We start from the raw sequence: 72,089 nt of genomic DNA on the forward strand, positions 1-72,089 counted from the left end.
TATGTTTTGGTCATGGTCCGCACTTCAAAATTATTGGTCTTTGGTTTTCAACACCCTTTCAGATGTCTTAAGAGTCCCCATTGAACCACAGCCACAAATCGCCATCTTTGGAGTACCAACAAGTAATTTGTTCTTATCCTTGAACACTATACAAAGTGATATTATTGCGTTCATATCTCTTCTGGCTCGCCGAAGGATTATTTTAGCCTGGAAATCTCCCTCGTCACCATCACATTCTGGGTGGTTAAAATATTTAGTGTCATTTTTAACCTTAAGGGAAAAAAATATTTTCAACGCTTTTAATCCAAATAGCAGCCGTTTATTTCACAAGCCTGTCTGTATTACCCTCGGAGTAGAGATCAGATGGTGATGAGAGAGATGTCCTAATTCTATCAAAACTATGCTGAATTTGTCATTATTCATCTACACCCTTTGCAGCTTTGGCTGGCTTGCTTACTTTTTTACATGTATTTTACAAATGTACATTGTTTAATGCTCTTGCCTTTGAGACAATCAATGTAAACCCATGAACCTATTATGAACAGATGAGACTGTTCTTCTAAAAATATAAATAGGCGCCAGCTCTGTGGGTGCTTTGGAGCTTAAGCACCCCCAATATTACAGAGTTCAACATATAAAAAACGAGCTAAGATTAAAATATATATACTGTATACTGTATGCATTGTTGCTAAAATACGTGCTTCCTGGAATGCCCACGCGAGTGGGTGCTCTTGGTCTGGTATCTTATTGTCCTAGCTCTCGATTGGTTAGCTGTCACATGACTGTAAATTACGTGACACCTGACGTAGGTTAGACTAAACAGAAATGACTTGGCGGCTAAATTATGTTAGCTAATGTTAATAACATCAGGTAACTTAGCTTTGTGCTGCGCCGGCAATGAAATCATATGAAATTTTAGAAAGGAACAACGAAAATGGATAAATCTGTCATCAGAAGACCAAAATCAACATCTGCTGACCTAAGTACCGACGATAATGAACGCCACAAGGAGGATCGAAATGCTAATCAGCCGCACCTGGTGTCCACAGAAGCCAGAGCAGAAGCTAATGTACATTACGGACCTCCACCACGCAAAAAAGGGAGAACATTCCAGCAGACATGGGTGAATACATATCCTTGGCTTGAGTAAAACAAAGAAAGTGGAAAGGCTTTTTGCCAAATTTGCAAACAAGCAAACCAGTAGGGACTTATTATTTTTTCAACAAAACTCGAAATGGCATAGTATATTGATAGTGGGTTTGACGCATGGCAACATGCACTGGAAAGGTTAAAAAAGCACCAACAATCAGACTGTCACCGTGAGTCGTCAAGAAAAAATTCTAGCACTCAAAACGTCCTTGCAATGATGAGTTCAGGCAAACAGAGCGACATGCAAGTTGCACGTGTCATCTTGACAAAAGCATTTACCTCACTTCAACTACCTTGTTCGACAGCAGGGACTAGCTATTCGCGGACACACTGAAGAACGGTCAAACTTTCTAAATTTGCTCAGATTAAGAGGTGAAGATGTGTCTGAAATATTTGCATGGCTAGAGCGAAATAACTTCAAATGGTTGTCACATGATTCCACAAAAGAAATTGTTAATATTATTTATCAAGATGCAATGAGGAAGCTGATCAAAAACATATAGGACTGTGATTGTTTTTCTATTGTGATGGACGAAACCACAGATTTAAGCAGCACCCATGAACAGGTCTCTATTTGCATCCGCTGGGTCAGCAAGGATTTACAAATTCACGAAGACTTTCTCGGATTTTACGAAACACACGAAACGACAGCTGAGGGGCTTTTTAAAATAGTCACAGATGTGCTAACAAGATGCGGCTTGGACATAACAACATGTAGAGGGAAATGCTTTGATGGAGCTAGCAATGTAGCAGGCAAACGGAATGGAGTTCAAGCTGAAGTGTGAGAGGTAGAACCACGAGCAATATTAGTCCCTTGTGTGGCACATTCCCTAAATTTGGTCGTGCAGGACTCTGTGTCCGATGTTCCCAGTTGCAGAGATGTTCTGAATGAAATTCGGGAATTAATCACTTTCGTCAGTGCATCACCAAAACGTCTGGGAAAGTTTCAACATTTGAAGCAGACAAACAGCCCAAACCTTTGCCCATTTGCGCCCACTAGGTGGACCCTTCGCGCCGCTTGAAATCTGTAACAGAAAATCACAGCGAACTGATGGATTGTTTTGAAAATATGGCAAATGAAGAAACCACTGAAATTGGGGCCAAAGCAAGCGGATTCTGGTCAAGATTGGGGACATTTCCTGTGTTTTTATGCTGCACTTGCTTTTGAAATTATTGTAGCGAATTCGGGGGACAACGCAACCACGGGAACTGCCGCGGCCGGGAAGCGAACTTGTATCGCCCGCACCGCAGGAAACATCGCTAACCGCTCGACTAAAGGGTCAGACCCGCCAGCTAGCAGCCAGCATGTCTTCTTATCCATGCACGTTACACTACCCCCATCTTTCGAGAAGCGCGTCCCCGCGCTTAAGCATATCAGCTCCTTCACGCCTCAGGGCGCCTAGGCTTCCGATGTCCTTACGGTCGCTCCATCCCACTTCTGACACCAAATGTAGCGAATTCGGGGGACAACGCAACCACAGGAACTGTCGCGGCCGGGAAGCGAACCCGTATCGCCCGCACAGCAGGAGACATCGGTAACTGCTCGACTAACCTAGCGCAGAATACATCGCTAGGTTAGTCGAGCGGTTAGCGATGTCTCCTGCTGTGCGGGCGATACGGGTTCGCTTCCCGGCCGCGACAGTTCCTGTGGTTGCGTTGTCCCCCGAATTCGCTACATTAATTTTGCACGTTGATGCAGCAAACACAGCACTACAGTCCAGTGCCCTCAGCTTCAGACAAGGGTCTATGATCATTACGAATCTGAAAACCACTCTTCAGCATTTGAGGGGCAACTTTGACAGGTTTTGGACAGACATCACAGGCAAGGCAGGCAACGGAGGTGTCTCCGAACCAGAACTGCCACGAAGGCGACGAGCACCAAAGCGAACTGAAATTGGCAGTGGTCCCATCACACATACTCTACACCTGAGGACTTTTACAGGCTGCGTCAATATGCTGAGGTGTCTAATAATGCACTAGTGGCTCTACATGACAGGTTTTCTACTGAAAGCATGGAACTTTTGGAGCAAGTGGAGAAACTTGTTGTTGGTCAGCAAATGGGAGAAGCTGTTTTTGATTTTTACGGAGATGATTTTGATCGTGAAACGTTGAAAACGCAGCGTGATCTTATGCTGGAGAGTTCACAGGCCCGTCAGATCAAAGTGAACAGCGTGCAGGACGTTGTATCAACTTTTGAAAAGGATCCAGCCTCCTCCGCACTTCTGTACCCAGACCTTTTAACTTTCATTAGACTTGGTCTAACTATACCAGTTACGACATGTACAAGCGAGAGGTCTTTTTCTGGACTCCGACGTCTGAAAACATTCCCGAGGTCAACGATGACTCAGACCAGGCTGAACAGCATCGCTATCACCCATATTCACGGCGGGGCCGTACAGGTGGACATTGAAGGATCTGTAAATGAATTCATTTCACGGAGTACTGTGCGGAGAAACACGTTTGCGATGTGAAAGTAACTTGGTAAGCAATCTCCTTTTATTGTGCCTATGCTAAGGTTGTATTTTGTGTCTGATTATAAGGACAATGTGCAGGGTCAATTATGTGTGTGTTTTTTATTATTTATTTTTTAGCTGCAGCTAGTAGGCCTATAAGCCACTCTGTCGGTCGATCTGTCGGTCCAAAATAGCTGGTCGCAGCTTATCACGAATTACGTGCTTGTTAAGAAGACATCAGAATTCTTAATATTATTTTTCTTTGTAAATATGGATATTTTGTGCAAGAACTGAAATGCAACCTTGTCACAGTGATTTGTTATGATTAAGATAAAAAGGCAGGACATTTTCTTCAAAACGAGGACCCCCAGTCATTTTGAAAAGTTGGCGCCTATATAAATTTGTTACTATTGGATACTGTATTTGTACCTGCATGAGGCGGGGAGAATTATGTCAGTCTTCCATTGTTGTAAGAGGACCAGCTTGAACATCTTAATTTACCCATTACTATTGAGGAGATAACCGACGTTATCAAGCACCTACCCTCAAGTAAAGCGCCAGGTTTAAATGGCTACACGGCTGAGTTCTACAAGGCTTACGCCGAGGAACTAGCACCATTACTCCTAGACCCCTACAACGAAGCTCTAGAGAAGGGAAAACTTCCTCCCTCTCTATCAGAGGCCATTATTACCCTTATTCTGAAAAAAGGGAAGGACCCTTTAGAGCAGGGGTGGCCAACCATATGCCATGGAGAGCTATGTGTATGCAGGTTTTCTTTCCAGCCGGACTCCACACCAGTCGATTTCCCTGATTAGTAACCCTTCAACCAGAGAGGAAGAATGTATCAGTGAAATCACTTGGTGTGGAGTAGGGTTGGAATGAAAATCGGCATACACATGGCTCTCAATGGCACATGGTTAGCCAACGCTGCTTTAGAGTATAAAAATGTCAGACCCATTAGTTTGACCTCTTGTGACAGTAAGATACTATCCAAATTTTTAGCTAATCGGCTGGAAATGGTTATAACCTCTTTGATCCATCCTGACCAGGTCGGTTTCATACGCTCAGCAGACAACATTAGGATATTTGTAGATATTATGTGGGCTACTCAGGCTAACACCTCTCCTATGGCTGCCATCTCGCTGGATGCCGAAAAGGCATTTGACAGGGCGGAGTGGCAATAGGGTTGCCACTATAAATTATATACTATATATGTGTGTGTGTGTGTGTGTGTGTGTGTGTGTGTGTGTGTGTGTGTGTGTGTGTGTGTGTGTGTGTGTGTGTGTGTGTGTGTGTGTGTGTGTGTGTGTATAGTCTAAGGCACATTATATTTGTTATGCCCGCCCCACCCCGTCCATCCAACCTGTCCCTGTCCCCTGTTCTTTATTTCCATTTCAAGGAGCTGGCAGCCCTAAGTGGCAATATCTGCTCTCCGCCCTGGAATGTTTTGGTTTCAGCAAGAAGTTAATAGATTGGATTAGTCTCACATACACCCATCGCAAGGCATCTGTGCTCACCAACGGCATAACCTCTCTCATTTGAACATGGAAGAGGCACCAGGCAGGGGGACCCTCTCTCCCCTCTGCTCTTCGCCATTGCACTAGAACTGTTAGCAGCGGCTATCCGTAAAGAACCTACATTTCCAGGCATTCAAATTGGTGACAAATGTCCTAAACTGATGTTGTACGGAGATGACATTATTTTGTTTATGTCTGATCCTGAACACTCTATTCCATCTCTATTTAAAATTACTGACATGTTCTCTTCCATTTCAAGTTATAACCTGAACTGGACAAAGTCTCTGAGGCTCTCCCTCTTATGCCATATTGCCCCCAAAACCTCTTCCAATCAGGCACTTTTGCTTACCCTAAGAAAGGTCTCAATTACCTTGGAATAAACCCCCCCACACACACTGTCTGACTTGATTAAAATAAACTTTGATCCCCTATTGGACAAACTGCGGGCTGATATAGAGTGTTGGTCTCCATTGTATCTCTATATGCCGGGCAAGGCAAACATCCTTAAAATGAATTGTGCTCCGAAATTCAACTACCTACTGCAGGCTCTCCCTATCCGAATCCTACTACACTACTTTAAAAAAATTCATCAACTTTGTAATACATTCTCATGGAACAATAAACGCCCAAGAATGAGCCTGCGAAAACTGCAGAGGCCAGTGGACAGAGGAGGCCTTGGGGTGCCTAGCCTGTTATTTTACCATTACGCTTTCACTCTCAGGCATATGTCAGGCAGAGGTCCTTGCCCCCGGAAAGTGCTCCCCCATGGCTCCATCTTGGGAGCACCATTTGCACTCCTCTAACACCCATGAACTATATCACAGCCAAACTAGCCCCACAGTATTGGTCACATCCTATTGTGTCCCATATTCAGTGGGTTTGGAAGAGAATGGCTTGGATCCTTAAATTTGCCCCCTTTCTTCATCGGTCCGCTGGGATCTGGCTAAATCCCAAGCTCTTTTTTGATAAATCATCCTTCCTCTGGAGGTCCTGGTTTCAGAAAGGTATTACAGTCCCAGGGGACCTGTATCAGGAAGAAACATTAAAATCCTGTGTGGCACTTAGGCAGGAATTTGACTTACCACACACTCAAATTTGGAAGTATTTGCAGTTAAAACACCTGCTGGTACAAATTTTCGGCTCACCCTCAAGCGCCCCATCTAGTGGTGACACGCTAGAGAGGGTCCTTAAGATCGTTAGATGTGGTCATGAGGCTTCTGTCTACTATTCTATGATCTTACAGCCTCAGATTCCAATATACTGACCCTAAAATTGACATGGGAAACTGATTTAAAGGTTTAATTTTCAGAGGCAAATAGGGGAAGAATACTTAGGAATGGGAAAAAAAATGTCAAGGGAACTGTGAACAAGGCTGATCCAATTCAGAATTATAAACGGAGTCTACTGGATGCCATCTAGACTGCATAGAGTGGGTTTGGTGGACAGCTCAGAGTGCTGGAGGTGTCTTGACAAAGATGGTACTTTAGTACACATGTTTTGGAGTTGCCCAAAAATACAGGAGTTCTGGTCTGCTATACATATCGAATTAAAAAAAAAGACCGGCCTAGACATCCTTCTCTCTTCCAGTCTGTTTATTTTGGATGACCCCTCTGCATTAAGTGATTTGACTCCACCACTTGCTGACTGGATCCAGACTGCCCTTATGTTAGGATGGAAACTCGTGGTCAAAGAATGGAACGCCTCCTCTGCACCAGCGCCATCTTTGTGGAATACTTCTCTTAGTCAGCTGGCTGCCCTAGAACTGTTCTCATATAGGTGCTTGATAAGGTGGAGGAATATCACTTGAAATGGGGCCAGTATTATTCTTATATATTCAGCATTTAATGGCGTTTCCAGCTCATAAAAATAACAGTGCCATATCAAATAACTGAGAGATACATTTGGTTAGAATACCTGTTGCCAAGTGATGCTGTAAACTTTTAAGCACTCCATACATCGCAGTCATGTTTTTTTTCTTTTCTTTTTTCTCATTTTTTCTTTCCTTATCACAGTATATCACTCCTATCTTATTCATGTTTGGTATGGTTGTGTTTGTTTCGTTTCCATCGCATTCTGGTTTAATATCCATGGCATTTGTAATTGAAGTACTTGTGTGTGTGTGTGTGTGTGTGTGTGTGTGTGTGTGTGTGTGTGTGTGTGTGTGTGTGTGTGTGTGTGTGTGTGTGTGTGTGTGTGTGTGTATACAGTGCATCTGGAAAGTATTCACACCCCTTCACTTTCCCCACATTTTGTTATGTTACAGCCTTATTCCAAATGGATTAAATTCCTTTTTTCTCATCAATCTACACACAATACCCCATAATGACAAAGCGAAAAAGGTTTTTCAGAAATTTTTGCGAATGTATTCAAAAATAAAAAAAACTGAATATTGCATGTACATAAGTATTCACACCCTTTACTCAGTACTTGGTTGAGGCACCCTTGGCAGCGATTACAGCCTCAAGTCCTCTTGGGTATGAAGCTACAAGCTTGGCACACCTATATTTGGGGTATTTCTCCCATTCTTCTCTGCAGATCCTCTCGAGCTCTGTAAGGTTAGATGGGGAGAGTGGCTGCACAGCTATTTTCAGGTCTTTCCAGAGATGTTCAATGGGGTTCAAGTCTGGGCTCTGGCTGGGCCACTCAAGGACATTCACAGACTTGTCCCGAAGCCACTCCTTCCTTGTCTTGGCTGTGTGCTTAGGGTCGTTGCTGTGTTGAAAGGTAAACCTTCACCCCAGTTTGAGGTCCTGAGCACTCTGGAGCAGGTTTTCATCAAGGATCTCTCTGTACTTTGCTCCATTCATCTTTCCCTCGGTCCTGACTAGTCTCCCAGTTCCTGCCGCTGAAAAACACCCCCACAGCATGATGCTGCCACCACCATGCTTAACTGTAGGGATGGTATTAGCAAGGTGATGAGAGGTGCCTGGTTTCCTCCAGACGTGACTTTTTGCATTCAGGCCAAAGAGTTCAATCTTGGTTTCATCAGACCAGAGAATCTTTCTGGCAAACTCCAAGCAGGCTGTCATGTGCCTTTTACTGAGCAGAGGTTTCCGTCTGGCCACTTTACCATAAAGGCCTGATTGGTGGAGTGCTGCAGAGATGGTTGTCCTTCTGGAAGGTTCTCCCATCTCCACAGAGGAACGCTGGAGCTCTGTCAGAGTGACCATCGGGTTCTTGGTCACCTCCCTGAACAAGGCCCTTCTCCCCCGATTGCTCAGTTTGGCTGGGCGGCCAGCTCTAGGAAGAGTCCTGGTGGATCCAAACTTCTTCCATTTACAAATGATGGAGACCACTGTGCTCTTCGGGACCTTCAAAAATGCAGAAATATTTTTGTACCCTTCCCCAGATCTGTGCCTCGATACAATCCTGTCTCGGAGGTCCACAGACAATTTCTTTGACTTCATGGCTTGGTTGCTGCTCTGACATGCACTGTCAACAGTGGGACCTTATATAGACAGGTGTGTGCCTTTCCAAATCATGTCCAATCCATTGAATTTACTACAGGTGGACTCCAATCAAGATGTAGAAACATCTCAAGGATGATCAGTGGAAACAGGATGAACCTGAGCTCAATTTTGAGTGTCATAGCAAAGGGTGTGAATACTTATGTACATGCAATATTTCAGTTTTTTATTTTCAATACATTTGCAAAAATTTCTACAAAACCTTTTTCACTTTGTCATTATGGGGTATTGTGTGTAGACTGATGAGGAAAAAAAGGAATTTAATCCATTTTGGAATAAGGCTGTAACGTAACAACATGTGGGGAAAGTGAAGGGGTGTGAATATCCGGATGCACTGTACGTATATATATGTTTTGTTTCTCGTGAAAAAAATAAACTATTAATCATAAAAAAACAATTCATGAGGATGTACGCCGAAATGATGTTTGAGATGTAGAGGGATGAGGAAGGGGCCTTGTTGGTTCCAATAAGGCGATGCTCGCTGATGAGGAGGAGGAGGTTGCTGTTGTTTCTGTGAGTGATGGACATGCCTGATGAGCACCTTCATGTTGATTATGCATGTATAATGAGGAGGAACACTGAGGTAATCATTTAAGCTGTGTATGATGGACACCGGGATGGCTAGCTGGACTAGTTATGATAAACATCATGTAAAGTGATTAAGTAGAGAACAGGGCAGGACCGGATAAGTGATTTTCTTCATCCTGCTCCTTTTCGGAAATGTAATGTTTACTTGTTATTGCATTTTAAGTTCATGTCTGGTCCAACCATCCATTACCTGAAGCGCTTATCCTGCTCTCACGATCGCGGGGATGCTGGAGCCTACCCCAGCAGTCATTGGGCGGCAGGCGGGGAGACACCCTGGACAGGCCGCCAGACCACCACAGGGCCGACATACACACACACACACACACATACATACACAGTAGTGGCACCTGGTGCTAAAAAATTTCGGGGGGGGGGCACAATTTAGCTTGGCGCAGCAAACCTGACAGCTGCTTTAATGTCCACACAGTCACAGAGTTATTAAGAAGGAAAATGTGGCCTATAGATTTTATCAGGGTTGGTAGACGGTGGATGATTGACAGTCGAGACGAGGCGTGGTGGTGGGTGTGAACATGGTTGACGGCCAGAGAATTGTCCAATCACATTAGATCAAAAAACATTAAAATAATACCAATTTGCTGCCGATAAAAGTGGGCGTGTCTGGGGCGCACAGAACTGCGCCCCCTGAGAAATCTGAGGAAACCAATCAGACAGCAGACTCAGGTCACCTGCTCGCCATAAGTTTGAGGGCTTACATAAGGTATGGTTTGGCCGGCGCCCCTCACCCAGGAAGTATATGTATTCAGACAGGAAGTATATTTTTTCAGACAGCAATCAACCAAATACCATTTGAACCAATAGTTAATGCTGCTGACAGGCGCTCACAGACTGACAACACTTTATTTCAGTGTCATTTGCATTATACACCTAAATTAGGGTGTCTCCCCGCCTGCCGACCAATGGCTGCTGGGATAGGCTCCAGCATCCCCGCGAACCCGAGTAAGGATACGCGGTTTCGATAATGATGTTTACATAGATTTTTATCTCTTGATATTTGAAGGGGGCGGCGCCCCAGCGCCCTGTAGCCACCACTGACACACACACACACGCACACACGCATACACGCACACATTCATACCTAGGGACAATGTAGTACAGCTGACTCACCTGACCTACATGTCTTTGGACTGTGGGAGGAAACCCACGCAGACATGGGGAGAAGATGCAAACTCTACACAGGACGACCCACAAGGTTGGACCACCCCGGGACTCGAACCAAGGACCTTCTTGCTGTGAGGCGCCCCCCCCCCAATAAACTAAAGGAAAGTAAACATGTTCCTGAGCAGCCAAGCCGTATGAACAACTGGCGTTTTATCCAGAATGGGTTCAGCAGAATGATGCTCAGAATGAAAATCAGCTGATGATAGTGATGGTAAGAATAATGATTTCTTTGATAGTCGTGATGAGCTTTGCCAAAATTGTAATATTAGAGATACTCTGAATATTCATCATATCTAACTTAAGAAAAACAAAATGTAAAAAAAGTCAGCAAACCCTTTGTAACTCAGCCATATGCATGCACAGCAATGCACCTCCATGTGTTTTATCAAAAGCTCGGGTTGCTGGCCGTTTCTGTTGTACTCGTGTAACTATGTCGTGTCCTACAATGACCCTCTTAGTCAGACAACATGTGCTTGGTTCCATCCCTCCCTATTGATCCCGGGCAGGCCCTGCCTCAGCAACTAGAGCTTTTGAAACTCCACACATGCTCTGCTGCTTAACTTCCTCATCATAATCAGGATTATTGGGGTATATGCAGTGTCTGTATTGATTATCTACCACTGCTTCATATACTAGTCTAGGACAGGGCAGGATTTTGACAAGGGCATTTGCTGTCAGCGAAAAATGTGGTGCATGATATTCAATTGATTTCATGTTTCCCCAAACTTATGCAAATCTTATTCAGTTACAAAATGACACAATTAATTGGCTGTTGATAAGAAGATGGTGAACACACTTCATTCTGGAATATGGATTGTAAGGTTTGTTGGTGTATTGGATTTAGCTTGTAGCATATTATAGTTACAAAACTGTAGCAGACAACAGTGACACCCCTCCCCAGTCTGTCGGACAGTCACGGTTAACTAGTATCACCGACTTGCTCTGCTGACCCAGGTTTCGATACACAGACCCGGACAGCGTGTTACACCTCCCGAGTTTGGGACTGGAGTAGCAGATACAAATTCTGTAAAATGCAGTTAGAGTTCAGCAGCAATGGGTCAGCAACCAGGAACAATTTATTGTTATTTATTTTCATGTACTTGCATACACAAAAGAAACGAAATTCCGTCTCCCCCAGCCCACAGCAGTGCGACACAAAGGACAAAAACACACCCAAAATTCCCCAAAACAACACCACCTAAAACACATAAAAACAGAGAGAACAAAGCAAAACACACACACACACACACACACACACACACACACACACACACACACACACACACACACACACACACACACACACACACACACACACACACACACACACACACACACACACACACACAAACACACACAAACTGTTAACAACACAATCCACTCAGTGCAACACAACCCAAAAATGCCACTGTCCAGAGAACGAACGCCAGACAGGATGACTGTGGGAACTGCAGGTCTGCATAGCTGGCAGTTAGCTTAGCCTGCCGCGCTTCCGCATCCTGTCAAACCGCCCTTGGCATTTCCTCCTCGGGTGCAGCTCCGGCAGGATCGTGGTCTCTGGGCTCATCGGACACAGCAGACCAGGCTCCCTCAGCCGATCCAACGCCAGCACTCCCAGCCAGACACCTTCGACACACTGCCCCACACTCCACACGACGACACCAAAAACACAGTCAAGGCTAGGCGAGGCCGCTGCCGAGCTATAACAGGCCATACAACACGGCCTATGTTATCGGTTTAGAACCCCCTTGAAAGATGTCTATGATTGGTTGAGCGTGAATGCTGTCGTCACACAGAAGAGACCCTCCGTCTCTTGTGTGTGTGTGTGTGTGTGTGTGTGTGTGTGTGTGTGTGTGTGTGTGTGTGTGTGTGTGTGTGTGTGTGTGTGTGTGTGAGAGAGAGAGAGAGACCCTAACCCTAACCCTAACCCTAACCCATGCTGCCTTCCCTTCTGACGCTGACGGCTAACGTTAGCTATCTCCTCCATCGCTTCTGTAGGACGACAGTATTCGCACTCAAGTAATCATAGCACAAACAGACGAATGCTAGTTAGATTTTTCAAGGAAATTATCAACCTACAACACAGCCTATGTTAGACCTGCCGCTGCCAGACTGCCCTCGGTGTTATCGGAACTGCCAGTTTGCATTGGCTAGCAGTAAGCTTAACCTGCCCCGCTTCCGCGTCCCATCAGAACGCTCCTGGTGTTACCTCCTCGGGTGCAGCTCCGGCCAGGGCCGCGGTCCCTGGGCCCACAGGATGCAACAGACCAAGCTCTCCCAGCGATCCAGCGTCAGCCATCCTAGCCATCAAACGAATACAAAACAAACCCAGACGCAGACGTGCACATGGATGGCACGGGGCGAGGCCGCCGCAAACGCAAGTTAGCGCTGCCATCTTCCCACACCGTTATGGGCTGAGGCTGTTCACACCGCCATCTTCCCACACCGTTACGAGCTGAGGCTGTTCACACCGCCATCTTTCCACACCGTTATGGGCTGAGACTGTTAGCACTGCCATCTTCCCACACTGTTACGGGCTGAGGCTGTTCGCACCGCCATCTTCCCACACCGTTCAACCCGGTATCACGCCAAAGCGTGTAATACACCCGCTGGTCCAGCGTGTCAGTGTCACGGTTTGCCTCACTCAGGCGTGAAAAGTACAGGCGTGTATGAAGGTGCAGTGCCAGCAGGGGACGATGATTAAGAGGTGAAGGCAGGTTAGGGTTAGGGTTAGGGTTAGGGTTAAGGTTAAGGTTAGGGTTGGGTTAGGGTTCTTGTTAGGGTTGGGTTAGGGTTATGGTTACGGTTAGGGTTAGATTAGGGTAAGGGTTAGGCGAGGGATTTTGGAAAATGCTGTATGCTTCTTTTCCTCCGTGGGGGGTTGCTGGCATTGAGTTAATCATCGCCCCCTGCTGGCACTGCACCTTCATACACGCATGTACTTTTCACGCCTGAGCGAGGCAAATCGTGATACTGACACGCTGGGCCAGCGTGTATATTGCACACTTTGGCGTGATACCGGGCTGCACCGTTACGGGCTGAGGCTGTTCGCACCGCCATCTTCCCACACCAGAAGCAGAATCATCCGCGGACATGGAATGAATAAAGGTATGGGGTGTTCAGGTCATCATCCACATTGCACCCATTTTCAAATTCACAAAACAATACTCAATACAAAACATTTCCCTGATTGTCAGTCCATGTTTCAGTCCATAACTGTGGTTTGACTGCATAAACATCCGTGAATCTCACAGAATGTATTCATAGCTGTAGCTATACCATGTTTCTCGTGTACTTCAAACAACATTGTAGCATATATTAACACCTGTATATCAGTGAATCAGAGCTATTATCATGATATAGTGCAAGGTACAGCAATACTCAACGGTACTTAATGCAACCAATGTGTAGTCTGCAATGATTCTGGACTTACACTTAAAAAGTTATTTGAGTGGCCGGTAGCCTAGAAAAGCGCTATATAAACGCAGCCCATTCATTCATTACACACTCAATTTGAACACAACTATCACTCATAAATACAAAACATGTTCAATGTAAAACCGTTATAACTAAATATCACAGTAATATTCTATCTTTAAACTGCATACAGTACACTATTAACGTTCTCCATAAAAAGTGCAACTCTGTAACATTTACCTGTATTGTTATATAAAGTACTTAACAGTATATCAATTTCCCTTAAGCTAGTATATGTGTAGGAGCCCAAACAAAACACTGTTCAAAACTAAAACCTAGCGATCAGCTGCAAGACTATACGCAGGTAAAAGAAACCCAAATACCCGCGGTGCAGCAACCGCCCACTCAGCGGTGCAGCGATTGCTGCACAGTGGCGGAAATTCAAAGTTTTTCAAGTTTAACAGAAATGCTCAAAATGAAATAAAAATATCTTTATAACTCTCGCCCAAATAAGGCTAGGCTTTAAGAAGCTGACATTGGTCATTTTCACCAACTACTAACCTGTAAACGTCAGTTTGAGGTCAGCAGAAACGAAGACATGGAGTCTTCAGTTAATCATTCAGACTGCGTCTGAGGTGCGGGCGGAAGTTCCCCCTGAGACAACCCGGGGCACAACTGCTCCAAAGTCAAAAGTTCCACCTGGGTACTGCTTATCTTTACTATTTCTCTTCACAATACGAAAAATAAAATATTGTGATACTGTCACCTACATCAGTAGTTTGCTTTGCAGCTCTTTATTTATTTATTTTTCTTCCGCCCATTTTTGACACTTTGTAGCTCCTTCATACTTTTAGTTACTGAAACCATTCAACTGTCAAAATGTTCGACTCATTAAGGACATTAGTGCTCCCCTTTCAGATTTTTCATACCTTTTGAACTTTTTGAAATATGCAACTTTCTTCAGCCATTTTTTGAATGGGAGTCAATGGGGGACTTTTGCAACTTTTCCACCTCTTTTACTCCTTCATACTTTTAGCCACTGAAACCATTCATGTATCAAAATGTTCACCTCTTGAAGCCCATTAAAGCCCAAATTTCGGTTTTTTTAAATCTTTTATACTTTTACATATGTAGCCGGGTGGTAAATCTGTTATATATGTTAAATGATTTTCCACTTAAATTTAGTATAGTTTAACTGTTAATATATGTAATTGTTACACTGTCAAGCCATGTAAAATGTCATTTGATGTATTTAAATTGTGAAGCAGATTGTGAGTGCATTTTTATAGTTTTGGTTGTCATTGCATGTTTTGACCAGTAAGTGGCAATGTTGCGGACTTTTATTGTAACTCCGTGCAAGTCATCCAAGTGCATCTTGGGTACTCTTTCTGCAAGTTATCCAAGTGCATCTTGGGTATTCTTTCTTTCTCTCTTGTGTGAAGCACCTGAAGATTGCGGTGTGACGGTGCTCTGACTCCGCAGTAAGTAGGGACGCTACTGGAGTTGATGTTCGGTGATTTTGGGCGCGAGCCGTCGACCACTGTTCGCCATTGCAGGCATGACAAGGTAATGTTGGCGTGCATAAAGCCACACCACGCCATTGTATTTGGGCAGTAAGGGAAATGTAAAGGTTTTATATGCATTTTAATTCTGTTTAAAGGTAACTGACAGAGTGAGAAGTTGCGCGATCTTCAGGAAGTTCCACATGTCTTTGTTAAACCCTGTTTAACATACATAGTCCACTGCTGTATTTTGCACCGTATGTTGTATGTTGTATTTATTTTCCTTTTAAAATCTTTTCTGTTAAACTTGCCACATCTGTGAACATTTATGAGCTGTTTGCTCGAAAGACACAGGAATTTATGCACTCAGTAAAACGATCTGCATTCGAAGGTTCAAACAATAAAATTAAAGCTACAAGAACCCCGGAAGTAATTGTGTCCTGTGTGGTATCTAATTCCACGGGCTACACACATATTAAGCTTTTTCTACTTTTTCAAAACAATGGAAGTCTATGGGGAAAGGTTGAAACCCTCATCACCTTAGAACTGTATCTCCTCCTTCATTTTTTGAGCTAGAAACCCCGTTTAAAGCTTACGCAGTTCAGGACATTCGGCTCTTTCAGAATCCTATTCAGATTTTAAAAATATTTTATAGTTTTTGAACAATTCAGCTCTAAATTTTAGCAATTCCGCCACACACTTTGCCTGTTAGGATGTTCAGTCCTATTGTGACATCACATATCAATTTGAAACTCAACTGCCAGGCTAATTAGTGCTTTGCAGTTCTTTATTAGTGGCACCACTTCCACTTTTTCATACTTTAAACTACAGAAACCATTCAACAATCAAGCTATTTATGTATTTAGCACATTATGGCAAATTTTTCAGTTTTTTTCTACCTTTAAAACTTTTAAAATATTCAGCCATTTCACATGTCAGTTTCCAGGTATTTCAGGTAGCCTAGTGACTTTCTGACTTTTCCTATTCATCCATTTTCAGCAATGCTTTCGCGATTTCTTTCAGCAACATTTACCTGTATTGTTATATAAAGTACTTAACAGTATATCAATTTCCCTTAAGCTAGTATATGTGTAGGAGCCCAAACAAAACACTGTTCAAAACTAAAACCTAGCGATCAGCTGCAAGACTATACGCAGGTAAAAGAAACCCAAATACCCGCGGTGCAGCAACCGCCCACTCAGCGGTGCAGCGATTGCAGTGGCGGAAATTCAAAGTTTTTCAAGTTTAACAGAAATGCTCAAAATGAAATAAAAATATCTTTATAACTCTCGCCCAAATAAGGCTAGGCTTTAAGAAGCTGACATTGGTCATTTTCACCAACTACTAACCTGTAAACGTCAGTTTGAGGTCAGCAGAAACGAAGACATGGAGTCTTCAGTTAATCATTCAGACTGCGTCTGAGGTGCGGGCGGAAGTTCCCCCTGAGACAACCCGGGGCACAACTGCTCCAAAGTCAAAAGTTCCACCTGGGTACTGCTTATCTTTACTATTTCTCTTCACAATACGAAAAATAAAATATTGTGATACTGTCACCTACATCAGTAGTTTGCTTTGCAGTTCTTTATTTATTTATTTTTCTTCCGCCCATTTTTGACACTTTGTAGCTCCTTCATACTTTTAGTTACTGAAACCATTCAACTGTCAAAATGTTCGACTCATTAAGGACATTAGTGCTCCCCTTTCAGATTTTTCATACCTTTTGAACTTTTTGAAATATGCAACTTTCTTCAGCCATTTTTTGAATGGGAGTCAATGGGGGACTTTTGCAACTTTTCCACCTCTTTTACTCCTTCATACTTTTAGCCACTGAAACCATTCATGTATCAAAATGTTCACCTCTTGAAGCCCATTAAAGCCCAAATTTCGGTTTTTTTAAATCTTTTATACTTTTACATATGTAGCCGGGTGGTAAATCTGTTATATATGTTAAATGATTTTCCACTTAAATTTAGTATAGTTTAACTGTTAATATATGTAATTGTTACACTGTCAAGCCATGTAAAATGTCATTTGATGTATTTAAATTGTGAAGCAGATTGTGAGTGCATTTTTATAGTTTTGGTTGTCATTGCATGTTTTGACCAGTAAGTGGCAATGTTGCGGACTTTTATTGTAACTCCGTGCAAGTCATCCAAGTGCATCTTGGGTACTCTTTCTGCAAGTTATCCAAGTGCATCTTGGGTATTCTTTCTTTCTCTCTTGTGTGAAGCACCTGAAGATTGCGGTGTGACGGTGCTCTGACTCCGCAGTAAGTAGGGACGCTACTGGAGTTGATGTTCGGTGATTTTGGGCGCGAGCCGTCGACCACTGTTCGCCATTGCAGGCATGACAAGGTAATGTTGGCGTGCATAAAGCCACACCACGCCATTGTATTTGGGCAGTAAGGGAAATGTAAAGGTTTTATATGCATTTTAATTCTGTTTAAAGGTAACTGACAGAGTGAGAAGTTGCGCGATCTTCAGGAAGTTCCACATGTCTTTGTTAAACCCTGTTTAACATACATAGTCCACTGCTGTATTTTGCACCGTATGTTGTATGTTGTATTTATTTTCCTTTTAAAATCTTTTCTGTTAAACTTGCCACATCTGTGAACATTTATGAGCTGTTTGCTCGAAAGACACAGGAATTTATGCACTCAGTAAAACGATCTGCATTCGAAGGTTCAAACAATAAAATTAAAGCTACAAGAACCCCGGAAGTAATTGTGTCCTGTGTGGTATCTAATTCCACGGGCTACACACATATTAAGCTTTTTCTACTTTTTCAAAACAATGGAAGTCTATGGGGAAAGGTTGAAACCCTCATCACCTTAGAACTGTATCTCCTCCTTCATTTTTTGAGCTAGAAACCCCGTTTAAAGCTTACGCAGTTCAGGACATTCGGCTCTTTCAGAATCCTATTCAGATTTTAAAAATATTTTATAGTTTTTGAACAATTCAGCTCTAAATTTTAGCAATTCTGCCATACACTTTGCTTGTTAGGATGTTCAGTCCTATTGTGACATCACATATCAATTTGAAACTCAACTGCCAGGCTAATTAGTGCTTTGCAGTTCTTTATTAGTGGCACCACTTCCACTTTTTCATACTTTAAACTACAGAAACCATTCAACAATCAAGCTATTTATGTATTTAGCACATTATGGCAAATTTTTCAGTTTTTTTCTACCTTTAAAACTTTTAAAATATTCAGCCATTTCACATGTCAGTTTCCAGGTATTTCAGGTAGCCTAGTGACTTTCTGACTTTTCCTATTCATCCATTTTCAGCAATGCTTTCGCGATTTATTTCAGCAGCTCAGCATTCACACGCTTTTTCTGTGGAAAAGCATTTTTCTAGTTAGAGTTAATATTAGGCGGGCGTCCGGGTAGCGTAGCGGTCTATTCTCCAAAGGCGTTGAATCAAGTGCAACTGGACTTGGCACTTGGCACTTGATTCAACTCCTTTGGATAACCATGACCTGGATGAATGAGAACATTCACAGATATGTAGCGGTCTATTCCGTTGCCTACCAACACGGGTATCGTCGGTTCGAATCCCCATGTCACCTCCGGCTTGGTCGGGCGTCCCTACAGACACAATTGGCCATGGCTGCGGGTGGGAAGCCGGATGTGGGTATGTGTCCTGGCCACTGCACTAGCGCCTCCTCTGGTCGGTCGGTCGGGCGCCTGTTCAGCGGGGAGGGGGAACTGGGGGGAATAGCGTGATCCTCCCACGTGCTACACCCCCCTGGGGCAACTCCTCACTGTCAGGCGAAAAGAAGCAGCTGGCGACTGCACATATATCGAAGGAGGGATGTGGTAATCTGCAGCCCTCCCCGGATCGGCAGAGGGGGTGGAGCAGAGACCAGGATGACGTGGAAGAGTGGGGTAATTGGCCGGATATAATTGAGGAGAAAAAGCGGGGTGGGGGGGGCGCGGGAATCACAGAAAATGACTGTTCGGCAAATTAAATACACACAAAAGTGGTCACACAATTTTGGGGTGTATCACATATGCCCATAAAATCATGATGTTTGTGACAAACTGCCAGTTTTGTAAAACATGGAGAGGTCTTAGCTGACTTGTTTTGCAGCAGAGGGGCAAGAAAGAAGAAAGCCACTTTATTTTGTCATTGTATTCTCGCAATGAATTTGTTCTCTGCATTTAACCAATCCTGTTGTATTGGAGCAGTGGGCAGCTGCAGAACCCAGGGACCAACTCTAGTTCTTCTTTTAACAGCTTTTTTTAACAGCAAAAAGTATTAACAATTGCGAATGAAACTAAAGATGAAGTCACGAAAAACACCCTGTGAAGCACCGAAGAAACTGGATACCAACAAGCTAGTGAGCACAGAACATCAACTAAGACTAGCTGCAGCAATCACATCTGCTCTTCAAGATGAAGAAAGGGTTGCAACAGGCACAAGTAACGGTGAAGAATGCTGGACACGAATGAAGGAGACCATCTACAATTCAGCAAACGAGGTGCTTGGTCATCCAAAAAGAAAATCCACTGACTGGTTCCAAGATCAAGATGAAGCAATCCAAGAACTGCTACAGGAAAAGCAAATGCTTCACAATGCCTACCTGAAAGAGAACTCTGAGAGGAGTCAATCGGCCTTCAAGGCATTAAAAGCCAAAGTTCAGAAGGAGATTAGGGTGATGAAGGACAACTGGTGGAGCAAGAAAGCAAAAGAGCTGCAGGCCTTAGCAGATCGAGATGATATGCATGGACTCTTCTCTGCACTGAGAGCCATCTATGGCCCAAGAAGCAATACGATAGCGTCAGTAAAAACGGCAGATGCAAGTAAGCTATGTACTGACCTGAAAGAGATCACAGAAAGATGGAAGAGCACTTCTGCACCCTCTTGAATGAAGAAGGATCAGCAGATCCAAAAGAAAATGTGGCTTACAAGAAGGCCGATAAGAGAAAACCTCTGTGAGCCGATCACAATGGTTGCGTAGAGAAAGCACTTAAAGACAGCAGAAGTGGGAAGGCACTGGGACAAGATGGTGTCCCATCAGACACATGAAACATGGCGGCTCAGTACTTAATTCAGAACTACTAAAGCTCTGTAATGCCTGCTGGCAGAACTGATGCCTTCCTCAAGACTAAAATTAAGGAAGAGTGATCATACGTAATTCCTAAATATATGCTCTCTACTTGCAATGCCTTATATAATGCACTGATTCTGACAAATGAGTTTTAGACGAAAAGGAAAGTTTTTTCATCATTTTCTTACAGTAGCTGTAAAGTGTTTGTGAGTTTGTGTTTGACAACTATGATGCAAATACATATAGCTTTGATTGTGACCATCTACAAGAAGAAGGGTGAACGAAGCGATTATGGAAACCACCGTGGGATCTCACTCCTGTTGAGTGCTGGTTGGCAGAAATGGTGCAGGATATGTATGAGGGTAGTGTCGAAGTGGTGAGGTGTGCAGTTGGAATGACAGATGGGTTCAAGGTGGAGGTGGGATTACATTAGCCAACGACATGATTCATTGCATGATTCAGATTCAATAATGGGTTGACATTGAGATAATGCAAGTCATTAGGTTTGGTGTAAAAGGCTTCCACATGGGTTAGCTCCATGTTGGCAAACATGAGGTAGTAACAATGTAGAATATCTGACAGCTGAAATACTCAGTAAACAAAGTTGAGGTAACCCTTTCTGCAATATGTTCATAGATGTCTACACATGTAGCCATCTCTGGAGTGACCCTGAGCCCACAGAGAGCGTGGAATGAGCCTTAAGGACGCTGATAGGCCTCTCCACCCTCACTTTTATCCTGAAGTGGGCCAGGTTGTTCTGTGACTGTGGTCCAGAAAAAGGGTAAGGCGTCATCAAAGAGGGCAAGCAGGAGTGGCCTCTGTCCCCTACAGATAGCTATCTAAGTATTACATGGCAAAATACTGCTGTTTATGAAAACTATATATATATATATATATATATATATATATATATAAATCATTAGGCTAAATGAGGCTTAACGTTTGTATTGAAGTACGTATGATCCACAGTGAGTAACATTGTGGATTACACTCACGCAACCTCCACTCATGCATTACTAATTTTGACCTCACTTCAATATTGCATCAGAAAATATATGCAGAATTTAGCACGTGCCAATCATATGGATACATCAGGCCTTAAGCTTTCAGAATTTATACCTTGTCTAATTATCTGTCCACAAGCTGTAAAATGAACATTTGGGGCATTAGCTAAGGCCTAGTGCAATAAGCCTTTTTTTATTTTTAATGGCATATGTGTGGGCTAATGAGTGTGAGGTCAGCAGGCCAAAAAGAGAAGCATGATTTGCACCCAAACCCAAACAGGTGGGCTGAGACTAGAGCCCCTTGTCAGTCTGATGTCCATCTCCTCATTCACCTGCTAATAGGATCAAAACCAGGAAGGTTGTGGCTGGGGGAACCAGCGGGGCATAGACTAATGCGGACCGCGCGCCACACGTCCATCTGCCTCATATGGACTGTCAAACCCCTGGGGATTAGCAATATGACTCAATCATATAAGTTTGTGCATACATTTGTGTGTGTGTGTGTGTGTGTGTGTGTGTGTGTGTGTGTGTGTGTGTGTGTGTGTCACGGGGTGAGTTAGTGGGGGTATGGGTAGGATGGGCTTAGATTGCATGTAATTACCCAGTGGATCATCCTGAATAAGGTTTCCATTGTTTGCTCTCGACTTTCAAGGTGACAAATCCACATAGATTATCTCTCCTCATACCCCTAATCTGGTGGCCTAGGGAGATTGGGTGAGCCTGTGGGACAGGAGGCCTTGGCGGAAGGCGTGTGTTCTACAGGGATGGGTTTGGGATATGACTTTGGCACTGGGACTAAAGCTAGGAAACGGCAATGATGTTTGGGTTGAAGACTGTGTTATGGACACTTGTTGCTTTGCTTCCTTCAGGCAGATCATTATGTACCAGAGCTCTGCAATGTATGATAACGCTAAGTCCATAGACATAGCCAATGTCAAGGGAAATTGTTAAATTTTTGCTAAGGAACCTTTACAATAGATTCATGTATTCCTGTACAATTAATTACCTATTGTAATGTTCAGCAGTGAGTACTAGTGGAGTTCATCTTGAAAGTTTGTATAAGCATAAGCAAAGGAAGCCATGACGAAGTTTTGCAAACAGACTTTCACACATGCACATTTATGTGTACATATATGTGCACATATATGAGCAGTTGTGCATATCACATCTGAGGATGGCAAATCTGAGCATGGCATATCTGAGCAGGGCACATCGGAGCATCACACATCTGAGCATCACACATCTGAGCATGACACATCTGAGCATGGCACATCTGAGCATGGCACATCTGACCATCACACATCTGAGCATGGCACATCTGACCATCACACATCTGAGCATTGCACATCTGAGCATGGCACATCTGAGCATGACCAATGTGCCAGTACATTTTCCTCAGGTCTATTCAACAGTACTCAGGAAATGCACAAAACAATTAAACCACGAAACCAAATTGAAAATGTAAAAAGTACTAGGCAGTAGGGAGGGAGGACAGACAGGGGTATGAGGAAAGGGGAAGAAAATGTTGAAAAACAGATTATATTTACTTGGCACACCAACATAAAAAACAATGGTACTGCTCAAAATCTATGCTTTGATGCAACTCACTTTATGAAATGTTAATATACCCACGTGGTTATATTGTCAGCCACCAATTAATCAAATAAAGTGTGTCTGACATTCTTGTGTAAGAAGTGGGGTGTTGTGAAGTGTCTAATGTGTTGGTGTAGTGTTCTGTGCGTTCACCACTGGCTAGCAGAAATGCGAACAGGAGAGCCAAGCACGTAAGTCTCTCCCTGCCAGTACATAGCCTCTCCAACAGCAAGCCCTAATGTAGTGCCTCCTCGTGGCGACACACGGTAACTGGGTACACCTTGAACCCTGGCTGAATTACAAGGGACTCAGAGGAGGTCTGGCCCCTAGACATGTGGCACGCAGGCCCACCACCAGTGTGTGGATATTCGCTGATGCCCACGAAAGTCAGGTCAACCTTTGCTGCTACCATTATGACAGTAGATGGTACTAGTATCTGCATCTGTTCCTACTGCCTTGTAGATTTGCCTCTTTAGGCAAAGGCTAGGGGAAGGTAACTCCGAATTCAAATCCAAGAAGTCGCTGGCAGCAGGGCACTCAATGGTGTTTGCTGCAGAAGAGCCCAATAGGTACATGAGCCCTATTGGACCAATGGCACAAACATCAGACAGCATGCAGAGGAACCACCCTGTGAGTCAATGCATCACTTGACAAGTAAGCTGTCACTGCGGGATAACCTCTTTATCTACTGAGCCCGTTGCACTACGGTGTACCACTTAGGAATGGGTTCTGAGGTCCAGAGAGACTGCTGGGCGGGGACACAACACCGACTGTCTTAACTACTGTGCAAGGCGTGATGTGAGGACAGCTCGATTTGAAAAGCACTTGCGAGGAGAGCTTGTAACAGACCAACCCAAACAACATTTGTCTGTGACAAATGTGGACCATATTGTCGCTCTAATGCAGCCTGATGGCCCATGGGCGTGCTCGCCCAGCTTTAACCGCATCACACTCATCATCGTTTCCATGGACCGCCGAAGTGAAGTGAATCAAATATAGAAGAAAATCGTGTTTTTTTCCAAAGTGGTGGATCCCCAACATGTTTGCAGATGTCTGACATTTTTAATGCCCTCAGTAGATTTTTTTTTTTTTTTTGCTGTGAGCACTATAAAGTTGACTGGGGACTGAGAATGCTTTGGGCTAGAGCCGAAATCCTTTGTCAAGTTTGGGTCTGTTTTTAAAATGGATTGAAGCAATGTGAGCAAAATAATGATTTTGTGCCTTGTAAACCCAGATGACTGTTACTGGATAAAAACGTGTTCCTATTCCTGTGTTCCATCCCCTGCTGGAGGTACTGTTATGTTTCATCCTGCGAGGTATGACCGCTCTTCAGAGAACCTCTGTTGTGTTACTTGGGAAGAGTGACAACTGAGCATAAAGACAGAGAGACTGTAAAAAACGAACTTTTGAATCAAGTTTTATCTGTAATACCCCGTTACCAATTGTTGCCTTCATCATGTTATGTTTAACTGTATTGCTGCAGTTCAGTTTTTCATGTCACTGTGCCCAAGTCACATCATCATCAAAGAGTCAGTGGCTGGAGGAAACAGTCTTTGTTCTTTTCTTTTTTTCTTTTGGAACGATAATTAATCTTTTCTAATTCTATATACACCATAGAATATGTTAAACAAAAAAGCACTTATTTTCCTTTAAAACACACATTGCTTTGCTACTGTGTGTGTGGCTTCCTCATTCATTTTATAACAGTGGGACTTGATTAAAATTTAAATACTTAACACGACATTTTCATTTATTTTGTTAAGATATTCCCACCTTTTTGAAAATCACAAATTAAAAATGTACCAACATTACAGAGAACGTCAGGATGAGAGTCACTCCTCACCATCTGGGGCTGAGGAAGACGTTGAGCATGAGGCACATCTAACCATGCTAACCTGCTACTAACCAGGTGCTCCTGCAGGACCATAACCATAACCATATGTGCCCTGCTGTTAGCAGGAGAGCTGCACTCACATATACTTCTATACTCAGTATACATCCTTTAATCACTAGTACAGCTGGGAATGTATCAGACTGCATTAATACCTTGCCCTGCTGGCAGATTAAAGATAGTCATCCCTGCAGGCTATGTGATTTGAAGGCTGACTCAAAAGAAACTGGGCCAATTTTTTTTTAATTAGCAGTATTAGCACAGAAATTGAAATTGTGATACATTCTGGAAAGGCAATTGTCAATTATTGTCAATTCTTGATGTAATTAGCAAGGCAAACATCCTATTGTTAAGTCACAACCACAGATGCTGAATATATTGATCATCACACATCTATCAATTGAACAGTATCTGCAGACACACAAACACAGGCATGCAAACTACACATACATGCATTTGCATACCTTTTCAAAAAGACACTATGCTTTAATGTCTGCTCACATGCACAGTCACACTCAACTCCACAGGTCACCAAACATACTGACTAGATTAACCACCAAACATAGACTAGATAAACCAGTACTGACTAGATTAACCATCAAACATACTGACTAGATTAACCACCAAACATAGACTAGATAAACCAGTAATGACTAGATTAACCACCAAACATACTGAATGCCTTACCGAATTCATATCTACACATTAAGTCACTGATGGTCCCTATTATCACAGCTTTTGAGACTATCTCTATTGATACTTTGACTAAGTTCGTGTCACCTTCTAAACCAACTGCTTACCTACTTGACCCCTTACCAGCAACACTTTTTTTTATAAATGTATTTCTGATTTTTCCCTTTTTCTCCCAATTTAGTGGCCAGTCGATCCCTATTTTGGTTCAAACACCCACCCTCGTACTGCATGCGTTCGCTAACTGCATCTCTCCGGCCGGCAGTCTCGTAGGAGACGCCTTGCCACTTTCGTGCCAAGGCGAATCCAGGCTGAACCACTGCTTTTTCCCACACACACAGAGAAGCATTCATGTGACAAACACAAGCCAACTCTGCCCCCCTCCCGAAGACAGCATTGCCAAATATTGCTGCTTCGTCGAGTCCGGCCATAGTCGGATCTGACGAGACCGGGGCGCGAACCCCAATCCCCAGTGGGCAATTGCATCGACACAAAGCCGATACTTAAGACTGCTACACCACCGTGGACCCCCAGTAAAACTTTTTAAAGACCTCTGGCCTTTTCTGGGACCTACAATGCTAGACATTGTTAATTTATCTCTTACTACTGGCATTGTTCTCAGCAGTTTTAAGACAGCTGTGGTTAAACCTCTACTTAAAAAGCCACACCTCGATCCAGGGTCTTTTAATAACTATCGACCAGTCTCTAAGCTTCCATTCTTTTCTAAAGTACTATAGAGAGTTGTGTATCAACAACTTTCGACCCATATAAAAGAAAACCATCTATATGAACCTTTTCAATCGGCTTTCAGGCCTGTCACTCCACTGAAACTGCTCTGACCAGAGTGGTGAACGATCTTTTACTGGCTATTGACTCTGATTCCACTTCTGTGCTTCTACTACTGGACCTCAGTACAGCCTTTGACACCATTGATGACTGTATACTATTAGATAGATTAAATTGTATTTTTGGTGTCTCTGGCTTTGCTCTCTCTTGGCTTAAGTCCTACCTATCTGGAATAACACATTGTGTCTGCTATACTAATATTATAACAAAATTTTCTGATGGTAAATATGGTGTGCCTCAGGGCTCAGTTCTTGACCCTCTACTATTCTCTCTTTACATTACACCTCTTGGCCAAATTATATGCAGTTAATGAATAAATTTCCATTGCTATGCTGATGATACTCAGCTGTATGTGCCTATAAGGGCTGATGATCAAACTCAAATGACTAACTTAGAGGCCTGCTTGGCTACTGTGGAAAACTGGATGTCACTTAACTTTCTGCTTTTAAATTCAGATAAAACTTAGATGCTGGTCATTGGCCCTGCAAGACACAGGCACCAATTTGATCAAGTAACGATAACAATCGACAACTCTGTGGTTTCACAAAGTGTGGCAGCCAAAAATCTTGGTGTTACGTTTGATCCCAGCCTTTCCTTTGATGAGCGCATTAAATAATCACCAAGACTGCCTTTTTTTACTTATGTAACATGGCTAAAATTTGGTCTTTTCTCTCCATGGCTGACGTAGAGACTAATACATACAGTGCATCCAGAAAGTATTCACACCCCTTCACTTTCCCCACATTTTGTTATGTTACAGCCTTATTCCAAAATGGATTAAATCCCTTTTTTCTCATCAGTCTACACACAATACCCCATAATGACAAAGTTAAAAAGGTTTTGTAGAAATGTTTGCAAATTTATTAAAAATAAAAAACTGAAATATTGCATGTACATAAGTATTCACACCCTTTGCTATGACACTCAACATTGAGCTCAGGTTCATCCTGTTTCCACTGATCATCCATGAGATGTTTCTACATCTTGATTGGAGTCCACCTGTTGTAAATTCAATTGATTGGACATGATTTGGAAAGGCGCACACCTGTCTATATAAGGTCCCACTGTTGACAGTGCATGTCAGAGCAGCAACCAAGCCATGAAGTCAAAGGAATTGTCTGGCACAGATCTGGGGAAGGGTACACAAATATTTCTACACCTTTGAAGGTCCCGAAGAGCACAGTGGTCTCCATCATTCGTAAATGGAAGAAGTTTGGATCCACCAGAACTCTTCCTAGAGCTGGCCGCCCAGCCAAACTGAGCAATCGGGGGAGAAGGGCCTTGGTCAGGGAGGTGACCAAGAACCCAATGGTCACTCTGACAGAGCTCCAACGTTCCTCTGTAGAGATGGGAGAACCTTCCAGAAGGAAAACCATCTCTGCAGCACTCCACCAATCAGGCCTTTATGGTAGAGTGGCCAGACAGAAGCCTCTGCTCAGTAAAAGGCACATGACAGCCCGCTTGGAGTTTGCCAGAAAGCACCTAAAGGACTCTCAGACCATGAGAAACAAGATTCTCTGGTCTGGTGAAACCAAGATTGAACTCTTTGGCCTGAATGCCAAATGTGATGTCTGGAGGAAACCAGGCACCTCTCGTCACCTTGCTAATACCATCCCTACAGTTAAGCATGGTGGTGGCAGCATCATGCTGTGGGGATGTTTTCAGCGGCAGGAACTGGAAGACTAGTCAGGATCGAGGGTAAGATGAATGGAGCAAAGTACAGAGAGATCCTTGATGAAAACCTGCTCCAGAGCACTCAGGACCTCAGACTGGGGCGAAGGTTACCTTTCAACATGACAATGGCCCTAAGCACACAGCCAAGACAACGAAGGAGTGGCTTCGGGACAAGTCTGTGGATGTCCTTGAGTGGCCCAGCCAGAGCCCAGACTTGAACCCCATTGAACATCTCTGGAAAGACCTGAAAATAGCTGTGCAGCGACGCTCCCCATCTAACCTTACAGAGCTCGAGAGGATCTGCAGAGAAGAATGGGAGAAATACCCCAAATATAGGTGTGCCAAGCTTGTAGCTTTATACCTGAGAAGACTTGAGGCTGTAATCACTGCCAAGGCTGCCTCAACCAAGTACTGAGTCAAGGGTGTGAATACTTATGTACACGCAATATTTCAGTGTTTTATTTTTAATAAATTTGCAAAAATTTCTACAAAACCTTTTTTGTTTTGTCATTATGGAGTATTGTATGTAGATTGATGAGAAAAAAAGGAATTTAATCCATTTTGGAATAAGGCTGTAACGTAACAAAATGTGGGAAAAGTGAAGGGGTGTGAATACTTTCCGGATGCACTGTACATTTGTTTCATCCAGACTTGATTACTGTAATGTTCTGTTTTCAAGTCTCCCACATTCTAGTACTAAAATTCATCAGATGGTTCAGAATGCTGCTGTTAGAATCCTAACTAAAACTAGGAAATTTGACCATGTTACACCAATTCTTGTCTCTCTTCATTGGCTTCCTATCCATGTTAGATCAGAATACAAGGTGCTTCTGCTGACTTATAAAATCCTAAATGGGCTTGCCCCATCTTACCTGTCTGATCTCCTTAAACCTTACATGCCATCTCGAGTTCTTCGTTCTCAAAATAATGGGCTCCTGAGTGTACCCAATTTAAGAAGTAGTCAGCTGGTGGCAGGGCCTTTTCCTATCAGGCTCCATTGTTGTGGAATAACCTGCCTGCTGCCATCCGACAATCAGAGTCTGTTGAGTCCTTTAAATCCAAATGTAAAACTCATCTTTTTGTCTTAGCTTACAATTAGTTGCCTTTAGGTTGAGTGCTTCACAACCTGTACTGCATGGCGGGTCAATTTTCTGTCTCAATGAATTTACCAACCACTGTTCTGCCGACGACATTATAGAGTATAGATTACAGAGTAAAGATTATGACTAGTTGATTACTTAATTGATTATGACTAATTACTATTGGAAACTTCTCTTCTCTAACATGTCTTTTCTCTCTCTCTGAATGACGTCTTCTCCTTTCTCTTTTTCCGTGTGAACGGTGTCATGTGAGTCTCCCTTGTGTGCATGTGCAGTCAGTTCTCCTCCAAGGTCTCCATGGTGATGGTGGTCGCCACTTGGACGCTGCCTGCCATTCCCTTCATCACATTTTCTTTTTATAAATCTATAAAAACATTTTTTTAACATGATGATGCTGGTCATATGGCTTGGATCCTGGACTGTTCCATTGGCGTCTGAACACTGCTTGACATCCTGCGCATCATATTCTTCATAAATTTTATAAGTCCATTATAACTGTGTTATACTCTTTCAATGTTGTATTGTGTAAATTGTGTAATCACAGCCTCCATTGCACGTTGTCCATCTTGGGAGAGAGATCCTCCTCTGTTACTCTCCCTGAGTTTTCTTCCTATTTTTTCTCCGTGTGGTATCTTGAATTAGATATACATGTTATACACCCAGGCCGCTAGAGGGCGCTCCTACCTTACCATTAGTTAGATGATCCAGTATAACTGCAGAGTGGCAGACCAGTTCAGACTAGCCAGACAGTGATGCACGTGTAATAATGTTCCATGCTGCAAGACGTTCATTAAAAGAAAGTAAACATTGATAAATGCGTGCTCGGTTCATCAACCAAGATATAACATTTATTGGCGACGATGTCAATTTGGGAACATATGAGGACGTTTGCAGATGGTTTTGTGGCCAGAGGTGAAACGAGGGAGAAGACGGCTAGCAGCTAACGTGAACGGAGGTTTGTCGGCTAGAAGAGGGGGAAAGTAGCTAGCTAAAGAGAAAGCATGGCTACCGCGACGATTGGCACGCTGGCGGCGTTTGATGCGCAAAATCAGACGTGGGAAGAATATTGTGAAATACTAGATCCGTTTTTTTGCGGCCAATGTGATTGACGATGGAGATAGACAGAGAACTATACTCATAAGTGTCGTCGGGGCATCGAGCCTGATGAGTAGCCTCCTGAGCCCAGGGAAGCCGAAAGACAAGACCTACCAGCAACTTGTAATGCTGATGAAGAATCACGTTGATCCGAAGCCAAGCGAAATAGTGCAGAGGTACACGTTTGACTCGCTAAACCGCAAGTCTGATGAAGCAGTGATGGACTATGTAGCAGAGCTGCGCCGGCTTGCACACGATTGCAACTACGGTGACACCTTACAGCAACGGCTGAGAGATCGGATCGTCTGCGGAATCAACGATGACCAGATCCAGAGACGTCTCCTGTCAGAAGCGGATCTAACCTTTGAAAAAGCGCTGTCCATTGCTGTGGCAGCGGAGGCAGCAAACAAGAATGCTCAAGATTTGCAACACCCAAAGGGGACGGAGAAGTGCATGTATGTACAGAAAGGCACACAGGAGGCTCAGACTTCCAAAGAGACTAATAATAAAGAGTGTTATAGATGTAAGGGAACCAGACATACAGCAGCTGAATGTAAGTTTAAGCAGGAGAAATGTCATGCTTGTGGTAAAGTAGGGCATATTGCCAAAGCCTGTCGTAATAAGCATAGACATAATCAGAGTAGCAAAGGGCCTATTGATAAGAAAGAGAAGAAGCAGAGCTCACACCACCGTTCTCATAAACTACAGGAGAACCAGAGTCAGTGTAGTGATAGCTCAGAAGAAGACATATACACAGAGACCTAATACAGTATGACTTTCAGGTTAGGAAAGATGAGTGAGTTGCACTTGAGAAAAGTAGACCCTTACTTGGTGAATATGAAAGTGAATGGTAGAGAGGTTAGCTTTGAGATAGATACAGGCTGCAGTCTCACGGTAGTAAATGAACACACCTTCCAGATGATATGTAAAGAGAATCTCTTGAGCCAGTCAAAATCAAGTTAGAGACTTATACAGGCGACCCAGTCAAGGTGATAGGGGCAGCACAGGTGAAGGTAGTGTACCAGCATCAAAGACAGAAGCTACCGCTCATAGTAGTGAAAGGAAAGGGTAGGTAGAGGCTGATTGGAGGAGATACAGCTCAAGTGGAAAGAAATAAAGAGCAGCCACAAAGCAAGTGAACTAAAGCACATGAAAGTGACAGAGAACGCCCCACAGACAGAAAAGAAGACAACACTGCAGCGAGTGTTAGGTAATCACGAAGAGGTTTTCAAAGACGAACTTGGTACTTTGAAAGGTGCTAAAGCCACTATCCATGTGAAAGCTGACGCTGTCCCACGATTCTTCCGCCCGCGGTCTGTCCCCTATGCTATGCGAGCAAAGGTGGATGAAGAAATAGACAGACTGATAAAAGAAGGCATAATCATTCCAGTAAAATACTTATATTGGGCAGCGCCAGTGGTCCCTATTCTCAAACCAGGGGGAACCGTCAGACTGTGTGGAGACTACAAGCTTACCGTAAACACTGTCTCCTCACTAGAACAGTATCCAATTCCTAGAGTGGAAGATCTCTTCACAGCACTATCCGGGGGTAAACAGTTCTCTAAATTAGATATGAGTCATGCATATCAACAAATACTCATGGACGAGGAATCCAAGAAATACTTGACAGTGAATACTCACCGAGGGTTGTTCACGTACAATAGACTTCCTTTTGGAGTGGCGTCCGCACCAGCCATTTTCCAAAGGAAAATTGAGAGTTTGTTACGAGGGATCCCTCTCGTAGCAGTATATCTAGATGACATCTTAGTCAGTGGCGTCGACGAAGCTGATCGCCTGAGAAATCTGGACGCTGTGCTGACTAGGTTGAGAGAGGCTGGGTTGCATTTGAGGAGAAGCAAATGCACCTTCATGCAAGAGGAGGTTGAGTATCTGGGGCACAGAGAGGACGTGCAGGGGCTCCACCCGGTCAAGAAAAAAGTAAAAGCCACCATGGAAGATCCGACCCCCACAAACGTCACAGAACTCAAGTCTTATTTAGGTTTACTAAATTACTACAACAAATTCCTTCCAAACCTGGCAACCCTGCTCGCCCCTCTCCACGAACTTTTGAGACAAGATGTGCGCTGGATGTGGAAAAAGCAGCAAGAGGAAGCTTTTCAAAAATCAAAGGACTTGCTCAACTCAGCAGCAGTGCTGGTGCATTACAGTGCAGACCGAGACGTGATCCTGTCCCGTGATGCCCCACCTTACGCCGTGGGCGCTGTGCTATCCCAGCGGATGGAGGATGGAAGTGAGCGACCCGTGGGGTTCATGTCTCGCACACTTTCCCCAGCGGAAAAAGGATACTCGCATCTCGACAAAGAAGGCTTAGCTGTCATCTTTGGCATCCAGAAATTCCGTAAGTACTTGTATGGAAGAGCTTTCACCATCTATACAGATCACAAACCGCTAATCTACCTGTTCAACGAGAAGAAAGCTATTCCACAAATGGGTTCACCGAGAGTACAAAGATGGGCTGTGTATTGTATTTAGAAATCACGTCAGGACACAGCGCTGTCGCTCGACACAACCTCTACGTTGCATTCTTTATTTAGACTGACACGGCATCACAGGCAGACCCGATCAAACAACCCAGAGCCCGCAGGCATCACCAATCGATCCCAGCACAATAGAACAGCACCAAATCAAATGCAGCACTGTCGATGTGTGCTGACATAACACTGTGTACCTGAGTGCGTATGAATACAACATGCTCTACAAGCCAGGATAACAACATGTCAGTGCGGACGCGTTCAGCAGACTGCCAGTGCCGGAGACAGGACAGGAGGGGGACACCACGGAACAAGTCTTGATGATGGATCTACTGGATGACACACTCCTGGACACTAACCAGATCAAGCGCTTGACAGCTAAGGATGTCACACTATCCCGAGTTCACGAGTACGTCCTGAAAGGATGGCCTGCCCAGACAGAGACTCATCTCAAGTCGTATCATCAGAGGAGAAGGGAGTTGAGTGTGAGGGATGGTTGTGTGCTCTGGGGAGCTAGAGTAATCCTACCAACCAAAGGCAGAGACACCGTACTGAAGATACTACACCAGACACACGCAGGGATGACGAGAATGAAGGGGCTCGCCAGATCGTATGTGTGGTGGCCTGGTATGGATCAGGATGTGGAGAAGGAGGTTAAGTCATGTGAGGAGTGTCAAACACACCAGAAGGCACCACCCGTCGCACCGTTACACCCCTGGGAGTGGCCGGAGGAGCCTTGGTCCAGGATTCATGTGGACTACGCAGGACCTTTCATGGGAGAAATGTTCCTACTGATCGTGGATGCACATTCAAAGTGGATGGACATCTACCCCGTGAAATCAGCCACATCACAAGCGACAATCAACAAACTACGTCAGAGCTTCAGTGTCTTTGGACTACCAAAAATGCTAGTTTCAGATAATGGAACCTGTTTCACGAGCGCAGAGTTTGAGTCTTTCATGAAACTGAATGGAATACATCATGTGAAGTCAGCACCGTTCAACCCTCCCTCGAACGGGCTAGCAGAGAGGGCAGTGCAAACTTTCAAGGGGGGGGGTGAAGAAGATGAAAGGAGATACTATTGTATTTAGAAATCACGTCAGGACACAGCGCTGTCACTCGACACAACCGCTACGTTGCATTCTTTATTTAGACTGACTTGCTTGCTTGCTGGTTGTCCATCGTGCCCGATGATGACCATCTTCTTCTATTTGTGGGTCCTTTGAGGACTCAGATAGCAGAAGATACCTGCGCAGAGATGGTTTTTAAAGTGGCATGGGGGGCGCGCTTCTCCCAACGCCACATGACTTGATTGTAGAGGAGATGGTTCCGATGGCAAGGGGGATCCCTAGACGACCGGCACCTCTACACAACTGCAGGCCGAACCAGTTTTTCGGAAACCGCCTCGAAGCATGCCGCCACAGCTTGCTTTTCTGTTGGGGTAAGCTCCCTTAGCCTTATGTCTTCCAGACTCACCCACAAGGCAGCGGGGCAGTGGTTGATAGGTGCCAGGGCGTGTCCACCAGGGTAGGCCTGCACACCATATCTCTAGGGCCCACTGCTGCTCCGAGATCCCCTGCCAAGTTAGCCTGGGGCCGCAAGACCCCAGTTACCATGTGTGGCCACGGGGAGGCCTGGCAGGAGTCTTGGTGAAGGAGAGGCTATGTACTGGCAAGGGAAGGCTTACACGCTAGGATGCTTCCCTATTCGCCACAAAGGCTAGCCAGCAGCAGCAAGCTAAGGGCAGGAAGGACACAAGCGTGTTGGAAGAACACATGCACCTTCCCTCCAACTACACACTGCTGCACTAGATGCATCACAACACCCTGTGTGTATGTACACACCCACACCCTTAGACTGACACAGCACCACAGGCAGACCCGATCAAACAACCCAGAGCCCGCAGGCATTACCAATCGATCCCAGCACAATAGAACAGCACCAAATCAAATGCAGCACTGTCGATGTGTGCAGACATAACATTTCCCGCCCCCCCGGCAGGATTTCAAACATGAAAGGTTGACACAAAGTCCTCTAGGTGGCCAGGGCATAAACGTGTGCGAACAGGTCGCGGGGCGGCCTGAGGCTGGGCAGGCCAAGGTGGGGAGGGAGAAGGCAGGGGAAGCTGAGGCCCAGGAATGTCTGGGGCCCGTGTAGGAACTGCATGAAGCCCCGGGGCGTCTCGCCATGCTGAGGGAATGGCTAAGGTTGTGTCACCAGCTGTGTGTGGCGGAGCTGACACCTTCCGTAGACGACTGGAATGCCACCGAGTGCCATCACTGAGGAGGTAAGTGGCTGGGCCCAGCTGACGGGTGACTTGGAGAGGAGAGGACCAGTATGAAGCCATTTCATTGTCCCTGTGGGGCCTGCGGACCCTGACCCAGTCTGACACATTGATGTCTGGCACCCTGGTTCGTTTTGACTGGTCAAACCGTTGCTTCATCCGCGTCTGCTGACGAGTGACTGAGGCTCTGACCCCAGAGGGAGGTGCCTGGGGTGTGGAGGGGCGGAGCCTGTCAAGGGGCATGCACAGTTCCCGGCCTAGCATGAGAGAGGCTGGGGAGACGGCTGTGGTCGAGTGCTGTGTGGCCCGATAGTGCAGCAGAGTGTGACAGATGGCCAGCGTGAAAGAGCACCCTTGGGCCTTGTGTGCTCTGAGGCCGTTCTTCAGTGACTGGTGAAAATGTTCAACGCCGCCATTGGCCTGGGGGTGGTAGTACGCAGTGCGTATATGACGGATGCCCTTGCTTTCGAGATAAGCAGTGAACTCAGCAGAGACCAGCTGAGGGCCGTTGTAAGTGGTGATGGTCTTTGGGAGGCCCCAGCGAGAGAAAAGAGAGTCCAGGAAGTCGATGATGATCTGTGAGGTCACAGTGCCGGAAGTGGTGAGTTCAGGCCATTTTGAGTGTAGATCGTAGGTGACCACCATGAAGCGTTGGTGGTGGGGAACTCCATGGATCTCACCACAAATGTCCAACTGCAGGTGGTCCCAGGGCTGAGAGGGCCAGGCGAGAGGTTGCAGGGGTGGGGGAGCCTGGTGGCCAGTCTTGCCACTCACAAGGCAGGCAGAACAGTCCTTCACCAGAGCCTCAATATCTCTGTCTATCCCCGGCCACCACACCAGGTCTCGGCAGCGCTGTTTCAGTTTCACAATGCCCAGGTGGCCTTCATGCACCATATTCAAAACACGTGCACGGAGAGCAGCTGGGACCACTGTGCAAAACCCACGTGCCACGCAGGTGTCGTTCCAGCAGGAGAGCTCCTGTCTGACTCGGGCGAACGCAGCCAGCTCCTCTGGGACCTTGTGAGGCCAGCGGAGCTGGGAGAGGACAGGGTCCTGTTCGGAGGCTGCCCTCAGCTCCTGCAGAGAGACAGTGGCCTGAAGGGGTGTGTGTAGCATTTGGACAATGTCCTTTTCCACACAGTCAGTGTCCATCTGTGGAGCTGGGGTGGAGACAGAGCGACAGAGCAGCTCGGCGACAACATTGTCTCTGCCTGGGGTGAACTGCAGGCTGAAGTTGTACTGGCGGAGACGGTCAGACCAGCGGTGCAGCCTCAGGGGTTTGTGGACTGTCCCAGACGTGGAAAGCAGCGTTGTCAGGGCCTGGTGATCTGTCCTGAGGGTGAATGAGCGGCCATAGAGGTAGAGGTGACACCTTTCACAAGCCCAGATACAGGCTAATGCCTCACGCTCACCCACAGAGTACCGCTGCTTGGTCAGGTTGAGGGCACGGGAGGCGAAGGCGATGGGCTTCTCCACACCATTCTGGGTTTGAGACAGCACAGCCCCTATCGCTGTGGCTGATGCGTCACAGATCACAAAGGTGGAGCTGGAGATGTCGAAGTGAGCCAACACTGGTGGTGAAGTCAGTTGAGTCTTGAGATCACGCACAGCATCACTGCATGCCTTTGACCACACCCATGGCTCGTCCTTACGCAGCAGCTGGCGCAGGGGGGCTGTGGTCGCAGAGTACTGGGGAAGAAACCTCAGGTAGTAACTTGTCATACCCAGGAAGGAGGCGACCTGGGCGGCCGAGCTGGGCTCAGGGATGGCCTGAATGGCGTCCACGTTGGATTGTAGTGGAGTTACACCGCTCGCTGACAGCCGGAACCCCACGAACTCAATGGCTGGCACAGAGAGGACACATTTCTCAGCATTTAGAGTTAGCTTGTGCTTGGACAGGGCTGCGAAGACCATGTTGAGGCGCTTGTCGTGGATTTCACTGGTGGGCCCGTGTACCACTATATCGTCCAGATAAATGGCCACGCCCAGTATGCCAGCCAGCATGGAGACCATGATTTTCTGGAAGCAGCTAGGGGCGGAGCTGAGACCGAAAGGCATCCTGGTGTAGCAAAACACTCCTGCATGTGTCACAAAGGCTGTGAGGTTTCGGCTGCTGGGTTGGAGGGGCACCTGTAAGTACCCCTGTCTGAGGTCGAGCTTGGAGAACACCTCAGAGCCATAGAACTGAGCAGTGAGTTCTTCTGAGGTGGGCAGTGGATACTTACTGCACGGAGATCGACGCAGACACGCAGGCCCCCCGACTTCTTCTTAGCCACCACGAGGTTTGAGACCCAAGGTGACGCGTCCACCGGTTCAATGATGCCAGCTTCCAGCAGTTGTTGCAGCTCGGCGGAGACCCCATCACGGAGAGCCAACGGGACGCCGCGCAGTGGTTGGATGACAGATTTCACAGCAGGGTTGAGGAGAGATTGATGGGCGAAGGCGGAGAGGCAGCCCAGCCCCATAAACAGCGATGGCCACTTCTTCTGCCAAGGTGTGGCAACAGTCAGGATTGCTGCCCCCCTTGTGTCTAAGAGGGAGAACCCCAGAGCGGAGAACAGGTCCAGGCCCATCAGGTTGGCCCCACGGCGTGCCACATGAAAAACTGCATTGGGCACCAGCTTGGTTCCATAGCGCACAGTCACTTGGAGAGAGCCAACCAGATCGATTTTGGAGTCACCATACCCACAGAGGACAGCTGAGGGTGCGGACAGTGGCAGTGAACCGAAAAATTGACTGTAGGTATCAACATTCAGGAGAGACACACCTGCACCGGTGTCCAACAGCAAGGGGATGCACACATCATTAATGTTGACTGTGCGTGATTTGAATGACACTAGCCCAGAGCTCACCTTGTGAATGACGGTGGTTGAAGACTGGGGGGTGTGGCCCTCTGACCCAGCCGGGGAAGACCGACAGACGTTGGCAAAGTGATGCTTACCGCAGCTACGGCATGTCTGGCCACGGGCAGGGCAGTTCTGAGCCCTTGAAACATGAGACCGAGATCCACAGTTACCACAGGACTGTTGAGGGCGGGGCCGAGAACGCCGTCGTTGCAGTTGCAAGACGTCCCCAGTGGAGTCGGCGCCCGCCTCGCTCTGGCTGGGTTGCGTCCCGAGGGGCAGCCGTGAGTAGAGGGAGGAGTCGTTGGCAGCTTGACTGGAGGTGGCCACTTGCTGTGTATTTAGCATAGCAGCACACTCAGCCGCTCCCTCAACCTGTAGTGCGATGGTAATTGCTCTGGACAGCAGCAGATCGTCTTTTTCCAGCAGGAGTCTCACGCGTTGTTGGTGTGTTCGATTAGCTGGTCGCGAGCCATCTCGTCCTGAAGCGCGCCAAACTTGCATGAGCTAGCTAGCCCTCGCAAATTAGCTACATACTGCTGCACAGACTCACCAGGCAGTTGGTGTCGCTGACGGAATATAAATCGCCGAAGGAGGGCACTCTGTGAAGCAGCGAAATGGGCGCTCATAAGTCCCACAGCTTCGTCAAAGTTTGTGACGTTCCCCAGAGTCCCGAGCACACGATGACCTCTGCTCCCAAGCAGTGTAGCAACAGAGCCGTCTTCCTAGCCTGGCTCACGTCGTCGAGCCCTGAGGCGATGATGTAATTTTCAAAACTATGCAGCCAGCGAGTCCATGGTACCGGAGGCTCGCCAGGTAATGCCAGGAAGGGGGCAGGTGGTGGGAGAGAGATATCAGCCATCCTCGTCGCCAATATTGTATTTAGAAATCACGTCAGGACACAGCGCTGTCACTCGACACAACCTCTACGTTGCATTCTTTATTTAGACTGACACAGCATCACAGGCAGACCCGATCAAACAACCCAGAGCCCGCAGGCATCACCAATCGATCCCAGCACAATAGAACAGCACCAAATCAAATGCAGCACTGTCGATGTGTGCAGACATAACAGATACACTGCAGACCCGACTGTCAAGATTCCTGTTCAGTTATCGCATCACACCTCATGGGACTACAGGCTTGTCACCTGCAGAGCTGATGATGTCACACCGACTCAGATCCACTCTCGACCTGCTCACACCAGACGTGAAAACAAAAGTGCAGCAAAAGCAAATGAAACAGAAACAAGCCCACGGTGGAGATCCAAAGTGAGGAGTTTTGCACCTGGAGATGAAGTATTCATTCGGAACTACTCCTACAGTCCCAAATGGATCCCCGCCGTCGTCGAGAGCTCATCAGGTCCAGTGTCCTATAGTGTCACTGTTAGAAGTGGTCAAACCACGAAGAGGCATGTGGATCAAGTTCGAACCAGACTGACACACACCGCGCCTAGTGAGGTGACTGGACGAGACCCGGTGCCAGTGGTGAGCACTGAGGGAGGTTCTACGGGCCTTCTACCTACAGCATCGGAGGTGAGTGAAGAACCACCTACAAGTGAGTTACCGGAGCCGCCGCCTGCCTCTGAAGTGCAGAAGAGACCGGATTTACCTGTGGTGGCTGAGGTGATGCGTTCAGGAAGAGAGAGACATTCACCCTCACAGCTCAAAGACTTTGTGAGAAAGTAGTGAGATCTTTTCCAGGAATAGAGCAACAATGCGCTCTGATCTCACTGGAAGGACGCACCTTCCTAGTTAGAAGAAAAAAAGAGTTCCAGTTTATTCTGATATTGCAATGTGATGTTGAAACAACTGTGTTAGAGAGAACAGTATGTTTAGTTAGCTGAATAGAATTGCATTACTAGTTTCATCTTAAAAGGGGGCGGATGTGGTATCTTGAACTAGATATACATGTTATACCCCTGGCCGCTAGAGGGCGCTCCTACCTTACCATTAGTTAGATGATACAGTATAACTGCAGAGTGCTAAACCAGTTCAGACTAGCCAGACAGTGATGCACATGTAATAATGTTCCATGCTGCAAGACGTTCATTAAAAGAAAGTAAACATTGATAAATGCGTGCTCGGTTCATCAACCAAGATATAACACCCTGTTAAAGGGGTATTTTTAGGGAGTTGTTCCTTATCCGATGAGAGGGTCTAAGGACAGGATGTTGTGTTGCTGTAAAGCCAACTGAGTTACATTTGTGATATTGGGATATACAAATAAAATTGATGTTATTTTGTATTGATTTAGATTAACCACCAAACATACTGACTAGAATAACCACCAAACATACTGATTAGATAAACCACCAAATATACTGACTACATTAACCACCAAATATACTGACTAGATAATCCACCAAATATACTGACTCGATAATCCACCAAATATACTGACTAGATTAACCACCAAATATACTGACTAGATTAACCATCAAATGTACTGACTAGATAATCGACCAAGTATACTGACTAGATTAACCACCAAATATACTGACTAGATTAACCACCAAATATACTGACTAGATTAACCATCAAATATACTGACTAGATAATCGACCAAATATACTGACTAGATTAACCATCAAATGTACTGACTAGATAATCGACCAAATATACTGACTACATTAACCACCAAACATACTGACTAGATTAACCATCAAATATACTGACTAGATTAACCACCAAACATACTGACTAGATAATCCACCAAATATACGGACTACATAATCCACCAAATATACTGACTAGATTAACCACCAAATATACTGACTAGATTAACCATCAAATATACTGACTAGATTAACCACCAAATATACTGACTAGATTAACCATCAAATCTACTGGCTAGATTAACCACCAAATATTCTGGCTAGATGAACCTCTGTATGCTTGCTAACAGACTGGGTAACACGGTCACATGATAGACACCCATGCCCATCATGAAATGAAAGTCACTTTATTTTGTCATTGTACTCTACAATAAATTTGTGTTCTGCATGTAACCATCATATTGTATAGGAGCAGTGTGCAGCTGTAGTGCCCGGGAACCAACTCCAGTTCTTCTTTCCATTGCCTTGCTCAGGGGCACAGGCAGGAGTATCAACCCTAACATGCATGTCTTTTGATTGCATTTAATGCATTACAAACATACTTATAATACATTATAATCTGCTGTACTGTACAATTATAGCCATAAGCACTCATAAATACTCATAATACTTTATAACAAGTTGATTAAGTATTTAGTTTGTTTTTCTTGCCCTTTTGCATGTGTGGAAGTGGGAGAGTACTGCAGGTGTCGTGCGGCTGCCGCTTCTCCCTCTCATAGCCCCCCTTCCCATCCACCCCTGTATGTCTGTGTTATGTCTATCTGTTGTCTTGTTTCACCCCGTTTATTGTAAAGCGACTCTGAGTGTTAGAAAAGTGCTATATAAGATGTATGTATTATTAATATTATTATTATTATTATTATTATTACTACATAGTTTTCTTTGGGGGGGGGGCATTACATTAGAGAAATGTAATTGTCCATCATTCAGTTGTGTCAAATTGGAGTACCTTACTCGGTTTATTGTCTCTTATGACCCATTATATACAAAGATGGGCAGTATTTCAATTAAATGTATTTAAAATACTTATTTAATTACTGTTGAGTAATTTGTAAGTTGTATTTTGCTGGACAGAAAAAAATTAAGATGCAATTTGAAACAAAATACTATAAGAGCTTGTATTTGTGTATAGATAGTCTCCGGGTTACGAACGCCCGATTTACGAACTACCATACTTACGAACCGACCTCCGTAAAGCCTACTATTAAAAAAAAAAAAAAATCAAGTTACACACAATAGTTTGTACTAACGAATGGACCGACTACGTGCGATGCTCAAAACACTGTGCGTTTTAAGTCAGGTCAATTTTATTTATATAGCCCAACTTTACGAATTACGATTACAAATTTGCCTTAAGGAGCTTTACAGCAGCACAACATCCTGTCCTTACACCCGCGCATCGGATAAGGAACAATTCCCTAAAAAAAAAAAAAACCTTCAACAGGGAGAAAAAAACAGGAAGAAACCTCAAGGAGAGCAACAGAGGAGGCTCTCTCTCCCAAGACGGACAACGTGCAATGGCTGTTGTGTGTCGGTGATGGGGGACATTTCATTGTTGATGTTTACAGTAAACCAACACATACTGATCAGTACTTAAAACTAGGAGTCATCAGGACGCTGGGCCACCAAGCTGACAACGTCCCCACCGACACAGCAACCGGGAAGGGGAGAAATCCCACATTAAACAGGCCCTGCTTAAGTGTGGTCATCCTAACTGGGCGTTTGTCAAAGCCAGGAAGACCCCAACAGTGCACCAGCCGATCGAAGAGAGAAAGACAACAGCTGTCTAAGTGTAAACCAGTGGTGATTCCGTATGTGGTGGGAGCTGAGACGCTTATTTTCAAAACACCGCATTTCAGTTGCTTTCAAACCCCAAAACACGCTGCACCAGAAGTTGGTCCACCCCAAGGATCAGGTCCCCCTGCAGAAACAGACCAATAAAGTGTAGTTAAGTGCCAGGATGATTGCTGTGACTTGTATATTGGGGAAACTAAACAGACACTGGCCAAGAGGATGGCACAACAGGAGAGCTAACACATCAGGCCAGGACTCCACAGTCTACACACCATCTACAGGCCAGGACTCCACAGACTACAACATCTACAGACCAGGACTCCACAGTCTACAACATCCACAGACCAGGACTCCACAGTCTATAACATCTATGGGCCAGTGGCCACTCTTTCGAGGATGAGGATGTGCACATCCTTGATAGCGAGGAACACTGGTTTGAACGGGGAGTCAAAGAGGCCATCTGTGTGAAGGGGGAACGACCATCCCTGAACCAAGGGGGCTAAGAGTACATCTGTCACCATCTTACAATGCTGTGATTGTAACTATTCCCCAACTCTCTGTGAATAGTACACATGGCCATCGAAACTCTAGTTAATGGGCACACCTATAATTGCATATGAAACTGGTCGTTGGTTTGGGTCGTTATGCCACTGTATTTGTTATGCTTGCGCACCAGAACCTGACCCGTGTGGCGAAACCCAAGACAGACAGACACACACTAGATGACTTCAAAAGCTACAAAAAAAAAAGGTTTTATTGTGGGAGGGAAATGTATGGTGAAAAAAAGGCGTTCTGTTTGTGGGATGTGTGAATAAACTATGTGTGGTGTCCCGTGGTTTGCGTGTATAACTATGTGTGAGTGTTCTTAGCTCATGTGTGGTGCGGTATGTAAATGACCAGGAGGTGTTGAAAAAATGTGCGTGCACCTGGCGAGAAAGTCCAGTCCGTGATCCATGAGGGGTTGTCCGAGAAAGTCCAGGTCCGAGATCCGGGAAGTCGAGTCCGAAAGGAGGGGTCCAGATAGAGGGACAAGGGGGGAGATCGCAGGAGAGGTCCGGGGAGAAACATGAAGGTCGCTGGGGACGAGGGAGACGCGGGGAGCAGTGGAAATCGCGGAGGGAGAGTCTTGGGAGGAAACAGAGACACGAAGACAAGACACTGGGGAATAAACAGAATGCAAGGACCGCTGGAGGGCTTGTCAGAACTTTACCGCAGGGTTCAGTACGTCGAAGCACTGAGAGACGTTCTGGGAGGCTTCTTGCAGAAGGCTGCCTGATTGCCACAGGTGTGCCTGATGGATGATGGCAAACACCTGGTGCAGTGCAGCGCTCGTCTCAGAGCGCGAGCCGAGCGCTCGGATGTTTCCGGCTCGTCCGAGCTGGGGGAGTGGCTTGAATGTGCCGGGGAGGCAGCTCGGGGCGGTGTAACCACAACAGTATTGTTTATAAGGGTGGGACACCTGTAGTCAGTTGAGACTGAAAAGGTCACTTAGACGATGATCAAATGTTTCTGTCAATAAACGTTGTGTCCAGATGAACTGATTCAACCTTCTTTGATGTTTATTTAATGTTTTATACCTATACACATGTTCTCTCTCTCAATTATAAATACTGTACTGTCGTTACATTTATCATTATTACTGGATTATTATGTTTATGATGTTTTATGTAAAACATATACTATATACTAAGACAAACATTTTACTAACTGACGCGAGATGTGGACGATACGTAACTATTCCGACTTACATACAAATTAGACGTAAGAACAGACTCAAAAACGGAAGTCGGTCATAACCCGGGGACTACCTGTACGAGATGCTCACAAGTAATTTTTTGCTAGTCCAAGTCAAGTCTCAAGTCTTTGGTCACAAGTCCAAGTCAACTCTCAAGTCTCTCATGGCTGTAATGAGCATTCTGTCAACTGCTGCATGCCATCCGGTCTGCTTAGAACACAGCATTGCTATGCTATGTAAAGAATTCAAAGCATGTACTGCATTATCATCACTCATTTATCTATTAGCATACAGTATCAGCATTGATTAGGTATTTGGTATATGATCAGTTTAAACAGGCTATTGCAATGCAATATGAAAAAAAAACACACACACACAATGAAAGCTTTCCTTTAAAGTTAATAACTTTATTTTGCAACATTTTTGTTATTTTTTATTCTGCTCACACAGGATACATGGTGTTGTTCGTCTGTGTTGAGCATCAATTAACAAAGAGCATCAATTATCAGTAATTTACTTATTGACTGGATAGCACAACCTTCTCATACTTAAAATTTTTCGGTGTTTAAATTTTGAAGAAAAAATTCTGAATTGAAAGTGAACTGACCCCAGCCATGGTGCAACAAAAACTGATGACAGATAATTTTCCAGGAACAAAATATTCAACAATAATAAATAAAGATAAAATAAAACCATTACAACGATAAAGCCTGCAATAAGATCAGACTGGCTGACCTTCTTCTCTAATACGCTGGGTATGGGCCACACAATATGGTTACAATTCAGAATGGTTACATTTCAGAATAGTTACATTTCATTACATTTCAGAATAGTTACATTTCAGCATGGTTACATTTCAAATGGTTACATTTCAAACAGCTCAAGCTTGATAGCGTCGTTGCAGTAAGCCTGGCTCAGGGGAGGAGGGGCACTATAAGGCCTCTGTCACTAAATACTCTCTCCACTGGTCCACTGGTGGCAAGAATAACAAGCACTCTCCTAGCCACATGATAGAGCCTTGGGAAATCCAGGCAGTCCACTTCTTCTTCATCAAAGGACAGCTGGATGTAGCGAATGAGCTGAGCCTTGATAGCTGAGCCATTCTACACCCCCCCCTTTTTTTTCTCCCCAATTGTGCACATCTTCCGAGCCATCCCGGTCGCTGTTCCACCCCTTCTGCTGATCCGGGGAGGGCTGCAGACTACCACGTCTCCTCCGATACATGTGGAGTCGCCAGCCATCTCTTTTCACCTGACAGGGAGGAGTTTCACCAGGGGGCTGTAGCGCGTGGGAGGATCATGCTATCCCCCCCAGTTCCCCCTCCCCCCTGAACAGGCGCCCCGACGCACCAGAGTAGTGCAGCCACCAGGACACATACCCACATTCGGCTTCCCACCTGCAGACACAGCCAATTGTATCTGTAGGGACGTCCAATCAGGCCGTAAGTAACACGAGGATTCGAACCGGCAGCCCCCATGTTGGTAGGCTATGGAATAGACTGCTACGCTACCCGGATGCCCCTAGTCTACATTATTCTTGTTGCTTTCTTTCTGCGATTGCGATATAACAAACAATTATACATATACACTACCGTTCAAAAGTTTGGGGTCACCCAAACAATTTTGTGTTTTCCATGAAAAGTCACACTTATTCACCACCATATGTTGTGAAATGAATAGAAAATAGAGTCAAGACATTGACAAGGTTAGAAATAATGATTTGTATCTGAAATAAGATTTTTTTTACATCAAACTTTGCTTTCGTCAAAGAATCCTCCATTTGCAGCAATTACAGCATGGCAGACCTTTGGCATTCTAGCTGTTAATTTGTTGAGGTAATCTGGAGAAATTGCACCCCACGCTTCCAGAAGCAGCTCCCACAAGTTGGATTGGTTGGATGGGCACTTCTTGCGTACCATACGGTCAAGCTGCTCCCACAACAGCTCAATGGGGTTCAGATCTGGTGACTGCGCTGGCCACTCCATTACCGATAGAATACCAGCTGCCTGCTTCTGCTCTAAATAGTTCTTGCACAATTTGGAGGTGTGTTTAGGGTCATTGTCCTGTTGTAGGATGAAATTGGCTCCAATCAAGCGCTGTCCACTGGGTATGGCATGGCGTTGCAAAATGGAGTGATAGCCTTCCTTATTCAGAATCCCTTTTACCCTGTACAAATCTCCCACCTTACCAGCACCAAAGCAACCCCAGACCATCACATTACCTCCACCATGCTTAACAGATGGCGTCAGGCATTCTTCCAGCATCTTTTCATTTGTTCTGCGTCTCACAAACATTCTTCTTTGTGATCCAAACACCTCAAACTTGGATTCATCCGTCCACAACACTTTTTTCCAGTATTCCTCTGTCCAATGTCTGTGTTCTTTTGCCCATCTTAATCTTTTTCTTTTATTGGTCAGTCTCAGATATGGCTTTTTCTTTGCCACTCTGCCCTGAAGCCCAGAATCCCGCAGCCGCCTCTTCACTGTAGATGTTGACACTGGTGTTTTGCGGGTACTATTTAATGAAGATGCCAGTTGGGGACATGTGAGGTCTGTTTCTCAAACTAGAGACTCTAATGTACTTATCTTCTTGCTCAGTTGTGCAACGCGGCCTCCCACTTCTTTTTCTACTCTGGTTAGAGCCTGTTTGTGCTGTCCTCTGAAGGGAGTAGTACACACCGGTGTAGGAAATCTTCAATTTCTTAGCAATTTCTCGCATGGAATAGCCTTCATTTCTAAGAACAAGAATAGACTGTCGAGTTTCAGATGAAAGTTCTCTTTTTCTGGCCATTTTGAGCGTTTAATTGACCCCACAAATGTGATGCTCCAGAAACTCAATCTGCTCAAAGGAAGGTCAGTTTTGTAGCTTCTGTAACGAGCTAAACTGTTTTCAGATGTGTGAACATGATTGCACAAGGGTTTTCTAATCATCAATTAGCCTTCTGAGCCAATGAGCAAACACATTGTACCATTAGAACACTGGAGTGACAGTTGCTTGAAATGGGCCTCTATACACCTATGTAGATATTGCACCAAAAACCAGACATTTGCAGCTAGAATAGTCATTTACCACATTAGCAATGTATAGAGTGTATTTCTTTAAAGTTAAGACTAGTTTAAAGTTATCTTCATTGAAAAGTACAGTGCTTTTCCTTCAAAAATATGGACATTTCAATGTGACCCCAAACTTTTGAGCGGTAGTGTATATATATTGTGAAATTTCAGGAACGTATAGACCGACAATTTCTCTCACTGACTACACGAACGCGTGTCTTTTATTTCCTCACAAACTAACAGCCTGAGCAACATGGCGCTGCTCCAACCAATCATCGCTGTAGTTCACCCTGTCAACCCGGAAACACATTCTTAACGCGACCAGAACCTATTATGGTGAATTATGTCAACAGAGTCCGCTACGTACGTCCCCCCAGAATTCACCATAATAGGAAAAAGTCAACGTTGAAGGGGGCAGATGGCCCGGCCACAACGGCTTCGGACTATGAGGAATCTGGGTGTGATCCTGAATGACCATCTGTCGTTTGCTGAAAACATTGCATCGGTTGCTCGCTCCTGCAGATTTTCTCCTCTATAACATCAGGAGGATTCGCCCATTCCTCACCGACGAGATGGCACAGGGGCTCATCCAGGCTCTGGTCATCTCCTGACTGGACTACGGCAACTCCCTCCTTGCTGGCGCCTGTGTTGGCCATCAGACCTCTGGAGCTTGTTCAGAAAGCTGCAGCTCGTCTGGTGTTCAACTGCCCTAAGTTCTCCCACACAACTCCCCTTCTCATGTCTCCACACTGGCTCCCAGTAGCTGCTCACATCCAGTTTAAGACTCTGGTGCTAGCCTACAGGGCAGTGAAAGGAACAGCTCCTTCCTATCTCCAGGCCATGTTCAAGCCCTACACCCCCGCCCGACCACTTCACTCTGCTGCCTCGGGACGCCTGGTTGCCCCGTCGCTCAGAGGCCCCTTGCTGCCGATCGACCCGAAAAGGGGGAATGATTCAGTCTTCCAATCTGTGCAAGATGCAATGTCCAGATCCTACCACAATCACAGGGGCAAGTTAATGTAGAGGGCGATGATGATGAATCCAAATCCAGGGCGATGATGGGGGCAATCCAAAGGGGGTATCCAAGGGTTCCAAAAGGTGTAGCAAGGGGTTTTTTTCGGGGTACTAAAAAAACCAGTCTGCACAAAATTGTACAGATTCCTTATTAATTGAAATCTCTATCAAACAATTACAAACAAAATAAAAATACCCAAATCTACAGTCAATTCTCAGAATCAAATCATTTCCTACATATAACTAATATGCGGTTGAATGACAACAGCCTACTGCTGTCAGAACAGTTAAAAACAATGTCATCGCAGCCAGGCTGCATGACTGTCAGACGGCACTATCAACGTGAATTCACGTCTAGCTGGTTGCTATGGTTTCCATGGATGCCATATAGCCCGAGTTGGCTCGGTGGCTAGTGGCAACCGGAGCGCACAGTTTTTTTTTTAACAACAAGCATATTATTATATTAAAATGTCTAACATTCCTACATCAAATAAACCCTATGGATCGGGTGTCCTGACTTGTTTTAAAGCTCTGAATCATATGGGAAACTGCTAAGGATCATAGATATACGTTTTAGCTGGGTTAGCTTAGCTTAGCAACCAATCGAAAATTGTCAATCTTTAGATTTCAAGATTTTAAACTCTTAGCTCACTAGGATTCCAGCAGCATACAACACCCAAGAGACAAGAGTATTCCTTCTTCCTTCAACAGCACCGGCGCTGGTTATGAAACCGCTTATCCTGGAAGCTATAGCGCCCCCCAGCGCTGCCACTACGTAGTAGTACCTGGTCTCGTCTGCTGTTATGTCTCTGAGCGGCGCGAACTGTGCCTCAGCCTGCGCGAACCATGTAGCCGCGGAAGACTCCCAAAATTCCGGCAGTTAATTGCAACGGCGTTCGTACCCATAACGTGTGTGGTTTCAGAAAACTTATCCGAAAACCGACGTCGGGATCACCAGTGTAGAGCCGAAGGAACGGAGAAGACCGTAGGTTCACACTTTAGCCGTGTAGGCAACTTTCTTTAATCCACGGTAAATCAGAGAGACAACAAAACCACAGCTCGACTGAGCGGAGGCGGCAAGAATAACCAGAAAACTGGCTGGATAACCATAACTTAACCAAGCGTTAACCTGCCAGGGCAACCCTGACTTAACCCTTAGTTCCTGGGGTGAATTCTATCCCCAATACGTGTCCACCACATTCTCAGCATTTAACCCATCCTATTGTATAAGAGCAGTGGGTAGCTGCAGCGCCCGGGACCCAACTCCAGTTCTCCTTTCCATTACCTTGCTCAGGGGCACAGGCAGCAGTATTAACCCTAACACGCATGTCTTTTTTTCAGGGCTTTTCCCCCCTTTTTTCTCCCCGATTGTATCTGGCCAATACCCCACTCTTCCGAGCTGTCCCGGTCGCTGCTCCACCCCCTCTGGCGATCCGGGGAGGGCTGCAGACTACCACGTCTTCTCCGATACGTGTGGAGTCACCAGCCGCTTCTTTTCACCTGACAGTGAGGAGTTTCACCAGGGTGAAGTAATACTTGAGGTAGTATTGGTCGAGGATCAATGACCACACCGGGTTATAGAACTCAGGTTTAATCGTGGCTCAGTAGGCAGACGTAATAACCATACATGGTAGTGGTGTAACCATAATAACAGTCCGGGTAGTTCATAACACCTAGTGTAGTTCCAGTGGATATACATGGCATTATATCACTACATCCCCCCTGTTTAGTTTTCAAGTTTTACACTATCAAAATACTCTAGAACATTCGGTTATATAAACCAACATATCACACAATTTCAATGTGGTACAATCATTGGTCAACATTGTACAGTCATTACAGAGGTTGCCTTCTGTTTTGTTTTTTGTTTTTAGACAACACACTCAGAATTGTCCATCTCAAAAAACAATAAACATATTCAGAGCCCTCGTTTTGTGTGTGATTGACTCTACTCATAGTCCTTGTAGTGAGCTGGTTTGGAAACAGCTCTTCCATATCTTGTGCGTACTGTCTTGTGTGTTTCACAGGTTTGGCTGGAAGAAGTTCCAGCTGCATTAGTGTCCCGTTGAGGTTCTGTGAAGCGGGTTCTTGCGCTCCTCAGTGCATGGGGGTGGTGAATTTCCCGCAGGTGGCTCCTGCCACGTCTGAGTTTGTTCCCATTTGATGTTTGCACAATGTAGCTCCTTGGCTCATCGCACTTTTATACGACGGTGGCTGGATACCAAGTCCCTTTTTCCTTGTTTAGGACCGAGTGGAGGTAGATCTCTGCCGCTGCTGCGGTCATGATGTTCCTTCATGTTTGCTGTTCTCTGCTCCAGGTGGAGTCGGTTTTACTCCTTGACTGGGTCCCCTCGACTCGGCAGCAGGGTGGTGACTGGCCTTCCGAAGATCAGTTCTGCTGGTGATGGTAGTTTACTGTCGATGGGTGTTGCTCTGACCTGTAGTAAGGCCACTTGTATGTTACCTCCTTGTCTCATGGTTTTCTTCACAATGGATTTGATGTGTCGCACATGCCTCTCAATGAATCCATTGCTTTTTGGATAGTGGGGTGAGCTTGTCACGTGCCTGATTCCCCAGTCAGCCGTGAATTTCTGGAACGCGTGCCCTGTGTACTGGGGTCCATTATCTGTAAGTATCTCGTCAGGCCTTCCAAAAAGAGACATGTACATTTCCATTTTTTGTGCAACTGCCCGGCTGGACACAGGCATGGGCATTTCATCCACTAGAAGGAACTTAGAATATCTGTCCACAATCAGTAAATACTGATGTCCATCGATCTCGAATAGATCAGAAGCTAGGGATTGCCATGGTTTTGATGGTGTGTTGTGAGGGTTGAGAGGCTGCTTTGGATTTGCATCCTGATGTTCCACGCATACGCTACATGACCTGCAGACTCTTTCGATGTCTTCGTTCATTCTGATCCAGTAGACACTTTCTCTCTCCAGTCGCCGTGTCTTTTCGATGCCCTGGTGTCACATGCAGCTGTTCGAGTATAGAATCAGTCATGGAGTCTGGGATGAGCACCTGTCTGCCATTGAATATGACTCCTGCTTCAACTGCGAGCTCATCTCTGAATGACCAGTACTAACGTAGTTGTCTTGGTAGAGCTTTGATGTTGTCTGGCCATCCCTGGTGGATCAGCTCTTTCAGTGCATTGAGTCTCGGGTCACTGGTGGTTTCCGTGTGGAGTGCGTCCTGTTTCTCGGGAGAGAAGTTTATCATTGCAACAGTGAGCATCTCTGGATCCTCGACTTCTGCCTCTATTCCGTCAATGCGCTCGGCCAGCTCGATGTTGCTGTTGTTCTCAGGGTTGGGTAGTCGGCTGAGTGTGTCTGCCAGGATCATCTGGTTTCCTGGTCGATACGTGACCTCGTAGTTGTATCCTTGTGTTTTTATCAGCATTCGCTGAAGCCGTGGCGGGGCGGCATATGGTAACGAGGGGTTTGTGGTCTGTAACTACAATGAATGACTTCCCATACAGGTAGGTATGGTATCGCTGCATTCCATAGACTATGGCCAGCATTTCTCGCTCTATGTTGCTGTACCTGGATTGGCAGTCGTCCAGTGTCTTTGAGCCAAAAGCTATGGGTATTTTGTTCTGCACTAATGCCACGCCAAGTCCTTTCTGTGATGCATCGACCTCAAGTGTCAGAGGTGTGCTTGGATCATAGTACTTCAGGCAGTCATGTTCGTTGATAACTGATTTCAGGTCCTCGAAGCTCTTTTGGTGGTCAGTGTCCCATGTCCAAGGCACGTCACTTTTCAGCAGCACCCTCAGTGTGTGTGCTTTGTCTGCGAACTTTGGGATGTGGGGTGACAGGTAGGTCAGCATCCCCAAGAATCTGCTCAGTTCATCTTTGTTCTGGGGTGTCGGCATTTTCTGGATGTCCCTGATTTTGGCAGGGTCAGGTTTGATACCTTTGTCTGTGTACAGGTTGCCAAAGAATGAGATGCTTGTCTGTTTGATTGTGCGCTTGTCACTGTTGAACACAATACCTGTCTTGGCTGCTCTCTCCATCAGGTTGGTCAGGTTCCTGTCATGCTCCTCTTCGCTTGCTCTGTAGACTGCGATATCATCGGCTATGCTGACGACACCGTCGAGCCCCTCCAGGATTTGGTCCATCTTTGCCTGGAAGAGATCTTGAGAGACACTGAGACCAAATGGCAAACGTTTCCAGCAGTATCTACCAAATGGAGTTCGGAATGTGGTTAGCAGTTGTGACTCTTCCTCTAGGTGTATTGACCAATATCCAGCTTTTGCGTCAAGTTTGCTGAATATTTTTGCATTTGCAAGCTTCGGGTTCAGTTCCTCCACAGTAGGAATCTTGTGTGGGCATCTCCTAAGGCTGGCATTAAGCTTTTGGGGGTCTAAGCATATGCGAAGGGAACCGTCTTTCTTTGTGCTGTATGCCAGACTCGAGCACCAGTCTGTGTGCTGTTCTACTTTTCTTAACACATCTTGTTCGACTAGGTTATTCAGTTCATCTTTCAGTTTGTCTTTAATGTGAATGCTGCACTTACGTGGTGGGTCTATGAATGGTTCAGCTTCCTTTTTCAGGAAGAGCTTGGCCTTTCCACTGAAGTTGCCAATTTTGTCAAACTGGTCTGGGTATGCTCTCTTTAGGTCTGCACTGTTAGATATGGTCATTTTGGGTTTTGTCTGTCTTGTGTTGACTTTTTTCTCGTTTGCATTTCCTTTCTCGGTCACTGCATCTACATTGACAGTCACTAGGTTTAACAGTTCACATGTTGGCAGCCCAACTATGGCTGGCCCTGGTACGTCTACAACATAGAACTTTGCATTGATCCATTTGGATTCTTTGTACTGGCATGGAATGTCAATGGTGCCTAGGCAGGGGATGGCGTGACCACTGTATGCAGATAGCCTCCTGTTGGTTTTTTTCAGTCGTTTCTGGGTGCATGCATTTTCACCGTACATCTGCTTGAAGGTACGCAATGGGAGTGTGTTGCCTCACACACCTGTGTCTATCTTCAGACGTAGTGTGTATCCACGATCAGGTAGGTCAGGTGGTGTCACCTTCAGGACTGTGTACGCCTCCTCTCTGGCCGGCTTGCTGTCTATGCTATGCATGCACTTTTCACTGATAGTTATGGAGTGGAACTGTTTCTGGTAAGTACTTTCGTTCTCACTGTCTGTTTCACTGCTACTCTCTACAGCATGTATGCGAGTCCTGTTCTGTTGCTTTTTGTCTATATAGGTTTTGCGCTTGTGCTGTTTGTCTTGTGGTGTGTGGGACTTACTTCCCCCGCTCCTGCTCTGGCTGGAGTGTTCCTGGCGCTCTCGTTTGGCCTTCCTGCAGCACCGCTCCCAGTGACATTTTGCACCACACGCATTGCATTCATCATCATATGCAGGACATCGACGTGGTTTGTGGCTTCTCCCACAGTTACGACATATGCGGTCCCTGTCCACAGCGTGGATTCTCTCATTGTGTGACAGGCTAAGTTTGTCTAACTGTTCATTGCCTGCTGTCAGGGCTTCATATTTTCGTCCCTCGGCCAGAACCTCTGCTAAGGAATATCCTTTTGGTTTGCTGTATAGATCATTCCTCAGGGCATCATGGGGAGTGCTCGCAATAATAAGCTCAGTCATACGGTCGTTAAGCTCTTCGTCTGAAAACTGACATTTCTGTGCTAGTGTTCTGGCTCTGGTCACAAAATCATCAGTAGTCTCATCTGGTTTCTGTCTGTGTTGCATCAGTTGCAGTCTATGGATTTTGAAATTTACGTTCAACTTTAGCTGTTTTTCAAAGAAGTCCCATAGTTTGGCAGGCTTTTTCTTTTCATCATCGGTGAGACCACTGGCATTCAGTCTTTTTAATCCTTCATCTCCGATTCCACGACATATTTTCCTAGCTTGTTTAACTGCGCCATTTATTTCTTCATCTTCTAAATACAGAGTCATTTTCTGTTTATACAGTGAAATTGCCTCACCCAGGTCCGGGTCTGACCAATTCATCGTCTGTAGATGCGATGCCATGACGTATCCTGTTGCTAGCTAGCTAGTTAGCTTTGCGGCTAGCTCAGCTCCTGCGCACTCTTGCTTGAATGATAACAGAAATTATCCACGGACAATTTTATCAGTCTGTCTTCATTCTTCATAGAGAGTACTTTACCGCTGCCACCATGAAGTAATACTTGAGGTAGTATTGGTCGATAATCAATGACGACACCGGGTTATAGAACTCAGGTTTAATCGTGGCTCTGTAGGCAGACGTAATAACCATACATGGTAGTGGTGTAACCATAATAACAGTCCGGATAGTACATAACACCTAGTGTAGTTCCAGTGGATATACATGGCATTATATCACTACACAGGGGACCGTAGCGCGTGGGAGGATCACACTATTCCCCCCTGTTCCCCCTTCCCCCCCCCAAACATGCGCCCCGACCGACCAGAGGAGGCGCTAGTGCAACGACCAGGACATATACCTACATCCGGCTTCCCACCCACAGACACGGCCAATTGCGTCAGTAGGGATGCCCGATCAAGCCGGAGGCAACACGGGGATTCGAACCGCCGATCCCCGTGTTGGTAGGCAACGGAATAGACCGCCACGCCACCCGGATGCCCAACATATATGTATTTTTGATGGTGGGAGGAAACCGGAGCACCCGGAAGAAACCCATGCGGACACGGGGGGAACATGCAAACTCCACACTGAACGGACCTGGGAAAGCGTGGGGTTCGAACCCAGGACCTTCTTGCTATGAGGCACTAGTCAACAGTCATAAGCAGATTATAACTCATTATAAGCATGTTTATAATGCATCACAGACATGACCATCATAGAAAGTATTACAACTGATTGCAAATATAACACCATAATTAACATAAAATATTAAATTATAAAACATGAGTGCGTGGAAGAATTTTCCTACAGCAAAATCAATTCTCAAAGTTGCACTTGTCGACTCAAAAGTTCAGTTCGCTTTAATCTTGCAATTGCGGGCAAGGGAGACCAGCGGTGTAGAGTAGCTCTGATGGACTAACTACCCGGATGTAAAAGAGCAATTCTTTTATACAGTGAATAGCAATATACATGGGATGTGGTTTAAATTCACAGGGTTGTGTAAAGTTCATTAACAATAGCATGATAGACTTACTGACTCCAACAGCAAGGTGACAACAATGTAAATGAATTACCAGTGGGTGTGACCTGGGACATACACTGGTGTTCTTTGCATAAACAAGAGTAGGTAACATGCAGAATAGGCAATAGTAAAATAATTGGAGTTGGTCCCTGTGCGGTGTACCACAGCTGCCCACTGCTCCTATACAAGAAGATGGGTTACATGCAGAGAAAAAATTCGTTGTAACAATACAATTTATTGTAAGAATAGAATGACAAAATTAAGTGGCTTTCGAAAGGCTGATCATCTCAGGGTGGAGAGGAAGAATCCTCTAGGGAGTAATTATCAAGTGACTAAGGCTCAAATTAAGTAAGCACCTTTGTGGAAAGGTACTCAGAACCTGGTGCCTTCCTGTCTGAAGGCAAGCCCTTGATTATGACAAAGGTGAAAAAATATACTTCCACAACTGTCAGTCATTTGTACATTCTGATTCTGATATCAGTCAGCACCATATGGTGCACAGAACAAGGAAACAGGTACATAGAATTAGCCCATTCTTTTGAATAATATGTAGCTAATGAACCCATTAGTCTATGATTATAGTTTTAGCTCACTAAGAGACAAAGGCGAAAGTGCTAGATCAAGTTGGACAGGTTGAACCACAGCTAGGTGACACAGCAGCTCCCAACATATAGAATTCTCCAAGATCATAACCCAAAGGATAATAGGAGATCTAGTTAGACCCTCTGCCCCTGCAGTAAATACCATACATGTAGGGACGCACGATATTGGACATTTGTCGATATTTACTATGCTGATATTTTCAAACTCATTTCGGCTGGTCGCTGATGCCGATACTGATATAAACACATCTTCTTTTTTTTATTTCATTGAAGAGAACACCAAGTTTCTCCTGTACTAGGAAAAATAATAATACTATAATTTCACAGTATTTGATTTAATTCACACCAGGGTTGTGAAACATATGGCCCAAAATGGTAAAACATTAATTTCTTCATTTCATCCACACACCAACTAAATACATCTGGTGTAGTTGCTGGTCATGTCCGCTAGAGGCGCTCCTTCCACAGGTCTCTTGATGGACTGTCTGCGCGCGAGATTGTGCACTCCTCAACGTCCATCCATCCATTATCCAAACAGCTTATCCTGCTCTCGGGGTCGCGGGGAAGCCGGAGCCCACCCCAGCAGTCATTGGGCGGCAGGCAGGTAGACACCCTGGACAGGCCGCTGTACTTTCTCAAGTCCCCGAGGAAGGAATAAAGGCTCGCCCCGTCGCTTTCACGAGTAATGCCTTGAATCGTGCACAGGCCAAGTACCCTGCCCATCGTCTGGAGTTCCTCGTTCTCAAGTGGTCTGTATGTGAGAAATTCAATCACTGGCTGAAGGGACATTCCTTTACTGTCTGGATAAATAATAACCCACTAACATACATCTTAACAAAGACAAACCTGGATGCTGTAGAACAGCGGTGGGTGTCAAAGTTGGCACCATACAACTTTAGCATCCAGTATATCCCAGGCAGCAAGAATGTTGTCGCAGATGCCCTTAGCAGACAACCATTCGTGAAGACATGAGTCAGCGAGAGACTATTGGCAGAGCCATACGGAGCCTTGCTCGAGGAAGCGCAGCGGATCTGAGTTGACTCTATACAGAACGTCTTACGGTTAAGCACAAACTGTCACGAGGTGAATGTGAGTCTGAAGTGGGATATCACTCCATGAGCAATGATGAGGTAACAGCAGTCCTGGGTGGCCAAATCGAGTGGGAGAAGGGATGGAAAGGTAGAGCGATTTCCTGGTTGACTCATGATGTACAAAAACTCATCCCACCAGGCCAAAGTGTGTTACCTGTGTTCTCCTTCAAAGAGCTCCAGGACGAACAACAGGGAGATTATGTACTGGCAAGAGTCATCCACTACGCGACACGCGGCAAGAAGCCATCCAGGAGAGAACGAGTCAAAGAGCCTCTCAAAGCCCAGAAAACACTAAAGCAGTGGGACAAGCTGAAGATGTTGGATGGCGTCCTGTACCGAGTGCTCAAAGACTCACTGACTGGGAAGAAGCTAGTACATCATTGCTGCAGCACTGGTCAAGCAAGCTCTGCAAGGCGTCCATGACGAGGCCGGGCAGCAAGGACAGTCCAGAACTCTATATCCGGCGAAACAGAGTTTGTTCTGGACTGACATGGAACGGGATTTTCAGGAGTATGCTTGGTCTTGCAAGCGCTGTGTGGTGAGCAAGACACCAGAAGCCGAAGGTATAGCCCCTCTCGAATGTATAAGACAGCAAGACGTCTTGAGATGGTTTGTATTGACTTCTGGTAAGCTGAAGTCCCAAATGGAAAGAATGTGGATGTCCTGGTCATTGCTGTCCATTTCACAAAGATGGCTCACGCCTTCTCTTGTCATGATCAAACAGCAAAGGAAGTTGCTCGTCAACTCTGGGACCGATACTTTTGTGTCTATGGCTTCCCAGAGAGAACTCACTCCGCTCAAGGAGCTAACTTCGAGAGCCACCTGATCCAAGAGTTGTTGCTGATTGCTGGAGTGAAGAAATCGAGGACAACGGTGTATCACCCCATAGGCAATGGCGCTGTTGAACGCTTCAACCGGACACTGGGAAATGTCATCAGAGCACTACATCCGAGATCAAAGCAGAAATGGCCCCAGATGTTGCAGACATTGACTTTCATCTACAACTGCACTGCCCATGAGTCAACAGGATATGCTCCGTTCCACTTAATGTAGGGAAGAACCCCTAGACCAGCGTTTCTCAAACCTCTCCTGGAGGACCACTTGTCCTGCATGTTTTAGATCTCTCCCTGCTCCAAACACAGCTGATTTAAATGATCAGTTTTGTTATTAGGCAGCTTCGGGAGCTCATAACGAGTTGATAATTTGAATCAGCTGTGTTGGAGCAGGGAGAGATCTAAAACGTGCAGGACAAGTGGTCCTCCAGGAGAGGTTTGAGAAACGCTGCCCTAGACCCCCTGTCGACGTGATGTTCCACAACGCGGAATAAGACTGCGACATCGTCGAAAATGACAAATATGTCCTTAAGTTGAGGGAGCATCTAAGTGAAGTGCTATCATCTGCCCAGGTCAATGTGGCCACCAGCCAGCAGCGCCAGGCCGAGGTGTATAACAGGAGGACCAAAGGTCACGACATGTGGAGGGAGATCAAGTTCTGCTGCCCAACAAGGGTGAAAGGGGATGCAGGAAGTTTGCGGACAAATGGAAATCTACCCCATATGTGGTGGTAGCAAGAGACCAAGATATCATACCTACCCTACCAAGAACACCAGCAATGGGCATGAAAAGTTAGTGCATCGCAACCTCGTTTTGGGTGCAAACTTCCTGCCACTCGAGTTGGGCTACGAGAACATTGAATCGTCGTTCACTGAGTCAAGCTGTGATTGAACGCGAAGCGAAATGTCGGAAGTTCTGACAGGGGATGTTACAGAAGACCGAACAACCGATTTGGTCTTTGATAGTCCTGATCCCAGTTCACCCTCATTACATTACATTACATTACATTACATTACATTACATTACATTACATTACATTACAGTCATTTAGCCAACGCTTTTATCCAAAGCATCTTACAATAAGTGCATTTAACATAGGAAATCTGGAGAACTACTAGTCACCAGAGGTCATAAGTGCATCTTCTCTCTAAACAAGAACCTAAGAGCAAAATCAGTCCTAAAGTAAAAGCGCAAGAAAGAGATTTTTTTTTTGTAAACGAGTGAATACAATAAGTGCTAAGAACAAGTAACAGGGTAGTAGTTCTTGAAGAGGGGAGTTTTCAACCTGTGCTGAAAGATGAGCAGCGACTCCGCTGTCCTGAAATCAGTGGGGAGTTCATTCCACCACTGTGGAGCCAGGACAGAACAGAGCCGTGACCGGGTCGATCGGCAGCAGGGGCCACTGAGTGACGGGGCAACCAGGTGTCTCGAAGCAGTAGAGTTAAGTGGTTGGGCGGGGGTGTGGGGCTTGACTATGGCCTGGAGATAGGAAGGAGCTGTTCATTTCACTGCCCTATAGGCTAGCACCAGAGTCTTAAACTGGATGCGAGCAGCTACTGGGAGCCAGTGTAGGGACATGAGAATGGGAGTTGTGTCGGAGAACTTAGGGCGGTTGAACACCAGACGAGATGCAGCTTTCTGAACAAGCTCCAGAGGTCTGATGGCTGACACCGGGGCGCCAGCAAGGACGGAGTTGCCGTAGTCCAGGTGGGAGATGACCAGAGCCTGGATGAGCACCTGTGCGGTCTCGTTGGTGAGGAATGGGCGAATCCTCCTGATGTTATAGAGGAGAAAATCTGCAGGAGCGAGCAACCGATGCAATGTTTGCAGCAAATGACAGTTGGTCGACAAGGATCACACCCAGATTCCTCACGGTCCAAGTTGGCGTCACCATGGTGTTGTCAATGGTGATGGCCAGGTCTCGGTGTGGGCAACCTTCTCCCGGAAGGAACATCAGCTCTGTCTTGTCCAGATTGAGCTTCAGGTGGTGTGTCGCCATCCACTCCGAGATGTCAGTCAAGCACGCAGCAATGCGTGTCTCTACTTGTGTGTCAGAGGGAGGAAAGGACAAGATCAACTGGGTGTCATCGGCATAACAATGGTAAGAGAAGTCACGCGAGAGAATAACAGAACCCAGGGATGTCGTCTACAGGGAGAAGAGGAGAGGAGCCAGAACCAAACCCTGTGGAAAACCTGTAGTCAGTCTGCGAGGCTCCGACACAGATCCCCTCCATGTCACCTGGTAGGAGCGACCCGTCAGGTAGGATGCAAACATTGAGAGTACAGAGCATGTGACACCCAGCCCCTCGAGGGTAGAGAGGGGGATCTGGTGGATCGCTGTGTCGAATGCAGCTGACAGGTCGAGGAGTATCAGGACAGAGGAGAGAGAGAGTTTGCTCTCGCAAAGTGCAGCGATTCTGTCACTGCAAGGAGGGCCGTCTCTGTTGAGTGACCCACCTTGAACCCAAACTGGTTGGGGTCCAGGAGGTTGTTCTGGTGGAGGTACAAAGAAAGTTGATTAAAGACAGCACGTTCAAGAGTTTTGGATAGAAAAGGTAGAAGGGAAACCGGTCTGTAGTTTTTGACGTCAGAGGGGTTAAGTGATGGTTTCTTGAGAAGGGAGGGGACTCTAGCAGTCTTGAAGGCAGATGGAAAGCATCCTGCCTGGAGGGAGGTGTTGATGAGGTGGGTTAGAAAGGGAAGGAGTTCAGGTGCTATAGACTGAAGAAGAGGGGAGGGGGCCGAGTCAAGCGAGCATGTGGTGGGGCAACTGGATGTGATGAGGTTGAGGACCTCGTCGGGTGAGAGGGGAGAGAGGTAGGATAGGGTGGAACGTGGAGAGGTGAGGGAGGGTGCAGAGGGTGGGCTAGTGCAAGGAACGCTAACTGGGTGGTGAGAAAAGTAGGATCTGATGTCGTTTACCTTCTTGTCAAAGAAGTTAGTGAAGTCATCAGGGAGAAGGGAGGAAATAGGAGGAGGTGGTGGGGGATCAAAAAGTGTAGAAAATGTTTCTTAGGATTAGAGGCTGAGGATAGAATTTTAGAGCGATAGAAGGGTCCATCATCAGCATCGGGGCACCGTCAGAGTACCCCGATGCTGATGAAGGACTCGAAGACGTCAAGCTGGATGATAGTGTGAGCCATAGGTAAATGAGTGCGGCAAGTGTGGCTGGTGGGATATTCAACGGAAATGGTACCCTTAGTACAGTGTCAAGTACAGTCTCAATAAGTACAAGGGTAGGCAGGCTAGTGAAACCTGTTGATAGGCTGATTCAGAACATGACACAAAAGAGAAGGATTTCAGTCCCTGGTCTTGCTTGTGAACAAAATACCCCTATAAATTAGTAAGTGCCTTCGGATGGTTAGTGAACATAATGCTTGGGCTAAGCAACATTACAATAGCAGTGATAGTTACTACACTATCCCTGTTTGGAAAAGGTATACGTGGTGTTACCTTGTTGCAATAGTGTATGAGGTGGTGTATAAGGCACCACTTTTTGCAAGTGTATCCTCGTGGGTCACTCTCTTTGTAAAGTGAATAACTCATTAGTTACAAAAGGTGCATGTATGGGAGTACTCTGCGTAGTCTTGAGGCATTTTGGTGAAGTTCAGGGGGGAGTATGCAGCCAAGCCAAACGTTTTATTGTTGTGAACTTCACCAAAATTAGTTCCTACCCGTAAATAGGTTCCACCATTGCAGTTTTAAATTCATACATTTTGTTCCCCAAGGGCGCTGTTCTGGTGTGACACCTCTGAGCCTATAACTTCAGTATGCTCGGAGCTGTATGGAGAGATGCCAAGGACAAGCTATGTGACTGATGCCAGTGTTTTTTTTTTGTGGTTTTTTTTCTTGTGAAGAGAAAATAAACCCCACAGATCTCCAACTCCGTTGTATGTGTCTCACTCAACTATATAACTGCTCTATTGTGGTAAGAATACAAATGGGGACGGCTGTACCATTCGTAGGCTTATTCATTTTCTTTTGCAAGGCTTTCCTTCTTCTTTGAGTACTTCCGGCAAGACCCAGTATTACCGTACAACAGCATGTTATAACATGAAGCTCCACCTAGCGGTATAATCAGGAATTGTACAGAACATCACATATCCCTCTTAATAAGGAAACACTTCTATCGTGAAATTTTAACTGTAGCCTTGCAATTGTAATACTACAACATTAACTTGTTACATTTCAAAATGTGCAATGAGTTAACAGTCACTATGCAAGTAAGAACAATGAGTTAACAGTTACTAATGCAATGTATTAAATGAAGTTACATTTGTTTTTTCTAACTCAGTGACTAACAAAAAAATCATCCTGACTCTTAAGTCAGGGGTGTCCAACTCCAGGCCTCGAGGGCTGCAGTGTCTGCAGGTATTTGTTGCAACCATGTACTACACCACCTGATTTAGCTAATTCCTTTCCCTCCTTGGTCCAAGAGGTGAGCTAATTAGTTAAATCAGGTGGTGTAGTGCATGGTTGGGAAAAATACCCTCAGCCATCAGGGTATATCTGAGTAAGGACCCCACCTAGACCATAGTCTGATGCATCCTTAGTAACAACAGTGGGCAGCTTCGGATTAAAGAGGACAAGAGCAGGACTATCGACTATGAGACCTTTAACAGCCTCAAAACTCCTCTGAGCCTCAGGTCTCCAGCTAAAAGTAGCTGACCCACAGAGTAAGGCTCTCAGGAGCTCAACCACAGCAGCATACCCTGGGATGATTTTCTGGTACCATGGTGTAAGCCCTAGAAATGACCGCAGAATGATCAGGTCTGTAGGAGGAGGTGCTTTGGACACTGCAGTAACATGTGACACATCAGGTTGTATTGCTTTTGCCGACACAGTATGCCCCAAGAATGTGAGCTCTGCCTTTCTAAAGTGGCACTTTGCAGGATTCAGCTTGAGTCCTGCCTCATCAATGCAACGGAGCACAGCCGTCAGGTTTTTGTCATGCTCCTCAGCTGTCGTGCCTGAGACTATGATTTCATCAAGGTAACACTGGACCCCCGACTGACCTTTGAGGACCATCGACATCATGCGTTGGAAACAGCTAGGTCCAGACGCCAGCCCATAAGGCACTCTTTCGTTGTGGAACAGTCCATCATGTGTGATGAATGTAGTTAAGCTATGGCTGTCCTCGTGCAATGTGACCTGGTGGTAAGCATTCTGAAGGTCTAATGTAGAAAACAGTGTTGCACACCTCAACTCCGTATACATTTCCTCCATGTGGGGTAGTGGAAAGCCATCAACTACCACTGTGTAGTGGTTATGGGGCTACATAATTCCCCTTATTGAGCTAGTAGGAACGTTAGTTTACAGCTGTTGTTTCCTCGGTTCGGGTTTACAGTGACACACTTCCGCTGCGCGGGTTTTTTTTGTTGTCGTTGTAATGGTGGAAGGAAGAAATGGTGCACGTTGTGTACCCGAAAGAGAAAGTTGTCACGACTCCTGCTTGAGCTCCTCTACAACTGCCTTGTTAGGCTCTCTCAAATCTACACAAAGTCGAATACCTCCAGCTTTCTTTTTGGTAACAACTATGGGTGAGCTCTATTCTGAAGACTCCACTGGCTCTATTATGTCCTGCTCTACCAGTTTCTTTATCTCCTCGGGGACTGCTTAACGTACAGAGAATGGTAACCTACGCAGTTTCTGCTGTACTGGCTTAAAGTCTTAGCGTACGTTAACGCGGTGGGTGAACTGTTTAGCACACCCGGGTGTTTTTTTTTTTTTTACATGTTCAACAGTAGCATCCGTCTGGCTGAAGCAGAAGTGACATGACCATCTAGTAGTTGCATGTGTAACGCAGAGAATAAGTCTCTCCCTAACACGGCTGAACCTTGTTTCACAATGTAAAGCTCTGTGTCAGTGTAACGGTCACCAAATGCTACGTTTGCTTTTAAGCATCCATCTGGAGGAATTGTATTTCCCCCGTAGCTAACAAGTCTAAGCTTTGGTTCAGTAAAAGAACCACCAGGGAAGAGTCGTGAGTAAGTCGTTCTGGGTAGGATCGCTACAGCTGAGCCCGTGTCTAGCATGAATTCAACATCCTGCCCCTCCCCCCCTTTTGTGCAAACTTGGACTGTACACATTATCTTGTTAGCATCACCTGTAGCATCAACCTACACAGTATTGTCTACCTTGCCCACAGTATCATCAACTTTCAGCACAGTAACTTCAGAAACATTTATTTCCCTCACATGCTTAGAACCCCTACATACTTTTGCGAAATATCCCTTTTTTTCACTTTTTGCATGGCGCATCTCTTGCAGGGCACCCCTGGAAGTTCGCAGTGTGCTGAGGAGAGCCACAGCTGTAGCATGTCTGTCCTTTCGTTGACCGGGAAGGCACGGGCTGCGGGTGTGTAGCGTTACCCCGGCCCCGCTTGACCTTGTGCTGGCGCGGTCTCGTAGGCTGAACCGCTCGAACAGCGCTCTCTGCTGGTCCCCGGAATATGACGTTAGCCTCGGTCACCGCGGTTTCAATCTGTTCGTCATGGCTCTGGTCAGGGTCAGTGGAACGTCCAGTAGTAGCTGCTCGCTGATGCGTGACGAGTTCGTTTTCTCGACCACCTGGTCCCGAATCATATCTTCCTCCATAGACCTGAACTCGCACGTTGCTGCAAGCTCCCTCAGACTGGCAACGTACTGGTCTGTACTCTCACCCGTGCTCTGGCCACGTTGACGAAAACGATAGCGCTCGGTTACCACATTCACTTTCGGTGTGAAAATTTTCTGAATAGCCGCTAAAACTGTCTCGTATTTATCACCTTCAACCGTCATTGTATAGAAAAGTCTTTAACCTTCTGCACCCAAGCAAAGGATGAGCAGAGCGCGCTTTCTTGCATCTGGCAGCTCCTCGTCAGGCATTGCTAACAGGTAGTTTTCAAATGTACGGATCCATGTCTTGAAGGGAACAGCAGGATCTCCGAACAAGGTATACCAGCCAAAACCGGTCCAGTGACCGCTAGTGCAGCTCAACACGATACTGAACAGACTAAACCTACGGCATTGACTCTGAATTACAGGCCCACCGTGCAGCTATTTCCGAGCTGACGGCCCAAGTGTCCGCTTTGACTCAGCACATGGCTCAGATGGTGAAACCTGCTGAGAATGTGAGTCCTGGAGGCCCGACCCAAATGATGACTCGTTCCCAGCCACCAGTCACTGAATCCAAGGGTAGTTGCAACGACTGTGTCCAAAATGGCAACGTGAACTGTCCTCTTTGCTTCATCTGCGGCCAGGCAGGACATCGGGCCATCGGCTGCCTGCAAAGGAAGACGTCGGGAAACGGGGGGGGGGGGTCGTTGGAAAAGGGCAGCCGACGACCTTCAGCAGCGAGAGGCCCTCACCAGTAAAGGTCAAAACCACCGCACCAAACCCACCAGGTCAACAAACCTCACCAAAACGTGTAGCTCAGCTAGTAGGAGAGCGATGTATGGTCTCCTGTTATGTCAATGACATCCCTCTCCAAATGCTACTGGACACCGAAGCTCAGGTGACCATCGTGGGAAGAACATGGATTGAGAAAGAGTTACCCCATGTCAGAATCCAGCCATTCACATCCCTGCCTTTTCATCTCGAAGTATCAGCCGCAAATGGTACAGAAGATCCCTTGGATGGCTGGGCAGAAATTGACCTTCAGCTAGGTAGCATGAAGCATGGGTATGTGACAATCCGAGTGCCAGTAGTGATCAGTCAGAATTGTAACAATCCCCTACTAGGTAGCAATGTGATCGCAGAGATTATCAGAGAGAACACAGAGCAGGGCAATAGAGTAGATGTTATAGCTATTCTTAAGGAAGCTTTGAGTGGTACTGAGAGTACAGTAGAGGCCATCATCTCCATTCTCCAGATAACAACCCATGAGAAAGCCCCACTCCAGTGAGGTGTGAGAGTTGGGAATAAGGGTGTTGTTATTCCTGCAGGACAAATCAGAGAAGTGAGATGCAGAGTGAGGGGGTGGCCAGGTGGGGGGACAATGTTGTTTCAGCCGAGTTTAGACAGTAACTGCCCCGAGGGTTTAGAGCTGTTTCCCTCTCTCGTAGATGTGCCTAGTGGATCATCAAAATGCACCAAAGTCCCGATCCAGAACTCCACTAGACATGATATTTATTTAGCACAGAGAACAGCATTAGGGACCCTCGAGGAATTAATTGACGTAAAACCTGTCAGGTGTCCCACTTTGAGTCCTGAGCCCACCGCCCAAACCTGCTCTGCCCAAGTGAACTCAGATGAAGTTAACAACACAAGGAAAAGGGATGACACACACTCAAACACACAGACTACAGAGGAAAAATGGCACCCACCAGTTGACTTGTCACACCTTGGAGAAAATTAACAGCAGATAGTCCGTGACATGCTCTTCCATGAGTCAAATGTGTTTGCCAAGAATGATGCAGATATAGGTTGCATTCCAAACCTGCAACTGAAAATCCATCTGAAAGATGAAACGCCAGTTCAAAAGTCCTACAATGGCATCCCAAAGCCACTGTACAAGGAAGTTAAGGACTACGTGCAGAACCTGCTTGATCATGGATGGATCAGGACGTCAACTTCACCGTACTCGTCTCCTGTGGTCTGCGTGAGAAAAAAAGACAAGAGCTTACGTCTGTGCGTGGACTTCCGTGGGCTCAACAGCAAAACCGTTCCTGATCGTCACCCACTCCCAAGGATTCAAGACCTACCGGATAACCTCGGAGGCTACTCATGGTTTTCCATACTCGACCAAGGCAGTGCCTAACATCAGGGCTTCGTTGAGGAGGGTTCCAGACACCTGACAGCCTTTAGCACGCCTTGGGGGCTGTATGAGTGGCTCCGCCTTCCTTTTGGCCTTACCAATGCTCCGGCAGCATTTCAGCGATGTATGGAAGGAGTACTGGATGGTCTGAGGGACGAGTGCCGTTCTCCATACCTGGATGATGTACTCTGTTTCTCCAAAACATTTCAGGAGCATGTGCAGGATCTAAGAAGAGTACTGTGCCGGCTACGAGAGCATGGTGTTAAGTTACGCGCAAAGAAATGTGAATTGTTCAAGCGCCAAGTGAGATATGTTGGGCGTCTGGTGTCGAGTGAAGGTGTTCAGGTAGACCCAAAAGACCTAGAAGCAGTGCTTCAGCTGAAGGAGAGAGAGCCGAAGAACATCGGAGAAGTCCGTGCTCTGCTGGGATTCCTGGGATACTATCGACCCTTCGTCCAGGATTTCTCCAGAATAGCACGCCCTCTGTTCAAACTTCAAGAGAACCCTACAGCGTCCAGTGAGTGAACTGTCCAATCTAGGTCCGCCCAGGCTACACTGAAGAGCTTACGTCTGTGCGTGGACTTCCGTGGGCTCAACAGCAAAACCGTTCCTGATCGTCACCCACTCCCAAGGATTCAAGACCTACCGGATAACCTCGGAGGCTACTCATGGTTTTCCATACTCGACCAAGGCAGTGCCTAACATCAGGGCTTCGTTGAGGAGGGTTCCAGACACCTGACAGCCTTTAGCACGCCTTGGGGGCTGTATGAGTGGCTCCGCCTTCCTTTTGGCCTTACCAATGCTCCGGCAGCATTTCAGCGATGTATGGAAGGAGTACTGGATGGTCTGAGGGACGAGTGCCGTTCTCCATACCTGGATGATGTACTCTGTTTCTCCAAAACATTTCAGGAGCATGTGCAGGATCTAAGAAGAGTACTGTGCCGGCTACGAGAGCATGGTGTTAAGTTACGCGCAAAGAAATTTGAATTGTTCAAGCGCCAAGTGAGATATGTTGGGCGTCTGGTGTCGAGTGAAGGTGTTCAGGTAGACCCAAAAGACCTAGAAGCAGTGCTTCAGCTGAAGGAGAGAGAGCCGAAGAACATCGGAGAAGTCCGTGCTCTGCTGGGATTCCTGGGATACTATCGACCCTTCGTCCAGGATTTCTCCAGAATAGCACGCCCTCTGTTCAAACTTCAAGAGAACCCTACAGCGTCCAGTGAGTGAACTGTCCAATCTAGGTCCGCCCAGGCTACACTGAAGGGCACCAAGGGTGGCCAGTTGCCATCTAAGACACCCGTCCAATGGACCCCTGAGAACAGTGCCGTGATGTCTCGCCTGGTTGACATGTTGACCAATCCTCCCATCCTGGCTTACCCAGATTTCAATTTACCGTTCGTCTTACACACCGACGCATCCAATGAAGGCCTGGGAGCTGTGCTGTATCAGGAACATGGAAACAAGCTCCGGGTTATTGCATATGGATCAAGGTCACTCTCGCCTGCTGAAAAGAACTATCACCTCCATTCTAGCAAGCTTGAGTTCCTCGCCTTAAAGTGGGCAATCTGTGATAAATTTAGGGATTACTTGTACTACGCCCCCACATTTACTGTCTATACAGATAATAATCCCCTTACTTATGTCTTAACCACAGCTAAGTTGAATGCAGTCGGGCACCGCTGGGTGGGTGAGTTAGCTGACTTCCATTTCACGCTCAAGTACAGGCAAGGCAGGGTGAACATCGATGCAGATACTCTGTCCCGGTATCCATTAAAACTCCAAGACCACATAAGGGAGTACACAGAGATCATGCCCCCTGATATCATCTCTGCCATCTGGCAGGGGGAACATGCCAAAAGAGAGGAAGATGTGCCATGGGTGGCAGCGTTGCAACTGCGTTCTAGTTATGATTCCCTGCCGACGAGCACGCCCATGTGCACTCCAGAGGATATCAGAGCAGCCCAGAAAAACGACGCTGCCATCTGGGAAGTGATATCCTTGAAAAGGAGGGGATGGAATCCGAATGAGCAAGACAAAAGACAAATGGGACCAGAAACAAGAAGACTAGTACATGAATGGAACAAACTCAAACTGGACAAAGGGGTTCTGTACAGACAGACAGGACAACATAAACAACTGGTCCTTCCCAATACACTCAAGTCAACAGTCCGGAAACATCTGCACAACGACATGGGGCATATCGGGGCTGACAAGGTCACCCACCTGGCAAGGCAGCGGTTTTATTGGCCATTCATGCAGCGAGAGATTGACGATGACGTCATCCGCCGGTGTTCCTGTATCAAGCAGAAGCGGCCCACCATTCCAGAGAAAGCACCAATGGGCTCCATTACAACGAACGGTCCATTCGAGCTCATCTGTGTGGACTACCTCCACCTTGAACCAAGTCGAGGAGGCTACGAGTACATTTTAGTCCTCGTAGACCACTTCACGCGGTTCGCACAAGCCTATCCGACAAAGGACAAGTCGGGAAAGACGGCGGCGGAGAAGATTTTCTATGAATTCATCCCACGTTTTGGTTTCCCTCAAAAGCTGCACCATGATCAACGCAGGGAGTTTGAGAACAAGCTCTTCTATCGACTCCAACAGCTGGCGGGGATCGCCCAATCTCGAACCACTCCCTACCACCCGCAGGGGAACCCTGTTGAGCGCCTGAACAGGACACTTCTCCAGATGCTCCGCACTCTACAGGAGGAAAAGAAAACTCAGTGGAAAGATCATTTGCCAAACATCGTCCATGCCTACAATTGCACCCGGCATGAAGCAACAGGTTACTCACCCTTCTATCTCCTGTTTGGAAGAGCTCCAAGGTTGCCTATTGATCTGCTCTTCGACCATGAACCGGAAAAGGAGATACAGACGCGAGAGAAGTACGCAGAGACATGGGCTTCTAGGATGCAGGAAGCATACAAGATCGCCTCGGAAAACAGCAAAAAGAGCTCAATGAAAGGAAAACATCACTACGATCGAGGTGTCAAAGGAGTTGTGCTTTAACCTGGGGATCATGTGCTTGTCAGAAACCTGTCAGAGAGAGGTGGCCCAGGCAAACTTCGTGCATATTGGGAGGATAAGGTTCACCGTGTGGTTGAAAGGCTTGAAGACGGACCTGTGTACCGAGTACAAACAGGGAACGGGACCCCCCGTACGCTTCACCGTAATCTCCTCCTACCAGTGAATGACTTGCCACATATACATGAACAGGACTGTCATGGAAAGTCAACGAGAAAACAGAGACCAAGACAGCTACAAGCAAGCTACAGTGAGGCAGCAGACTCTAGTGAATCTGAGGATGAGGAAGAATTATCATATAACCTCCGGCACATGCCTGTGTAGCGAAGGGAGACCATGACAAGTCCACCCCGTCAGGCTGAGTCTCACAGGGAGCTCAGAGCTGTAGCACCAGCGTATCGGCCATGGCGTCAAGAGGCTGAAGTTGATGAGAGGTCGCTAGATGAACCTCCAGAGCCATTACGAGTACCAACACCTGTGGTTGACATGCCTCCATCGATGGATGTTTAGGAGCAACCGGAGGACAATGATACCGGCGACCAAGGAACAGATGAGGAGCCTGGGAGGATCATGGAGTCTGTTTCAGAGTCAGCGGGTGACGAGGAGCCAAGTCTGAGAAGGTCTGCCCGAGAAGTGAGACCCAAAGATATCCTCGTGTACAACCAGCTAGGGCAGCCCACTTACCAACCGTGGAGACTTGGAGCAAATGTCATACTGTGCTGTTTGCCATACTCCATTCCAACCTACCCAGTTATCCCTGAAATCTGTTACTATCCTACGCAAGCAGTGGGGACATGCTAGATACGTGAGGGGCACTGACTAAAGACGTTAGTTTTGTTCTAGATGTCAGGAGACATCTCTAAAAGCAGGGGAGAGTGTAAGGGATTGAAAATAGCCTCAATGAAAAGTTTATCTTAAAAAATATACCCCCCCTATTTTTTAGATTTAGATCTAACTTAGATACGTGACTGCAATGCAGTAAGGGTGTTTCTCCACCAAACCAGTAGAGGGCGCTGTAGCGCTTCTGTGGATCCCCGGAGTCAAGCTACTCTCAGCTTCCTAACCAGCTCAGAATAAACTGGTTCGAGCTGGAGTGAACATGGACTCATGCGTATCTCTTCTATGATCCACAGTTTATCTACCCAGCTCACTTCACCGGTCCACAGTACCCACGGTCTGTGGATCCTTGCTACCGCCCAGATTCCCCTAGGTCTAGGCCGGTAACATGTGCATATGCAAAGTCTGCTCAGAAATCTGCTACAGCCTCCTCCTCACGTACCTGCTACCGGTGTGGTTCAGAGAAACACCTTGCTAACTCACAGGAATGTCCAGCTGTAAACGCAACATGCAGAGGTTGCAATAAAAAAGGACACTTTGCCCGTGTGTGTAAGCAGTCTCAGCAGACTCATTCAACGAAGGAGGTTGAAATGCCTGAATATACACTACTGCTTGTGGAAGGAACAGACACCCCTGATAAGATACAGTGTTCAGTGGACATTCAAACAGTGAAAGTGGTGAAGACAGTGAAACTAACGGTGGATACGGGTGCTTCAGTGTCTGTTTTACCTCGACGCATCTACGAGGAGCACTTCAAATAAGCTCCTCTACAACAATCCTCAGTCCGTCTAGTGACACACTCACGGACCCCTATCAACGAGCTGGGCTGCATGGAAGCGACCATTCACATGGATGGCATAAAAGGGCCAGCCAGCTTCTATGTAGTGGACTCAGGGCCTGCACTTATGGGGAGAGACCTCATATCCGCTCTCTGCCTGCGCATCGAAGGTAACGCGGTATATCCGCCATCCGCACACCTCCCTCTCTGCCCGCCACTCCAGTGTCAGTGGGATGTCTCACCACCCAGCCAGCCTCACCTGCAACCGTAGGCTGTGCAAAAGGTTTCATGCATAAAGTGACAGTGTCACCGGACGCTGTGCCAGTGCGTCAGAAACTGAGACGCCTTCCTTTCTCCGTGCGAGCTGATGTGTCAGCGGAGCTGAATCATCTCCTCTCAGCTGGTGTGATAGAGCGGATCGATGCTTCGCCGTGGATCTCACCTATCGTGGTCACACAGAAGAAAACAGGAGGGATTCGAATCTGTGTGGACCTTCGATAACCCAACAAAGGGATTGTAGTGGATAGCTACCCCCTTCCTCACATGGAGGAACTACTCTCTACACTGACAGGTGCTACTGTGTTCTCAACTATTGATTTGGAGAGTGCATATCACCAAGTGCCGCTGCATCCTGAAAGTCGAGATTTAACAGCTTTCATCACACATGATGGGCTGTTTCGGTTCTGCAGAGTTCCCTATGGCCTGGTTTCAGGCCGTAGGGAATGGAGACAGTGTTGAAGGGTGTGCCTAATGTTCATAACTACCTGGATGACGTCATCTGCTACTGACGCACAGCACATGAGCATGACACAGCTCTGGAAACTGTCCTACAACGGCTGGAAGGAGCAGGCCTGTGGCTGAACGAAAAGAAATGCCACTTCCGCCAAGCCAGCCTGAAGTTCCTGGGACACCTGGTGACAGCAAAAGAGCACAGAGCACTTGCAGGCCATTACTCAGGCCCCGGCTCCCAAAGATGCGGGCAGCCTCCGCTCCTTCCTAGGTATGCTCTAGTGGTATG

General features: G+C 46.1%; 1 pseudogene; it reads left to right on the top strand.

Annotated features, from left to right (window-relative positions):
• The first annotated feature begins 30,126 nt into the window (after window positions 1–30,126).
• LOC130112133 (uncharacterized protein K02A2.6-like) lies at window positions 30,127–58,430 on the top strand (annotated as a pseudogene).
• The last annotated feature ends 13,659 nt before the right edge of the window (window positions 58,431–72,089 follow it).

This window comes from Lampris incognitus, chromosome 4 (genome assembly GCF_029633865.1).
Source record: "Lampris incognitus isolate fLamInc1 chromosome 4, fLamInc1.hap2, whole genome shotgun sequence".
In the NCBI taxonomy this organism is placed as follows: domain Eukaryota; kingdom Metazoa; phylum Chordata; class Actinopteri; order Lampriformes; family Lampridae; genus Lampris; species Lampris incognitus.